Source organism: Pantherophis guttatus, chromosome 1 (genome assembly GCF_059756535.1).
Source record: "Pantherophis guttatus breed Tessera chromosome 1, ASM5975653v1, whole genome shotgun sequence".
In the NCBI taxonomy this organism is placed as follows: domain Eukaryota; kingdom Metazoa; phylum Chordata; class Lepidosauria; order Squamata; family Colubridae; genus Pantherophis; species Pantherophis guttatus.
Window position 1 is genome coordinate 33,611,084 of NC_142063.1, and position 72,089 is coordinate 33,683,172.

Below are 72,089 nucleotides of genomic sequence, written 5' to 3' on the forward strand. Positions count from 1 at the left end.
GTAATCCCATGACCCCTAGATACTGCAACCATCATAAATATCAGTCAGTTGCCAAGCATTTGAATTTTGATCATTTGACCGTGGGGATTCTACAGCAGTCATAACTGTGGAAAAGGATCATAAGTCACTTTTTTCAGTGTAGCTGTAACTTCGAACAGTCACTAAACGAACTGTTGTAAGTAGAGAACTACCTGTACTGCAGATGAGCTGGAACTTAATTGGTTTAGCTCAGTGGTGAAATGTAACATTTGTTACTACCAGTTCTGTGGGCGTGGCTTGGTGTGTGTGTGTGTAATATGACTGAATGGGCATGGCCAACTTTTTTTTTTTTTTTTTTACTTTTAAAACCATTTTTTGTACAACCTCTTCGGCTGAAGAGGTTGTAAAAAAATGCTTTTAAAAGCCTCTGACGATCCCAGCTGACTTGCCTGATCGGCAGAGGCTTTCTTTCTTTTTTTTAAAAGCTTCTGATGATCCCAGCTGAGCCGCGCAATCATCAGAGGCTTTTTCTTTTTACTTTTAAAAGCATTTTTTCGGCCAAAGAGGTTGTAGAAAAAAATGCTTTTAAAAATAATAAAAAAGCCTCTGATGATTGCGTGGCTCAGCTGGGCAATTGGGGGGGGTGGGGCAGGGATTTTTGCTACCGGTTTTCCGAACCACCCGCCTCCATCGCTACCGGATCTGGTGATCCGGTCTGAACCGGGAGCATTTCACCCCTGGTTTAGCTGCAGAAGACTCCCCATGACTCTGTGAAGACATGGACAAGGAGTTTCTCCTGGGATGATACAAATGCAGATCTGGAAGGGCTAATAGACCTGCCAAAAACCAAGAAATATTTAAATTAGGATTCCTTATATATGTCTGTTCTAGTTTACATGACTCTCTGGTTTGATGTATTCTGCTTTTTATATTTATTAGTTCAATTTATTAGTTCAATTTATATGCCGCCTTCCTCCGAAGACTCAGGGCGGCTTACAATGCACTTATAGCAATAGCCTTCATTCTTTTGTATATACCTGCTTATTAGGGCTTTTGGCCACCCATAAGCGGTGTTTCTACAAAGTCAGCTTATTGCCCCCACAATCCGGGTCCTCAATTTACCTACCTTGGAAGGATGAAAGGCTGAGTCAACCTTGAGGCTGATGAGATTTGAACTCGCATTAATTGCAGGCAGCTGGCAGCTAAGTGCTACATAACAGCACTTAGTCCGCTGCATCACCAAGGCTCTTATGGTCTATATGCGCAAAAAAGGGAGGTATAGAACATAAAAATAAATAAAAATCAAGTCCATTCAGCAGTCAGATAAGTCTGTGAGAAAGATACTGGCTTTCACAGTGAATATCATCTCTCATCCTGAAGCCACGCTATTTTAATAATTTTCATGTGTCATGTAGAATTGAAGAGGAAATTTGCTTGATTCCTCCAGCAGTTTCAATCCCTCTGTTTATGTTTCTTTTCATCTGTGTCATTACCAGTATTTTCCCTGCTCCCAATGTTTCACTTCACCCAATTGACTATTGATGAGGCTTTTTTTGGGGTGAGGATGTGCGTGTGATTATTCAACAGCTGCTTCCTACCACCTGCCCCTCATGGAAATTGTACATCTCTTTTGAAACTGGTAATGGCTGCTACTTGTAAAATCAAGCCTTGCAATCATCCTTCAGTCCTGATGTAAAGGAAACTGCAGATTTACACAAGTTTTGTTCTTGGTCATCATGCTTTGGGGGAACGTAGGGAGGTTTTCTTTTTTTTTAAACGTTCTGAGTGGCAGACAACCTTCAAAGATCTTCTTCCATGCCTCCCACCCCTGTGATTTTGTTACCACTCCGTCTGGCTGGTATTCTGTGCACATATCCATGACAGTATTGATCTGTTGTGCAGGCATAGATTTCAGGCTTTCAAAGCTGTGAAAGACTCAGAGCTCTTAGGAGGAAGAGAGAAAGGGGCTGTTATTGATTCCATTGGATGGAAGGTCATAAGAAGAGATGCAGAAGTAATTGCAGGGAGGTATCGGGCATGTCTGTGTTTTGAAGTTATTGGTCCTACATTTTCCAGATCTTGGAATTTGACCTGAATGTTTGAGGCCAAAAGAAGCAATTCACAGGATTGGACCAAGTAACCAATCCTTCCAATGTCAGCAAGTTCCATATAACTGAGAGCCCCCCTCTACTACCATCAGGCCTCACTAATCTTGGCCCCCAATTATATTAGATTACTAAAAATCGCTCCTAGATTTTTTGCTCCTAGTTTGCTCCTAGACCACAGGTATCAATTTAATGGCCTGCGGGCTGGATACCTCACATGCTGGCCATGCCCATGCCCGGTTTAGTGAAGGGTAAAAAAGTTGCGATACATCATGTGACACTGCATTGATGACATGAGTTTGACACCCCTGTCCTAGACTCTTCCTCTAATTTAAAACCTGAGCCTCAGGAGCCTACTGGAGAGTGTCTGAGGAGAACTTCTTCAAGAAGGAAGCGTGGCCCTGAGCAGAGAAAACCTGGGCATTTTCACCACTGCTAGCCCTTTAGGCAATCACTGAGGGCCCCGATATTCAGCCATCATTGGTAATGCCTTCATCTGTGACCAGTTTTTCGTTTTGTTTTTGGGAATCAATGAATATTGACATAAATTAACAAGCATTTTGGTGTGTTTTTTTTCATTTTCTAAAAACAGAACAAAGCAATTAACAGAGAAGAGAAAACAAGATGGATGTTTTCTACGTTAAGACACATTACTACAGATCTGTTCTTTCAGATTCCAACATGATAGACTAAACCACATTTTAGCAAGCCAGGTTGTTTTTCCTCAGCCCTTGTCCCACATGGTTACAAAGTTTGCTTGTGTTTGCAATGCTCTCATCTGGTTTTTATAGCAAAGCTATCAGTGTGTGATGCAAGAAGAGGTTTTATTTATTTATACTTATTTATCATCCTACTTGTTGCAGAATCTGATGCTGATAAGGATTGAGAGGGAAAGGTCACACAGCTGGCGTCCATGCTTAAGGAAGGACTACAACCTGAACCTCATTTTAAATCCGTCACCTTAACTTCCATACCACACTGACTCTCATTTTTAACAGGCTGAATGAACACTCGGACAACAGGAATTGAATGCATGGTTTGTATTATGAGTGGAACCATTAGTGAATCCATTGGATTACTAAACTTTACAGGATAAAAGCAAGGAGTCTGCATCCTTCCATATCTACTTAGCTATGTTTTCCAACTCCATTTTCTTTTGGTTCAGACATTTTAAACATGTTGCTACTGTTAGATTGTGTGAGGCAATGAAGAGGCAGGAGGACAGACAGTAACTTTAGCTCTTTATTTAAGTAAGTGACTTCTGCTCAGGCTGAGCCGGCACTCCCTTTTAAAGGGAGCAGTCCCACCGATTCAGCCACTGATAAGGCTTTACATTTCCCTCTGTTTGAATCCACCAATCAGTGGCGGGCCCTGTTTGAATCCACCAATCAGTGGTGGGCATGCAACTGTCCAGCTAAACCCGGACCTGAGTGAAGACTACATCCCTGGCTTCACTTGCTACTTACATATGTAACAGCTACTTGTACCTCTCCTTCAAGCATGTCTGCTCAAACCCCAAGATGACTTTTTCCTTGTATCTTGGGCAAGACTAAATAGGATGAGCCTTTTATCCAAACAACATGGTTGTTTGTGATGGGCCAACTACCCTTTCTTCTTATTACGCAGACCTAATATTCTAAGTGAAATGTTGTTTTCTGAAGGAGCTGAAAGTCTTGGATGTTGCACATTGTTGAAGCTGTGTTATTGGGAATAACTTATCTACTCTTAGTGTGCACTGAAAAGAACGTGCAGGGTTTAAATGCATAAAGAAGCACAGCCAGCTTGTTTTCAGGGTACGTTTTTGGAAACAGGTTTTTCCCCCCCTGCCAGTTCCCATAGTTTCCACTTCTAAATTTGTTGATACCATCTGGCACAGATTTCAATCATGTCCTCAATGCAGCCAATAGAAAGGATAAGATTTGAAAACTCATGATCCAAAGTCTCTTCAAACCTCGAACCAGGCTTACAACCAGAAATGCATTGTCAATGGAGTTTGAGTCACTCAATGGCAGTGAGGCAATTTCATAGGTAAAAATTCATGGCTTTATCCAGAACAAAAAAAACAGCAGCTATTTTTATCTAATGGGAAATAGCACACTGGCCCATAAGGTTTCAGAGAAAGAGATCTAAAGTGTGATTTGTTCTTTTTTTGTTTGTTCGTTTGTTAGTCAGCTAACTAAGGTATGTAGGAAGCACATCACAATAGTAATGGGGGATTTTAACTATCCTGACATCAACTGGGAGACAAACTCTGCACCAAGTGGAAGATCCAACAGGTTCCTAACAAACCTAGCAGACAACTTTGTTTCCCAAAAAGTAGAGAAGGGAACAAGGTGATCAGCCATATTGGACTTAATTCTCACTAACAGAGATGAAATGATAGAAGGCTTTGAAGCTACAGGAACCTTGGGGACAAGTGATCACGTAATATTGGAATTGAACATTATGTAAACACAAGTAGTAGAATAAAGTCAAACTAGAGTCTTGTACTTTAAGAGAGCTAATTTCAATAAATTTAGAGAGAGCTTGGGAAGGATTGCATGGATGAGAATCCTCAAGGGGAAACAACTTAAGAAGCTCAATGGAACTGCATCTACATGGAGGGAAGTATGCAGTGGAGTACCCCAGGGCTCTGTTTTAGGCCCAGTACTCTTCAACATCTTCATCAATGACTTGGACAAGGGGATAAATGGGGAACTCATCAAATTTGCAGATGACACCCAGCTGGCAGGAATAGCCAACACTCCAGAAGATAGGCTCAAGGTACAGAAGGATCTTGACAGACTTGAACATTGGGCGCTCTTTAACAAAATGAAATTCAATGGTGAAAAAAGTAAGGTTCTACATTTAGGCAAGGAAAACAAAAGGCACAGGTACAGTATATATGGTACCTTGCTCAATAGTAGTAACTGTGAGAGGGATCTTAGAGTCCTAGTGGACAATCATTTAGATATGAGCCAGCAGTATGCAGCAGCTGCCAAAAAAGCCAACACAGTTCTGGGCTGCATAAACAGAGGGATAGAATCAAGATCACGTGATGTGTTAATACCACTTTATAATGCCAAGGTAAGGCCACACTTGGAATAGAATAGAATAGAATTTTTTATTGGCCAAATGTGATTGGACACACAAGGAATTTGTCTTGGTGCATATGCTCTCAGTGTACATAAAAGAAAAGATACATTCATCAAGAATCATAAGATACAACACTTAATGATAGTCATAGGGTACAAATAAGCGATCAGGAAACAATATCAATATAAATCGTGAGGATAAGCAACAAAATTACAGTCATACAGTCATAAATTGAAGGAGATGGGTGATGGGAACGATGAGAAGATTAATAGTAGTACAGACTTAGTAAATAGTTTGACAGTGTTGAGGGAATTATTTGTTTAGCAAAGTGATGGAGTTTAGCAGAGTAAATACTGCATTTGGTTTTGGTCGCCATGATGTAAAAAAGATGTTGAGACTCTAGAAAGAGTGCAGAGAAAAGCAATAAAGATGATTACGGGACTGGAGGCTAAAACATATGAAGAACGATTGCAGGAACTGGGTATGTCTCATTTAATGAAAAGAAGGACTAAGGAGAGACATGATAGCTGTGTTCCAATATCTCAGGGCTGCCACAAAGAAGAGGGAGTCAAACTATTCTCCAAAGCACTTAAGGGTAGAACAAGAAGCAATGGGTGGAAATTAATCAAGGAGAAAAGCAACTTAGAACTAAGGAGAAATTTCCTGAGAGTTACTGTAGAACAATTAATAAGTGGAACAAGTTGTGAATGCTCCAACACTGATAATTTTTAAGAAGTTGGATAACCATTTGTCTGAAGTGGTGTAGGGTTTCCTGTCTAGGCAGCGGGTTGGACTAGAAGACTTCCAAGGTCCCTTCCAACTCTGTTATTCTATTCTATTTAAAGTGCCTTCTTCCTAATTATCTGATAAAAACTAATGAGAATATTCTGAATATCATCCACAGCATAATCTCTCTCATTTCTTCATTTCTGCATTACAAAAATTTATATTCTGCCTGCTTATAGATTTAGAGGTGACTACATCTCAAAAGGCCCTTGCAAGATAATATCAAAGAATTGACCATATATTTTTAGAAATAATTTCTGTAGCCCTTCTTATCTTACAGAGTTCTTTATAAGAGCCCTGGTTCTGATTTTAATCTACTCAGATTCTCGTATTGGTGGTTCTGGTAGCACACAGGATCAAAAGTCAACCTTTTGAGAAAGCAGTTTCCTACTCATTTTCTCTAGAAAGGAGCTAGTATTCCATGAGTCCTTGAATGAGGAAAGAATAGGCAGGAGATGATTAGTCTTTCCATCTTAAATAGGTAGATGTGGCTTGCCATTGCAATCAATCAAAACTTGAGACTTGGGTTTTTTTGCTACCATTTCTTTTCAGGCTGTTTTTTGGGCAAAAGAGTGGTCCGAATTGGTTAGCTAACTGGGTTTAGAAGTTTGCACAGGACCACTGAATGACCGAATTTAGTTTAACTCTATATGTATTGGGTCTGTTTAAGTTCGGTATATCCCAATAGGATTGATGGGGCCACCACATGATACTACCTCCTCCCCACTGACCCATTCCACCACATTCTACTTCACTACAAGGTGAGTAATTTGATAGATGAAGAACATAGCTTGGAAGACATCCAAGAAGTTCAACAAGCTTTAACTAAAGTGCTAAACCTAGAGAAAATCAGGAAGTAGATAAAGTTTGCAGAACTTAATAGCTCTTTCCCTTTCAATGCTATGTCCTTTCTCCATACACTGTGAGAAATTTTGTAATTGTTAGAACAATTAATCAGTGGAATGATTTGCTCCAGAACAGAGGAGGGTTTCAGCAGGTTCTGACCAGTTCTGGAGAATCGGTAGCAGAAATTCTGAGTAGTTTGGAGAACCGGTAGTAAAGATTCTGACTGGCCCCGCCCCCATCTATTCTCTGCCTCCCAAGTCCCAGCTGATCGGGAGGAAATGGGGATTTTGCAGTAACCTTCCCCTTGCCTGGGGTGGGAATGGAGATTTTACAGTATCCTTCCCCTGCCACGCCCACCAAGCCATGCTCATCTAGCCACACCCACAGAACTGGTAGTAAAAAATTTTGAAACCCACCACTGCTCCAGAAGTTGAACACAGGAGGTTTTCAAGAAGAGCTTGGACAACGATTTGTCCAGAATACAATAAAGATTTCTGCCTTGAGCAACGGGTTGCACTAGAAAACCTCCAAGGTCCCTTCCAAGTCTGTTATTCTATTATTCTGTCTGTTGTCTATTTAGTCATTGACTGCATAGTAACCCAATACTGTTTTTGCTATCCCTTTCTTAACTATGAAAGCAATGATGTTCTTTTATTGTTTTTCATGTCCTGGATAGTAAACTGTGATATCTGACTGGAAGGATCCTGTTCCACTCAATTTACTGATGCCTAATGTGTAGTTGATTCATTTAATCTTTTATTGTGTTGAGTTTTCCTATGTTTAAACTCATGCTGCTTATGTTTCCAGGGTAGTTTTGGATTTGCAGTTTTGGATTTTCTTCTCATGCATGGCAAAATGCAGCAACTAGATATTCTGAAGGGTTTAATCTAACAACATAAAAACACTATTAGTATTCTAAAAGACCCGATGTTGTTGAATGCCATTTGTCCTGAAGAAGCCCTTATCGGACTATAGTTTTACCCAAGATTATATATTATACCCTTATGATTTTCTTGGTAAAATACAGAAATGGTTTAGCATTGCCTTATCCTATGAAGTATGAAAAGATAGTAAAATGATCATCCATCACCAGCATCTTTCTAGATTGCTGCAGTACTCTCTCTCTCTCTCTCTCTCTCTCACACACACACACACACACACACACACTCACACACACACTCACACACATACCCCTCTCAGTGGTGAAATCCAAATTTTTTTACTACCGGTTCTGTGGGTGTGGCTTGATGGGCTTGGTGTGGCTTGGCGGGCATGGCAGGGAAAGGATACTGCAAAATCCCCATTCCCTCCCCACTCCTGGGGGAAGGATATTGAAAAATCTCCATTCCCACCCCGCTCTGGGGCCAGCCAGAGGTGGTATTTGCTGATTCTCTGAACTACTCAAAATTTCTGCTGCTGGTTCTCCAGAACCTGTCAGAACCTGCTGGATTTCACCCCTGCTCTCTCTCTTCTATCTGTTTACTTATTTTCTATAGCTGGGCAATTGGGATGATTTGGATAATCCTGCTGGGATTATATATTCTTACTGGTGTCCTTTGCTCCTTACTCCGACAGACAGACCCTACCACGATGAAGCAACACAGCAGGATTTGAGATGAAGTTCCCTTAAACCCATCTAAATGGGTTTAAGTCTTGAGTCTTCGGAGAAAGGCAGCATACAAGTTGAACAAATAAATAAATAAATTAGTGGTCTTCATTTCTCAAGGCAGAAAAATTTACAATTTAATTGTATATTGTGTTAAAGGAACTGTTCCTGTGAATTTCCATTTGAAGATGAAGTAGTGGGTATGTCAAAACTAGGCAGGGGGTAAGGAAAAGAAAAGAGAGAGACATGGCATAAAAGCACAGGCCGATTCAGGCATGCCACAACAAATGAGGAATTGTGTTGAGGTGGGGAATCCAGGTAATAGAGTGAATTTAGAACTGAAATATGTTCCATTCTCAACATTGGGATTCTTTGGTGCTCTTGACTGAAAATGCATTACTCAAGCTGAGCTCACTGTCTATTAGTGGTTAGATACTTCTGTGAGTTTTATCTCCATGGTAACCGAACATCTCCCTGGTAAGTACACAATAAAAAATGTGAAAGAGGTGGATGCCAAACCACAGACAGCTTTGATTGTATGGCGTATTCTTATTTGGGAAGGGTTACTTCTTATTGGAAAAGGAAAAAGAAAAATGCAAAGTTTAACAGCAACTCAAAGCAGGCCTTGGATCCATTGGGTACTAAAGAAGTGATGGTGGTGAAAGTTTTACATAACATAGTTCTCTTGATAAACATCCAGTGCAGCTGCATGGTCAACCATAATCCTTTTGAACTGGTGCAACAATTTCCCTGAAATTGTAGGTTGCTACTTTATCTAAGTAACACTGGTCCCCCTAGTCCAGTGATGGCTAACCTTTTTGCCGCTGTGTGCCAAAAGCGGGGGGAGCGCAGGGGGCCGCGTGCGCATGTGCCCACACCCATAATTCAATGCACCCCTCCCCCTGTGCATGTGGTGCATGACCCCCTGTGCTCCCCCCCCGCTTTTGGCATGTGATGGCACGGTGGTCCAGTTTTTCGCTCTCCCCAGGCTCCAGAGGCTTTTTTGGAGCCTGGGGAGGGCGAAAACAGCCTTCCCCCCCACCCCCGGAGGCCCTCCGGAGACCGGAAACTACCCATTTCCTGACTTCCGGTGGGACCGGAAGGCCAGTTTTTCACTCTCCCCAGGCTCTAGAGGCTTTCTTGGAGCCTGGGGAGGGCGAAAACGGACTTTCCCACCCCCTGGAGACCCTCTGGAGGCTGTAAACGGCCCATTTCCCATCTTCTGGTGGCTCCGGAAGGCCCGAAAATCAGCTGGCCTGCATGCACATGCGTGCTGGAGCTGAGCTAGGGCAACGCTTGCGTGCCCACAGATATAGCTCTGCGTGCCACCTGTGGCACACGTGCCATAGGTTCGCTATCCCGGCCCTAATCAATACTGTTTATTCCAATGGGAGATGCACAACCTCTTTCCTGTTAAGAGCCTCACTTGGCCTTTGAACTGTCTGCCAGAGGCCATAGTCCAAAAATTGGGTAGCCAGGACAAAAGTAAACGTTAATTTTACTTCACCTAAAATGAGATTGCATTCGTTCAATACTTTACTCCTCATGTTTTTTTTGATAACATTGTCCCTTGTCTACATTGTTCTATTTAGATAGGTGACAACTTTTGGATGGCCCCTCGAGAAATGGTTGATGTGCACAGTTGAAGGAGCTGCTCCAAGAACCCCAGGGTGACCCTTAACAGAATAACAGAGTTGGAAAGGATCTTGAAAATACCAAGGATTGAAGCTGAAGATCTGTCATATGCAAAGCCTTTGTTCTACCACTGAGTTGCAATCATTCTCAGTGGGAATATAATAAGAAGCTCTTCATACCGGCTCAGAAATGCGGCTCATTTAATACATTGTTCTTTAACTATACTGTACTAATAATGGCTTTTCATGATTTCTGATTGACCATTATTTGGAAATGCTGGAGACTAAATCTGGGATTTTCTACCTGCACAGCATGCATTTTACCATTGTAGCAGATAATAATTTACAGGGTAGGGAGGTGGGGAGAGAGTTTGGGGTCAGGATGATGCTTTTTGCATGGCAGCATGAGACCAGTTATAGTCACCATGTAATGACTGAATATGCTGGCAAGGCGTACAGGTGAGGCAAGAAGAACAACTAGACTAGTTTCAAATCTATGCAAGAGATCAAAACTGATGTCTGGAAAGAGCTGACTAGTTGTTTTGTTTTTTGTTTGCAGTCTAATCCTTGGGACAAAGAGGGTCAGTGATAATTGGTATTATTACTATTTATTACATGTATATGCTCCCCAAAGCCCAAGGAAGTATTTATATTTTATTTTATTTTATTTTATTTTATTTTATTTTATTTTATTTTATTTTATTTTATTTTATTTTGCATATGGCATATTATACATAGACTTAGCAATATAAACTAACATTTCAACTAGATTAGTAGAACCCAATAAAATATAAATGTCAAAAAGATCTACATTCAAATATTAATGTCTAACCATTGAAGCACAGCTTTGTTTATACTGTATTTTTTGGAGTATAAGACACATCTTTTTCTCTCAAAAAAGAGGGTGAAAATCTGGGTGTGTTTTATACTCCAAATGTAGCCCCGCCCAGCTTCTCAAATCGAGGTTTCAAAAAAGCATCAGAAACGAAGCTTCAGAAAAGAAGCCCCCAAACAGAGCTTCAGAAAAGAAGCCCCCAAACAGAGTTTCAGAGGCTTTTTTTCTGAAGTTCTGTTTCAGAGGCTTTCAGAGGCAGAAAAAAAAGCCAAAAAAAAAAAAAAAAAGCAAGGCACAGAGCTCACAACCAAGGAACCTGTTGCTAAAATTCACCTCTGGGAACAGCTGATTGGGGGTATTCCGGGAGACCGATCCACCCGCCAATCAGCTTTTTTCTTATTTTCCTCCCCAAAAACTAAGGTGTGTCTTATACTCAGGTGCGTCTTATACTCCGAAAAATACGGTATTTTTTTTAAAAAAACCAGATACTGGGCCAGTAAATGCCCTGAGCTTACAGCCAGTCACAATGTGATCTACAGTTTGATATGGGATCCCACAGTCACACTGAGGGGAGGATTCTATGCACCATTTATATAGAGTCCCAGCAGATGCCATATGAGACATGAATCTTCTTCAGGATTGTCCATTGCTGATGTAGTAGGTCAAAGGCTGGCACCCTTTTTTTGTGGGGTTATTTATATGTCTTCCTATACTGTAACTGGGCATTCAGTGACCCATTTGGCTTTCCATTGGGAATTGATGTTAAAGCTGTTGGCAGCTGGTTGGGGGAATATTTGGATCTTGGAGGGAACCTGATTCCAGAAGGCAGGGACTAAGACAGAGAAACTGCATTTCCAGGGTCTGGATGGATGGCCCTGTTTAATTGAAGTAACCTGGAGTGTGCCAGCCCTGTCATATAGAATTGGCCATGCAAATATTTTAGGAGATAGACAATCCTTCAAGTGGCCAAACCCTATGGCTTATAGATGGTATTGAACACCACAAATCACATCTACAAGCAAACTGACAACCAGTACATCTTGCAAAGTAGAGGTATTGTATTTATTCGATTTTTTATCTCACCTTATACAATTTTATAAGTAACTCAAGATGGTAAAAGCATACTGAGGGTGTGTTCATTATTGCCACCCTGCCATATTCTGGATCAGCTGAAGCTTCTGTATAGTCTTCAAGGGCAGCTCCATGGTGAACCAGATAAGGCCTTCCTGATTACAGTTACCATTTCCTTCTTGAGCTGTGGATCCAGGAAGAGCCTTAAAACATACCCCCATGGAACATGCTACTAGTACTAGTACTATTACTACTATTTGGCAAATGCAAAATACAATTATGAAATATACTGCTCAAAAAAATAAAGGAAACACAAGCAGAAGACATCCGAGATCTGAATGAATGAAATAGCCTTATCAAATACTTTGTTTGTTACATACAGTAGTTTATACACTGCTCAAACAACTAAAGGGAACACAAAACTACTGTATGTAACGAACAAAGTATTTAATAAGGCTATTTCATTCATTCAGATCTCAGATGTCTTCTGCTTGTGTTCCCTTTACTTTTTTGAGCAGTGTATTTAAAAACAATTTCAACCAGCCATTAAAAATCTGCTTGTGTTTTAGGACCTTGTTAAAAATTTCAACTTAATTGAGAATACTTGTCTCTCCCCCCCCAAAAGGGGAGGGTGTTTAAGAGAAGTCTTGACTTTCCAACCACTATATGAGCCTGCAAAAGTTGGATCATCAATTCTTCCTGATGACCTGGAGTGGAGGTGGGGGCAGGAGAGGAATTGTAGATAATGGGAACTTTTCTCTCATAAACTGGGCTCTAGCTGTAAGCTTTAAACGTAATTACCAGCCTGGAGTAGGAGAGAAGGTGAGAAAGGGGGAAAAGAGGGGAGGAGTAGGGGAAAGGAAGGGGAAGTAGGAAAGAGGAAGGAGAGGAGGAGGGAGAAAGTAGGAGAGGAGAGGAGGGAAGGGAAAAAAAGAAAAAGGAGAAGAAGGTTTGTTGTGAAATGAGGGAAAAGAAAGGGTAGAAGAGCAACCCCGAATGTAATTAAAATGCCTTATTTTTATGCTTTCTTTAAGAATAATATGCATTGGTATGACCAATTATGTATAAGAGAGTGTACATTTACATTATGTGTATAAGAAATAAAAATAAAAAATTTTCTGGGGAAAAAAAAGAGAAAAGTAATTACCAGCCTTCTGTATTTCACCCAGAAAAAAATGGCTTGTGAGTGCTTCTGGCTTAAGTCAGTGTAAATGTGGACACTGATTTTCTCTGAAGACCAGCCTGGTTGCTGAATTCTGTTTGATTTGACATTTAGGCATTAGTGATAAAGGCAGCATCACAAATAATGTATTGTGGCAAACATACCTGAGTGTTAGCTGTAGATGCAGATTTTTAAGCCAGGGAGAGATCCAACTGGAGTTAGGGGTGATCTTGGAAATAAAAATGATGCACTCTGATTTGCAGTAAACCATAATAGTGGCGGGGTCTTTTCCCCCTTTTAAATTGAAAACCTCTTTTTAGTTTTTTCTTTTTAATTGAAAAATTCAAATGGGTCAGGGATCCAGATGGGTGGCTAATGAAGTGTTTACAATCTCACTGTTGCTCTTAGCCATCCGTTTGGGACTCCAGTATTATCCTGACAGGCAATGTCATACATACCCATCATAGAAAATCTGTTCGTATTTCTTCCGTTCCATCAGTCAGTTCCTGGATCATCTGGAGATAGATGACAAGAACAGCAGGGACCAGTGGAGTTGAGGAGCCATTCAGCATTCAAGTGCCCTTCTATATTCAGGCTGCGTGGCCCTCCCGTTTAATCAAGAATTGTTCCTTCTCCCTTGAAGACAAAGCCCAGGAAGTACCAGGGAGCACCTTTAACTTAAACCATAAAATAGCAAAAGCTGGAATAGAACAGAACAGTTTTGAATCTTGACTTGCCTGCTTGGGGAACCCATTCCCTGTGTCACCTCAAACAAGGAAATGTCCTTGATAAGTCTGGCTGGAATTCTTGCTAATCTTGTATTGGAAATTTCTAGCTAGTATTGAACAGTGTACCGTATCAATTACATACTGGTTTTGTCTTTAAACAGAGGCCGAGAAGCATTCTGTAGGGGGAAAAAAATGTGATTTCCTGCTATAACAGATTCTTGAATTTACATAATTTATATATGGCCATACATATTTGCGGCTTCTATAGTTCCATTGATCTGGAACCAGCCTCTGCATGCATGTCCTTCCCTGCAGCAAAGACTGATGGCATCCTAATTTGGACTGCGCTTACGCACCTTACTCAGAAATGACTTCCCCTTTTGAGATGCGGTTGCATAATCCATAATCACTCTGTCAGTCAATCTTCCCTGGGTGGGCACAATCTGCATCTTTCTGCAGACAGTTTCATCAGCTGCTCCCTGAGCAATTCTTCAGGTGGATTTATCTATGTTTCAGTGCAGGGAATCTCGAAAATAAACACAGCAGACAGCCCTGTTGATTTGCTGGGCCACCACTTGTCCCCAACCGAACCACTCTCCCCTTGCCTGCCCTGATACCCATCCGCCTCCTCGCCGGGTTCCCTGCTCCTTCCTGCTCCCCCAAAAGCCCTCACCTCTTTCCACTTCCACTTTACCTCAGGACATGCCCAGCGGCCTCTGGAACCGCTCTGGAGATGCTGAAAAGAGCGTCACCGGCTCTTAGCAACGCGCCTAGCAACAAGCTAACATCTTTTCCCTCTGGACCAATCCGGGAAGGAAGGGAACATCTGGACGCCCGCCTCTCTGCTTGCTGAAGAGAAGAGGCGATGAGCTCGCCAGTGACCGCAGGGATCTGCAGAAAGCTGGCCGACGGGAGCGGGAAGAGATCAACCGAGCCCTCGCATCAGCTCTCCCCTGGGACATGTGCACCGTTGGGAAGGTAAGCAGAACTGAGCAAGGCAGGGCAGGGCAGGGCAGGGCAAAGCACCGCATCGTCCCGCAGCCCGCTTCGTCTTCCGCGTTTTTAGAGATGCTTTGAGCAGCAGAGGGGCTGAGAGGCGTGGAAGCTGTGCGCTTCGAACGCTGGACCTCCTCCAAGGCTGAGCCCCGCGGAATGCCCTTCTGAGCCGCTGCTGCAACGGGTTTCTGAGCATACACCAAGTTACCCGCTCAGCCTTGGGTACAAACTGATCGCGGCACGAGAGAGGCAAGACAACGGTGCCCTCCCCCTCCCCAATTACCCCTGAGAAGACAAACGGCAGAAACGAAGCTACTCCGATGATGGGCCTTTCAACGTTTCAGGGCTGTTTTCTTTGGCAGCGGAGATCTCTCTCTCTCTCTCTCTCTCTCTCTCTCTCTCTCTCTCTCTCTCTCTCTCTCTCTCTCTCTCTCTCTCTCTCTCTGTCTCTGTCTCTGTCTCTCTCTCTCTCTCTCTCTCTCTCTCTCTCTCTCTCTCTCTCTCTCTCTCTCTCTGTCTCTGTCTCTCTCTCTCTCTCTCTCTGTCTCTGTCTCTCTCTCTCTCTGTCTCTGTCTCTCTCTCTCTCTCTCTCTCTCTCTCTCTCTCTCTCTCTCTCTGTGCGCGCGTGTTGGGGAGCGGTAGGTTTGTGTCTATTCCTAAAGCGATGAGGGTTATCTGCTGGGACATTTTGCTTGCCCGAAGGCGCTCTTGTTACGCCCCAGCCACGTTTCCTTTTCTCCCCTGTAAAAGGTATTTTATCCATCCAATTAACACCTAAGTTCCTAGAACCCCCCCCCCCCAGTCTCTTTACAGGAAGGCTCTCAGATAGAATGGCCTCTCTCCCTCCGGTCCCCCTTTCCTGCAGGGTAGATTAGCATCCTTCTGAGAAGTTCTTCACGCTGCTGTTCTTTTAATTCAAGACAGCAACACTTGTTGCTGTCAAGTGTTCATTTGATGGCTTGCAGAAAACCACCTCTCTGCTCCTGCCTCTGCTCTTAACAGAGATGCAGCCATACAGGGAGAGAGAGAGAAAAATTGGTTTCAAGATTTCTTTCACACTGACTTTGTGTGTGTGTGGCGGTGGTATTGGGGCATCAAGCCATGTTCTTCCTCAACCTAGCAACCTCCAGATGTATCAGACAACTTCTCTCATGATCCCTGGGCTATTTATTTTATTTTTATTTATTTATTTCATCAAGCATATATTTTATGACAGATACAAGTGTAAACATAATTATAAATACATGAAAAGGATACGAATAAAAGAAAACATTAGGACAGGGATGGTAGGCACGCTGGTGCGCTTATGCACGCCCCTTTAAAAAGGTTTCTGAGAAAATACAGCAAACACATTCAGTAACAGTAACAGAGTTGGAAGGGACCTTGGAGGTCATCTAGTCCAACCCCCTGCTCACGCAGGAGACCTGTACTAGGGATTCAAACCGCTGAACTGCCAAGCTTTCTGATTAACAAGCTCAGTGTCTTAGCCGCTGAGCCACCTAGTCAGACTACGATGGGGAATGTGAATCCAGTATGTCTGGAGGGCACCACATTGGAGAAATATTGAATTCTAGGGTGGGACTTTTTGAAAAATAACCATCTTAAGGTTCTGGCATGTACGAGAAATAGCCTGCCTGTAAGATCAGGCAACATATGGAACATACATGCCAACATGGAACATCGTATTGGCATATATAGTCTCTCAATATCAGGGCAAATTTCCCTGACATTGTTTAAAGAGGATGTCTTAGGACTTAGCTATATATGAAGTGCTGTAAGTTTTTAGAACTTTGTAACACTCTTATTTTCATGGTCCATGCCAATAAATGTTATCACAGTGACATCATGTTTTAAATTTAGCTCTCAAGAAGCATGTTAGTAGAATATTTTAATTGCCTCTTTATAGGTTCCATACTGGCAACTAAGCTTCTTCCATGCCGGTTCATTCAAATCATACAATCAATATCCAGATAACTCTATCTTCTATCTATCTACATAGACAAGAGAAATAATTTGCATACCTTAGTGGGATACCTTTTTGTGATTAAAGTCCACATCTATCATTTGGGGGAAAGTTGAGAGTCACATTTTAGAGGAATCTGCATTACATACAGGAGTGGGTCTTGGCTCATGGTGGTGGTGGCAATCTCTCTCTCTCTCTCCTGTATCTAGGGCTTACGTTATACTTGTCAATTGTTTCCCAATAAAATGGAAGGAAATTATGCCACAATTTTTCAGGGGATAGGATGAGAAGGACTCCTAAGGATTAGAAAAGGGCACCCTGTCCACAATATAACTACCCCTGGTTTAGTCCCTGTTGACTATTGAATTAAGGGAATCTTTGCCAAGTAGCATCTTCAGATGGCTCAAGTCTACAATTCCCAGATTTCCCATCTGCCATGGTGGGTTGTTTGGGGATTTTGGATATTGTAGTTCCAATACTTCATTGGGGAAATCTGAACTAAGGGATCTTTCTTGGACCTGGTATGCAAACCATCACCCCGTAGCACCGACTGCAGCAAGCAACAATCTTGACTTGCTTCAAATGGTTGTTTTAAAGATTATGACATCCTTAACTAACCTGATGCCCTGCAGATGTGTGTGTGTGTGTGTGTGTGGGGTTCCAAATCCTAGAATTCCTGGCTAAGAATGGCATAAAAATAAACTAAACATACATACCCATGTGAAATATTATATACAAGCATTCAGTTTAAAGCTTTGATGGGGTGAAATAAAAATTAAAGAACCAATACCTGAGACTGCAAAATATATAGCATGTAACAATATCCCAGCAAAATTCTGAATGCTACCATTCTATTAAATGTTTACTGTATTTGAAATTCAAGCTCAGAGTGCTTCACTCTTAATTGTGGCAGGGATCAAATGTGAACTTTCACAAGCTGTCAGAAACTGAGAAGGATTCCATGTCTTGTGTCAGATAGTCTAATTCCCACGGCAAATGAACCAACAAGTCAACCAAATGCTACAGAAGATAGGAAAGAAGTCTAATCCAGAAGACTGTGATATCAGCTAGGCTCCCTTATTCAATTTCAAACAGTGAATTAAAAATACTATATTGTATTCAGAATGAAGATTTTGGTCTGATCCAGCTAGGAACACAGGTGCATGAATGACCAGCTGCATGCAAAATTAGGTCTGAATGGTTTTTCTCTAAGCTGATTTGCCAGCTCAATGCATTTCTTTAAAGCTGGTATCTAGTATTCCAACAGCAAGAATAGAGAAATAACACCTGGATTCAACCCTCTCTCTTCCAAGAAGCAATGGATAGAAGAATTTAGAATGTGAAAATGTGCTGTCCACATACTCATTTGGTCCACGTTCTGACCGGAATAATTAAGTTTCCTTTGAACAGTCAACACATTCAGAAATAGTAGGAGACTATTCAGCATGCCCTGTCAAGGTTTATTGAATAACCTTCTTAGGAGTCAGTTTGGAAGGAAATTCATGTTGACTACCAACCATAAAGAACAAGCAACTTCGCTGTGTATTGTGATTGTGCACCTAATACAATCAAACTGTGCTGGGAGGTAAAGGCATGTTGAGAGTAAATACATTATGAGTTTGGGATTTATTTATTTTATTTTTTTGCATAGCATCAGCATGGATGCATAAAGCTATTCAATTGACTCTATCAACAGCTCTAGGATGGGGTAATACAATGAGAATTTGCCTATGGAGGCAAGATTCCTCCCAATATTAGCTGCAGGGACAATAACAAGACAATTTGCTGTAGACAAGTGACAGACCATTATTGCAAGCAGTGGTGATGGGTGGGTGGATTAGGAGAAACTTTGGTCTAATGCATCTGGCAAAGTGCCATTGAACCATACCATATCTTGGAGCGTTAACGAGAAGACCAGAACATCTCCTAAAAATATAAGGGGCTTCATTGTATTAAATATGTATTAAATATGTGTTAATCACTTTGGAAAGGTTTCATAGACTTTTCCAAGTCTCCAGATGATAGATTGTGATGTCACATCCAAGGCTCTTTGCAATTTATATTAATTATGTATAGGGAACATTTTCCTGCTTACTGATCTCCTAACCTCATTTAAGTGGTGCTATTAAAATCAATGGGAGTTACTTCTCAATCAATAGGTTTCAGGTTGAAGAGTTCATGAGCCTATTGATTTGGCAAATCTTTCCTCATTCATTCTCAGAGCTGCCCTCTTCAGGACTAGAGCACAGCCATGGCTTTGTTCCCCTGCAAAGTTCTTCAAGAGAATGAACTACCCTTTGTGGCTGAAGCCAAGGAACTGAATCTAAACCCCAAGCCAAAAAATGACCAGCCCTGAAATAGCTAGAATAAAAAGAGCAAGTAATCACTTTGGAACCACTGAGCACAGATTGTAGCTCATACCAAATGAAACCCACCGATCATAAGTTTATCGACACCCCACACCCCTATTTTCCATTCTCTTAGCTCTTCAGATTTTTGAAGCACCTCTTTGGCTGTAGACATGTCATAAAACATCCTATTCATCATTAAGAAATATCCCATTCATCACCCTGATTTAATTCTCTCTCCCTTTTGTGCATGGCCTTAGCTCCTTTAGATTTCATGTTTGGCACGCCAGACTTCATTATCAGTCCATATTGCCTTTTGTGGAGAGGTTTGCAAGTACCTTTTAAAAATTCAAAACTTAAACCTGTGACTGCTGGTTTTTCAGGGGGTCCTGAGCAAGCTAAATTTTAATGAGTTTATGATTTGCATGTTTCAAGTCAAGAAGCTTTTCTTGCATAAACATGCAATCCATGCCTTGACTTTAATTCCCAGATCATAATCAGAACAGTGTCAAAACTACCCAGCAAAGGCTAGATTTTTTTAAAGGTGAGAAGCAGACCATCAAGCTTTAGCTAGATGGCTGAAATTTCCACTACCTGAAGAAGCTGCATTTTTCTGTGTCTTGCCTGAGCAAGCCTGGGAAACCTCCCGATCTCTCTGAACTCAACTTCCTGGCTTCAGAGCTGGGCTATACTCATATCTTTTAAAGTCCTTTAGCATAGACTGTGATATCAGTGATTGTCCTTCCTGATCATTCTGTGCCTAGATTTATAAACCACTCTCCCAACCAGCTGCCATTGATCAGATGTGGTGCATTGTAAATAGGGTGGATGTTATGAACAGGAAGGCAATGGGGAGATGGGGAGGTGGGGGGGGGAAGCAACTGCAGCTGCTCCACACTGGCTGAGACTGTTTGCTAGCTTGGAATCATGAATCCTGGACAATCCTTTCCTTTACTTCCACTCCAAAAGCCTTTTGCTTAATCTGAGACCAGAAGAGATATTGCTAATGAACTGCAAAAGCCATGGCTATAGAAATAGGAATGATTTTAGAAACATGCCAGAAATGGTGCATAGCAATCTATTGCAAAATAGGAACAAGATCCTAGAATACAGAGGTCCCCAATCCCCAATCCCTGGGCCATGGACTGGTATTGATCCGTGGCCTGTTAGGAACATGGCTGCACAGCTGGAAATGAGTGGCAGATGAGCAAGCAAAGCTTCATTTGTATTTGCTGCTGCTCCCCACTGCTAGCGTCATTGCCTCAGCTCACATCATCTCATCAGACATTAGATTCTCGTAGGAGTGCGAACCCTACTGTAAACTGCTCATGTGAGGGATCTAGACTGAATGCTCCTCCTCCCCCTCCCCACAGTCCATGGAAAAATTGTCTTCTATAAAACTGCTCCCTGGTGCCAAAAAGATTGGGGACTGCTGCTAGAATAGGCATGGAAGAACCCTTGATTATGGAAACTTGGGAGAATTCTGATGCACAAAAATGTTCTTCTGTTATCAAAAAAGTTAGAAATCTGTGTGTCTATTTTATGCCTGTGAGGTGTTGGTCTACCTAGATAGGCATAATTTGATGACCAGCATTACTTTTCAAGAGTTTCAGATGCTGGGCCATCTGTTGGGGTGATGAGGTATTTAAAAATCAACATGGATGCATTAATTGTATGGTTGCAGCTGCCTTTTCTAATTTTGCACACCACTTCCCTCTTCTCCCCCATGAATGACTCTGCTCAGAACGATGTGCCTATTGCAATGGTGGGGAGTTTGCTATCAGTGCTGTCTGAAATTAAGATTTAGGAAGCATTAAGAAAACTGCTTAGAAAATAATTCTAGTGTGGCTGTTCCTAAGAGGAAGTGAACAGCTTGTGTCCCAATCTTGACCTGGTGTTTATGATGTTGGTTGCAATTGGATGAGGTAGTAGAACTTCTTTCTTGTCTTTGTATAATTAATCAAGTTTGATTTGCAAAAACTAAACATTTTGGTTAAAAATTTGCACTAGTTTGTCTGCATTAGAATACACATTTCCCTAAATATTTGCCCAATGTACAAAGCTTTATTTTTTAAATTGAAAAGTGCTTTGAAAAAATACCCCAACGTACCAGTTTTGAATAACTAATTTTTCATTTCTGTATCAATCTGAAAATATGTTATTAGATACATATTCAAAAGCAAACTAATCAAAATTTTTCCCTCCACTCTAATCTGTATTAACTCTCCTGTCCAGGACAAAATTCAGAATGGGCATTGCTGATTGCAATCTTTGGTGTCATGGAGCACCAAAGATCAGCTGGAGCACCAAAATCAGCTGAAGGTGCCATCCATCCATCCATCCATCCATCCATCTATCCATCCATCCATCTTGAGTTTCTTTGAAGGAAATGTTATTTGAGCTATTTAAGCATGTTTCAATAAGATAGGTTGGTTAGAATAAGAAGAGTGGAATAAGAAGCATAAGCTTATGACCTTGTTCTTAAGCATAGGATTTGTTTAAATCAATAGTAAATTTTGTCTTCTTTTTGAAAGGGAATTGCATTGTCCTTGAAACCAGCAACTTCCTTGTTACCATTTGCCATTTTACCCAGGCTTTTTAGAGCCTTTGGGAAATTTATGAAGCTGCTTTTTCAATGTTTATGTATTTCAACTATAAACTGCCAAGAGCCATTTTGAAATGGATGGTATACAAATTGGTAAAATAAAATAAATAAGCCTGAAGTGACATGTCTTTCAAGACAGCAAAGACAAAAAAAGTGTTGGACGCCTGAATAGGTGGCCCTTGAGTTTTAAAGCTTCCATCTCAGAGAGGCCTACCTTGGTATATGAAGATGTAACTGGGTTAAAAGACTGGTCTTGTTGATGTCCTAAGACAAAGGGCTGCATGAAGCTTATGAAGAGCGCTACAACATTTCCGAGACAAAAAAATCCCTCTTTGTAGGTTAATAAAGTTTAGCAACTTATCAGACGTCTTCATTCTTGAGGGCACCCACAACAATGAATTTTCATATGGTTTGTTTTATTCCAGAAATTAAACAGAATAGACTGATATAATTAAATACGCACAACACTGACTTCCTGCCCACAAAGCAAAAGCACTAAGCTCTACTGTAGCCTTCCCCTCTTATAAGTTAGATGGATCAGAAACCTCTCAAGATATACTTTGGAGGGTCTGTCTGAATAACTTCTCTTGCAATGGTCAAACGTATCTCAAATATGTCAACAGAATTGACCCAAAAATAAACCACAAGGCTGAGCTTGCAATTCAATAATTTCTTTCTTTTTTTTTTTAAAAAATAAAGTATTTAATTTTAAATACTTTAAATACTGGTTGTCATCAGTAGCCTAGCAAACTAAAAAAAAAATGCTACTTATAGTCAAGGATACCTGATTTATAGTTTTGCCTTGCTTACATTTACTGATCTATCACTGATCAACATGATTTGTTTTCTCAATAACCTTGGATATGACCCAGAAATCCAAATTTTTTCTACTACCGGTTCTGTGGGCATGGCTTGGTGGGCATGGTGTGGCTTGGTGGGTGTGGCTTGGTGGGCGTGGCAGGGAAAGGATACTGCAAAATCTCCATTCCCTCCCCACTCTGGGACCAGCCAGAGGTGATATTTGCCGGTTCTCCAAACTACTCAGAATTTCTGTTATCAGTTCTCTGAACTGCTCAAAATTTCCGCTACCGGTTCTCTAGAACCTGTTCAGAACCTGCAGGATTTCACCCCTGATATGACATTTTCCCATTTCCTAGTAGGTAAGTAAGCAGTAAGCAAGATCTAGGATAGGATAGCAAATACTTTCAGGATATTTCCTCACACCAAAAAAAGTTTGCTTTGGGATGCTTGTATGCTCTTCTTTCTCTCACTTTCCTTTCCCTCTTTCCTCTCTTCCTCCTCCCTTGATTCATTTTAACAGGTGTTTGTTCAGCAGAACTGTGTGGGAAGCGATGCTAGCTAAGCCTTTCCGAAGACAGAAACTCATTAGAACCACTGAAATCACAGCAAGAAGTCACTTTGTGGATTGATTTGGCACGACAAGGTACAACATATTGCTTGGGTTTAATTAAAGTGAGAAACAACAAAGCACGGGCATTGTAAGTCTCTGAAGGAGTCTGGAACTTCAATCTCAAGATACTGGCATCAGCAATCGGATGTTTTACTCCTCATGACAGCCTTCTCCAGCCAGATTCTCTCCAGATGTGTTGTATTGCATTTTCTGATCACGAATTTTTCTGGTTAGAGAACATGTAAATTGTGATTAGAAATATGCAGAGCATCAGATAGGGGAAAATAGTTCTATATTGTGTTTCATAGAACTCATGGTTAGTCTGCATTGGACTGTGGTGCCACTATAGATAGCCAAAGGAGTTCCTAACTTGGTGCTCCAGAAAAACTAGTATGTCTTTCATGTTCCTTTAAATCTGTTGATTCTGGGCTGAATTCTTAGTCTAAGTTTAGAGAGAACCAGAGAACCTCTCTACTTTTTTGGCTTCATGCTTGATTCTCATAGAAGTATAGAACAGAGGATGCCAGTTATATCATCACGTATAACTTTCTATTAAATACAAGGGTCCAAATTGAAGCATTCCTTGCAAATGTTTATCCATTTTGGTCACTTTATTAGATCCAACCGATTTGTTGTCTACCTCAACCCCACTATCCTAGCCTTCTTTTGCTGCTCAGCTTTAGGGCCATAACATAGTTCAAGACTAACATATAAGCATATGGTTTGAGAAGGTTGAACAGTTCCATATAAGCCACTCTGGTGGCTTCATCACACCGCAAAACTTCAATGTGACAATAATAAACTAAATTATCCTTCATGATTTTGAGTTAACTTTTGATTGCATCTGTATATATTACAGTGCTTTGGAACCAATCAGTACAACTCATGAAATTTATGTGGCATCTATGAAGTAGCTGAAAGCATTCACCATAATTACATAATCCTCAATATTCCAGAAGAATGGTACCACAGAATTTTGGGAGCAAAATATGGCATTTCAATCCTGTTGGACTGTACAGAAGCATAGACACTGATAACATACGCAATCTGGCCAGTAGTTTTTCTTGTGTTGTTTAAACCAATGAAAAACTACACAAAAAAGCTGCATTACTGAAAGTTGGATACATTTGTGGTAGATATATGTACAGATTATAGAAACATGAAACATTATACGCCAAGGAAAAAAGGCAAGGAAATGTATCATTTTAAAGGACTCATATACATCTATAATGCTGGTGCAGTCCTAGTTAGTAGACTATTACTACTAACTTTCATGTCGGAAGCATCTACCAAGGAGCTTACGTGTTGATAGGATTAGTTGATGACATCCACCATTGCTCAGGGGATTCCGGAGGGGGCTCCTTTCATGTCCCTGTTATTTTCCTATTGAAGTGGTACCTATTTATCTACTTGCCTTTGCATGCTTTCAAACTGCTAGGTTGTCAGGAGCTGGGATAAATTGATGGGAGCTCATTCCATCAGGCGGGTCAAAGTGCTGTCAACATTTATCTAGTTAGTAGATAAATCTATTTTAACTTCCCAGATGAGGGCTGAGAAAGAGCGTTGGCCCCAAATCAGCCATCTGGTTTCTGTCTCAAGGGAGAAACCTGTCTCACCTGAGTTTCTCCATTTCTAGTCCAGCACCTGAATCACTACAAGACATTGATTCTTATGAGGCTCTGTATGTTAGAAAATGGAAATATAAGGGACAATGACCGTTTCAACTGATTTATTAATCCATAAAAATCTGGCAGAAAATTGCCAAATTGAAATGAAAATAAAGTGATTTTTTTTAAAAAAATGATGAGTTGTATATCACCAGATAGTTTATCTTCTCCAGAAAATCTCCAGCAGAAAATGACACCCAACCAAATCTTCCACACTTTGATGCTCTCATCATCCTCAACACATCCTCATCTTGTTATTTCTACCTGCTATACAGAAGACAGAATGCTAAATAGCTCTCATAATTCAACAGTGACATATAGGATTCGTCATTAAAAATATATGTAATCCTTTACAAACGAACATCTACATTTTTAGTGACAGTGCTTTAGAACAACAACAACAACAACAACAGTGAATGAAATTGTCTTTCTGGGAAGCTGGATTAAAACAGACAAAATGGGCAAATCTAGAGATGAGTAAATCTGATATGATATAAAGTTTTATAGCAATTGCAATGGGACTGTTATAGAGAGACATTGAGGCTCATCAGGGGTGTCAAACTCATGTTGTCATGGTGGCATCACATGACATATTGGGGCTTTCCCCCCCTTTGCTAAACCAGGCATGGGCGTGGCCAGTGCGTGACGCATCTGGCTGGTGGGCCGGGAGTTTGACAGCCCTGATCTAGATGGAGCAGCAGTCATTTTGTAGATTGGGCCACTAGAACAATGCACACCATTTTAAAGCAATAGTAAGATGTCCCATAGATATATTCTGCCTGTTTAAGAGATCAGATATTTGCAAGTTCACCAACAGATATAGGTTTAAGGAACAGGTGTCACTTCACACATTTTATATTTCCATATACGCTTCCATATAAGGTTGAGCTGAAGGAGAATGAACAGCTCTTTTTATGGTTGATGATGGACTTGAACCTGGATTTCTAGTCCAATACCAAGAATTACTACACAAACTGGTTTTTTAATTTAAGATCTAATTAATTTATTATTATTTATTTATTTAATTTGTCGCATTTCTATGCCACCCAACTCCCAAGGGAGCTGGAAATTAAATTTACAGGAGCACTTAAACTTAACTCATGAATAAGAAGAGAAGTATTAGGGGCTTGTCATTAAAACTTTCTGAAAGGATGTTTATATCTATGTTTTACATCTGTCCTTTAATCCCAGGTAAGTGCATGAAGAATTTGGTCCCCATTTGTAAATCCACTCACCTGATTCAAACATTCTAGGCTAATATGCAGTTTAGAATACAATTATCCTTCAGGTTTTACAGTGTAATTCTTGGATACAGAATGTGCACAAAACGTTCACAATAATATATAATGTTTGTTTGGGGAAACCATGTTCAAAAATGTGAACTTTTCCGTGTAAGGACAATGGCTATAGAACTATACCATTTAGGAAACATCTGATACTGTTAAAAGTACATTTCCATGCAGTTGTTCAATTAATATTTGCCAAAGCCATGATTGAATTCATTTATATCTGGGTAGCTATGAACCTGTAATGAACCAGAAATAAACCATCCATCCCCATAATGAGAGCAATCTTTGGTATATAAAGCCCAACTGTTTTCTTTCTTTAGGTTTTGAGCCTGTTTTCCTGCCACAGCATCTCTAAGCAGTGATCAGGATTGTATTTTTCTTCCTTTCCTTCAGTTTGACACCCATTTAAAGTTACTGTTAATCAAAATGGGAAAATACCAGTCTAGAGAGGCCAACCTTGTGAGGAAGCTATAAACAAGAATTTCCTGGTTCAAGTGTTTTTTTGTTTTCCAGAGCAGGTTCCCTGTCACTGCTCTTTTCTGGCTCTCTAGAACCCCATGGCAACAATATGGACCAATGGGACCAATGGACATGTTTGGCACGTGGATAGCATGTCTTTTGTGCTCTCAGGAGTTGATGCATGGGGGAGGGGCTTACCTATTGTCAAAATGTTTACCATAATGGGTGGAAGCCTCCATTTTCTAGAAGACAAAGGAGATGGATTATTCTCTGTCACTGCCTCTAGCCTCCCAACCTAGTTTAGTGACAACAAAATTATTCTAAATCTAAGTCTGAGTTTAAGGTGAGTGCATTTGCAAATGAAACATTAGACTGCGGTCACTCCATTTTTAAAAATTCCACATGAAGCCTCTGTGGAACTCAGAGGCATTCTTGGAAATTAAAGATGAGGCTGGAGCTAGCATTTTGCAGCTGACAAATACTTAATGAAAAAAAGAACAGTCACATGGGACAGGGAGTGTTGAGATGCCAAAGAAGGTATATGAGATCTAGCTATGTTCTCTGAAACAGGGCTGAACTTTCTTCTTCTACTTTAACAGTGAACAGCATTTGAAACCATAATGCTGTGGTGTTGCTGTGATTACATAAATGACAAGGTTTATGGCAGAGGTCTTCAAACTTGGCAGCTTTGAGACTCGTGGACGTCAACTCCCAGAGTCCACAAGTCTTAAAGCTGCCAAGTTTGAAGACCTCTGGTTTATGGTGTTCATATTAAGTTCTCTGGTCTCCAATCAAACTAAAGAAGGAACTTAATGGACCTTTTGATGTTTCTGAGATTGCAGGCTATGCCTCACGGCCAGCCTCTATTAATGGTGGGTAGATTTGATGTACATTCCATCTTCAATCTACACAGTTGACATTGGAAGTGCCACATTCTTCTGGACATGAGAAATCCCTACATTTGACATCCAGTCAGGGGCAATCTAAGAAATGAAAATAATTATATTGATGTGCATGTGTGAGAGACGTACATACGAGCATGAGAATGCTCAGTTTCATGTATATAGAAGCAATTAACCCATTTTCCCTGCTGGAGAAACGATGATTTTGTCTTGATGATTTATTAATCTGACTGGCCAGGCTATTGAAATAAGAGGAGAAATTTCATCCTTGCTTTTCCCCAGTGGAACGCTGCAAATGCAAAGAGTAACGCAGATGGATCATTGCCAACTAATTAGATAGCAAGGACACCCATGAGATTTAACCTTCACTTGGGTTATGAAGTAAAGAATTCATGCTGCCAAGAATATATAGTAATTGTATATTCCATAATGTCAACATGTCTGCTTCTTAGAACTCACTTTCAGTTTTGGCTCCAAACTTTTCCTTTCCCTTTGCAAGAAATTGCTTCTGGTTCATAACTTCTTTTATGTCTTTTTTTTTGTCAGATAACCAAGGACAGGATTTTAGATTTGTTACCATATAAAGGAATTTAGCAATTGGAAACTGATTTGCAAGAAAGCAGTTGGAACATTTTTCAGCTGACTAGAAATTTCTGCTCAGAAACTTTGAAAATGTTTCTATCTGTAGACATTCCAAGAAAAATTACAAATAAGAATATAATGGTGGTGATTCTCCCAATAACTATATTCCTGGATTTAGTATTTATTATTATTAAATAATCCAGGAAAAAAATAGTCATGATTGCAATATGTTGGTGAAGATTTTCAATCATCCAGGCAGAGATGTCTGAAGGTTGCCTGAAGTTGTCTGAAGGTTAGTCCGATTAGCCCAGTTGCAATGATTCAGCTTTTAGACAACTTCAGACAACCTTCAGTCATGATTGCAATATAGTGAATTCCTTAAAAGATTAATAGATAAAGTAGCTATTTTTCCAGTTACTTTAAGTCAACTCTTTATCAGGTGAACACTGAATCTTAAAATATTCAGTGCTACAATAATTTCAGAACCAAACACAATCTTGTCCCAAAGGTGCTTTTTTCAACTGGACTTTCTGGTTTTTCTTTGAAGACGTTTCACTTCTCATCCAAGAAGCTTCTTCAGCTTCTTGGATGAGAAGCAAAACGTCTTCAATGAAAAATCAGAAAGTCCAGTTGCCTCTTGAAAAAAGCACCTTTGGGACAACCATGACCTGGATGACTGAGAATCTCCACAGACAAACACTTTCTTCTTTTTGCAGGTGTCTTTGTAATGCAGCTGATAGTGACACTGTGTAATAAAGGGAATTCATTTTTGGCCCAAAAGACTTGCACTCATTTTAAAACAAGCTGTCATTTTCTAAGAGGCTGTCAGATTCATGTTGTAAAATTTAATTGGTCAATTTTTTTTTAAAAAAGGTAAAAAAATATCCAAGTAGACTAAAGGATTGCCGCACTTTCTGGAAAGCTTTAAGGCTTTAGGGAAGGCAAAGGAAAATACACAGAAACTGGGGAAGAGAGTCCGTCCCCCCCACCCCCTGAATGAGCAGACTGCACAATTTTTACTAGCTGATCAGTTTGGGCTGAACATGGGAGAGGACTGCTTGGATTTCCAGTGTGGCACCACTGCCATCTTGTGATAAGTGTATAAAGTACTCCAAAAATACATCTCTGTATGGGGAAAAAACAGTGTTGAAAGTGAAGCTGCAACAGCTGTGCAGGCTTAGAATGACAGAGGCAGGTTTTTGAAGTATATAAAGGTTGCATTTCACATGCAAAAAATAAATAATAATGGACAATCATAGGGAGAAGCAGGGAAGGCAGTAGACTTGACCCTCCATATACATTAATCTTTGTACAAATGATGCCAATACAATGAAGTGCATAATGTCATTGTGGTGTCAATTTATGATTTATTATAAATTTATGATTGGCACCCTCTGTCCAAGATCATATTGCACAGTGCAATTGACTTTTCGTTAAAGCTGAAGTATTAGAAAACTTTAAACAACATGGAAATCAATCTGATTATGCACCGTTAGGCTTTGTTAAAAGTAGAAAATAAGTATTAAGGACAAACAGCTCATGAACCCATCACTCTAATTTAGCAACAAATTTGTACCATGAAAAGCGGGAACCTTTAGAATTTCCTCAGTGCCTGAGGTTCAGCAGACAGTGTATAAATACAAATTTACGTGGGCAGCTCATGTTGTTTTGGTGCAGTGCTCATAAATGATTTAGAGCATGTGAATTATAGCTCCTGTTGCTCTGAGACTGTATAAAGAACCAACAGTCACTTGGAAAACTCTATTCCTGCCTTCACCAAGAACAAGAGAGAGATCTACCCTGTTATACATCAACTGCTGGATTGCTTGAATAGTATCTGTGGGTTTATCTGTGTCTATTAGTATAGCCTGTCTTTAATTGGCCTGGAAATCCTTTGAGGGCCTTAGATTTCCCTTTTCTGTGAAAACAAAATACAAATAATTGCTTAGGGGCCACATGTAAAGTTGAGCACCATGCTATACTTTCCTTTTTAGTGAACTTTTAATGAACTTTCTTAACCTTATTGTTATGTATATATTGTATGCATTTTAAAGATCTCAAGCTGTTGGGGAATTGCCAGCTAGTCTGGAGGGAGGGGTCAAGCAAGGGACTAGTTTGAAGTTGTTGTGCAGTCTCAAATGGCATATGTTGACCTCCCCTCAAATTCATGAAGCATTATCTAGTCCAGGGGTCAGCAACCTTAAACCCTCAAAGAGCCACAAAGGTCCTAACCAGAAGCCCCCTGTTCAATTCTGGAGCAGACCGGAAGTCTGGTTCCCCCACCATAGAGTCTCCTCCTAGTGCAGTGTCCTTTTTCCTCTACCTGTCCTAACCAAAAGCCCTATCAATTGTGGAGCCGACCGGAAAACCCACCCCTTGCCTCCTGACACGCCATGCTTTCCCCACTAACCGGAAGCTCCTCTCAAAATTGTGGTGCCAACCAGCGACAGGGAGCCGCAGCAGAGAGATGAAAGAGCCACATGCAGCTCCAGAGCAGTGGGTTGCTGACCTCTGATCTAGTCGTTCCCAGGGGAAGGCAAGCAGCCTGGTGAGATTCATGTAACATACCTTAGGTATAAACAATAAAAGTTATTGCCTGAGGATATTCACAAATAGTTCTGGTTGCCTGCATCTAACACAATTTCATAATATTAGAACCAATCCCTTCTAACATTCAAATCAATGTAAAAAAAATGGCTTGTGATTTGAAGGAAGTCATTGTAAAATGCTACAGTGTCATGAAGTTGTCGGGCTGCTAAAATAACGATGAATCCTTCTTGTTTGCATATTGAAGCCAAGTATTGACAAATACCTTAACAACGTCGAAAGTAGCCTACTTTAAGAGGAAATATGCAGAAGAAGAAGATTTACATCAAGATTACCCAGGGTATTTTCCAAAAGTGAGTATATTTTGGTTAATATCACAAATATGAAATTAATATAGCTGCATTTTCTTCCTAACTTGGAGCGCATGGATAACTGTTAAAAGCAACAATTTTAACATGAATTTGTTCTTAATTGCAACACAGATAAATTACATTTACAGTATACAGTATATGGTAGTTGTACTGGATTTATATTTGAAGAATTAATGACTGATGAAATAAAACCATCTTGAGATGGTAAGAAAGAGGAAAAGAGGCCATGAAGATCTCCTATGTAAATGAAGCTTGCAAGGTCTTAGTAACAGTAACAGAATTGGAAGTAACAGTAACAGAGTTGGAAGGGACCTTAGAGGTCATCTAGTCCAAGAGCCTCGGTGGTGCAGTGGACTAAATAACAGACTTCCGGATTTTTCGTTGGGCCCTGAAAACCTATTTATTTCAACTAGCTGGGCTGGCTTGAATTAAATTTTAAATTGGGTTGTTTTAATTTACGGCCAAAATATTTAATTATTTTAAACTGTTTTTTAAATTTTGTATGTTCTGTTTTTTACTTTGGCTGTTCACTGCCCTGAGTCCTATTTGGAGAAGGGCGGTATAGAAATGGAAACAAATAAAGTGCTGTTAAAGTAGCACTTAGCTGCCAGCTGCCTGCAATTACTGCGAGTTCAAATCTCACCAGGCTCAAGGTTGACTCAGCCTTCCATCCTTTCGGGGTAGGTAAAATGAGGACCCGGATTGTGGGGGCAATAAACTGACTTTGTATAAAAAAAGAACACCGCTTGGGGGGGCCCAAAAGCCCTACTAAGCAGGTATATACAAAAGTATGAAGGCTATTGCTTAACGCATTGTAAGCCGCCCTGAGTCTCCGGAGAAGGGCGGCATATAAATCGAACCAATAAATAAATAAATAAATAAACCCCCTGCTCACACAGGAGACCTGTACTAGGGATTCGAACCACCGAACTGCCAACCTTTCTGATCGACAAGCTCAGTGTCTTAGCCCCTGAGCCACCTAGTCACTTGCAAGGTCTCTTGGTTCACAATGCCCAGCTCAACCCATAGGCTCTTTGAGAACTCCTGGGGCTTCTCTTTTCATAGTGCACCCCCTCTACTGCGCAATTTCCCCCTCCACCCTGGGATGAGGCTGGTGGCCCAATTCATGGGAAAGGACTTGTATTCTTGGTTGTCAGAAGTTGCAAGTCTGCTGGCAGTAGTGGCTAAATAAACAGGGGCAACATCTTCCAACCCTTCCACATTATGGAAAAATATAACATAAGGGGAAAAAAACATAAGAAAGCACTTACAACCCCCCTTACCAATTTTTCACACAAGCTCCATAAAATATTTTCAGTGTCTAATCAACGATATTTTCTAAAATAATAACCCTTTTAAAAAGAGGTAAAAATAGGTGCCAAACAATGCCAGTAAATTCCAGCAGCAAATTGGAGTGTCGAATTTCAGCAGTTCATTACAGAACAGATCATGGAGGCATTTGGAAGCAACAAAGGAGGGGAGAAACATCGCCTGCCTTCACAAGGGATAATGATAGATTCGGATGATACACATTTCTATCTGGTTATCTTGCTGTTCTTCAGCATCAACTAAGACCCCAATTTGATTCTGTCCCTGGGTTAGAAGCGTGGGCTGCAAAAATTTCAATCACTTGATTGCAGAAAACATGAAACATTGTTAAGTGTTTTTTTTTTTATCAGGGCAACCTGGTCTACCCAAATATGGGACGGCTTCTGCTTTTGCCTTTCAGCCCCAATCCAGGAGCCTTTGCAGGCAGTCATTTTTGTGACAAACTTTTTTTTTTGTGTTAAATTTATATTTACCGACAAAAAAATAAAGGGAGACTAGTATAGATCTATTTCAAGCTATTTAGCTCTTGTCAGCTAGCCATACCCTTTCTGGGATTCCCCGGGTTAGAATCCCAGAAGGGTATGGCTAGCTGATGAGAGCTAAATAGCTTGAAATAGATCTATACTAGTCTCCCTTTATTTCTTTGTTGGTAAATATACCGTATTATTCGGAGTATAAGACGCACCTTTTTCCCTCCTAAAAGGGGGTGAAAATTTAGGTGTGTCTTATACACCAAATGTAGCCCCGCCCACCCACTAGCCCCCACCCTTTGGCCTCTGCCTCACAGCAGTTACCTCCTTGCAAGCAAACAGCAAGGAAAAAACAGCTCATTTCAGCTTCAGCACAGCCTAATTAGCACAAGTTGATTCCATCTGCCTCCCGACTCTCAGCTGATTTGCTCTCAGCTGTTTTGCACAGGCTCTGCTGCTTGCTGCAATGAGGTAAATTGCTGGGAGCAGCTTTTTTTTTCTTTCTTGTGCTAATCAAGCAATGCTGAAAATGAAAATGAAAGTAAAGCAGGCTGTTTGCTGTTTGCTGCAACAAGGCAAAATTGTGCAGAGGCAGAGGCAGAGGCAGAGGCAGAGGGAGATTTCTTTTTCTTCTTTTCCTCACCAAAAAAGGTAGGTGCGTCTTATACTCCGGTGCGTCTTATACTCCGAAAAATATGGTAAATTTAACATTAAACATTGTGGTGTCTCTTTGGTGCTATCTCGTGGTCAATTATATTTTTGCAGTGCAACTCTGGCAGGCCTATTCTGTGCTACATGTATTTTCTCCTCTCCTTGACAATTCCCACTTTTTCTTTTTGCTCAGCACCTGATATTACCTGAAGATCGGACCTGTATTTTGAAACTGTCTCTGCAGAAGCTTCAGTTTCTTGAAGATCCTGAGCTCTATCTCCGCCGCTCAGTCCTGATTAATAACTTGTTGCGGAAAATTCATCTGGAAACTGAGCGTGAACGCTATGAGTATCTTAAGGAAAACTCATGCTGTCGGACTGCCTATTCGGATACAAGAAAACGGCTGAAGTTTATGGTACAAGAATGTCGTTCTCAGTCCCTTTATTACAAAGAACTGCATTCATATCATATTGTGCCTTATTCTCCGGAGAATGCCATTTATGGAGTGGGCTATTCAAGTGGCCACTTAGAGCAAAATTCTCAATTGCTTATTTATAAAATGAAATGAGGGTTGTTGTTGTTTTTAAAAGACATGGATTAATTTGTTTCTGGATGCCTGGATGGCTTATTACTTTGCTAAAGTGATGCATTAATGTGCAAACGTGGGTGAGATCAATGGTTCAAGTCACTTTCAGCTATATTGCAGAACGCTTCAGTGGTGGCATTTAAGACTTGAGGCTGCTTGGTTGCACAATGATGGTGTCCATGTGAAAACAGTGCAACCTGGAATTTCTAATAAGCCGTGAGCCCTAAGGGTGAAGTGCTTGTTGGCTGTCCAGTTTTCTATATGTATATATTCAGACTAACTTTAACTGCTAAATTATACCACCTTTCCTTAGAAATGTAGACTGATAATAAGAGGATAATATGCTGGCAGGTCTAAAGTGAAGTTTAAAGTGGGTGGATAACTACTTCTCAGAAAGTCTAAAAAGACTTACAGTCGTTAAAAATATTGATTCATTTATATCAACCCTCTTTTTGAAATATTCAACAGCATTAATCATCTAGATTTAATCATTTATTTGCTAGCATGCTTGGTTTCTGTTTAAGTCAGTGGTGATTTTAATAAAATGATATTGACAGCCTAGAAATCAATAATTGGGATGAGCAGGGGAGCCACATTCATTTACTCTCTTAAACTTGGCCAGAATCCTCTCTCTGGATCTCTGTTATACTGAGTTGGCTCTAGGAATTCAGAATACCTATCATAAAAGTGGGAACAGCATCTTTAAAAAAAAGATAAAAAAAACCTAGCATCCCAGTATAATTGTAAGAAAGTTTTCTGATTTAACACTCATAGCCAGGAGCAAAATATTAATAGAACAAGTGGGACCAAAATTTCCTTTTTTTTTTTAAAAAAAAAATATTGTTTATATGTATACAGTATGCTGAGCTGAGGCATGTTTTTTTTTGGTATCAGATTATAGTCTTTTGGATTTCATTCCTTGGGAGATGAATATTCACATGTAGTCCCTCTTCCTATCCTTTCTTCATTCAGCAATCTAATTTCATTGGTAGAAAATATTCTGGTGGTGTTTTGGTTAAACCACTGGTTGTACAGAAATGTTTGCAATCCACTAGCAGATCTATTGAAAGATCTTCATCTAATGTCTGCTTGTCCCTGGCCTAATACAATCAGTATTAATAATTTTTTTTGCCTACTGTTATGTGTACGTGGGGTGTTTATATAATTTGGGGAGATCAGATGTTCTTCTGAATTTATCAGATTGCCATAAGAGACAACAAATCCGTTCATGTTGTCCCAATTGATGTAGGAATGCCACAGGAGTATGTGAAATGTCTTTAGTTAGTTTTGAAGGTACCCTATAAGGAAGAGAGATGATGGTGAAGATCACTGGAGAAGTTGCAGGTGCCAAAGTTCTCTTCAAAAAATGCCAAAGAGAAATACTAGGCAGGTGTGTGCAAAAAAGAACCTGCTTCCAAAGCTAAGATGCTGTCAGTTACGGAAAGGAAACCCTGATAGCTCTTTTATTGCAATTAATGGTAATTCCCCCCAAGAATTCTTAGGAACTGCGTTCAGTGTGATATTTTTCTAATGGAGCCCATTCCATGTGAAGCCTGTTACAACCTGAGTGAGCTTTGCTCTTAGACATTAGACATGTGCATTACAGTACTGTGACATTATTAATAGATTAATATTCTTATGGAGAATGGCCCAGCCTAGAAAGAGTATCGTGCAGTACCGAATATCTTGTTTTCCTTTCATATGCCTTTAAAATACCATCTAAAATGGCAGACTTTTACCTATCAGATCCTGAAAAAGGGAAACTGATAGATGGAAAACAGTCCTAGATAACAGCTTTCATTTGCCTTGTTATCACTTGATAGCCCTTTTCATCTTAGTCTTTTGTCAGTATACTGGTCCTTCTTAACAAACAGCATCCCTTTTCTTTCAGGGCAGAAACTTCCAATTTGTTCACATAATCACTTTACACCCTTAGTTAAATGTGGACACACGCAACCCTTCTTATAGCTGTATTCCTATAGTCACTTCCCTGAGTATAAGTTCTTGAAACCAAGGAGTTTTACTTCCACCTAAAAATGCATGAAGTTACTCTTAGTGTTATTGTAACTAAAAAAAGGTTAATGCATGTGAATTGCTGGGAACTGTTGGGTCATTTCACTTAAACCTTTTTTGCATACAAACTCTGGCAAATTTTCCAATGTTACATTCCCAGCAGCTTGTTTGTTTTGTATTGCTTGATAACATGTTGATTTGTAAAACAAAAAACACCCCCCCCCCCAGTATTTGTTATTATTTATCTATGCTAAGCCTTATGCAAAGCAGTTTGAAAGTATCTGGCCATAATTGAAAATCCAAAGAATGTGATCTGTTAAAGTAGCTATAAGATCATAGAAGTGATTGATCATCCTTAAGTATCTTTAGTTAAACTATGCCCCCTCTCTAGCATAGTATTTTATTTTTTATATATATACTTTTATTAAAAGTTTTAAAAACAATTATAAGAATACAGCTAAATTAGTACAGAGAAAATGAAAAAAGGGTAGAAATACCAATAATTTTAGGAAAACTAAAAGTGCAATACAGAAAAAAATAGAAAAAAGTAGAAAAAAATGAAAGGTATAAAAGTATAAAGATATTCTGATATTCCTCACAGCAGTTATAAGTTCAATTTTATTTTAATCGCTCTCTCTAAAGTTAAATCATGACTCTTTTCTTTTTATATCTTGTGTAATCATCAAAATCATAAATCACAAGGTCATTTTTTTTCCTTTAAGTCCATAAGGGCTTTCCAATTACCAATAAATGTACATATTGCCCTTTCTTTAATTGAAGGTCACTTGTCCATCTCAGAAAACCATTCCTCCATGGCAGCTAGCACTGAATCTTTCCATCTTTGTATATATAGTAGTATCGCCACAGTAATCATATATTGAAATAATCAGTCATAAAGTTTTTTTCCCCCAACCATCATTCTTAAATGGGAAAATTCTGACTTCAATTGAATATTGTTCTAACATCCTTTTTATCAATGTATGTATTTCAATCCAATTTTAAAGCTTTTCAAAATGTATCTTCATGTTGTTCACATTTCTAGCATACTGTATATTTGGAATGCCTTTATACCTTGTAGATAATTTCTGTCATGTCATGTACCAACAGTATCTGGTATTTTAGATCCCCTGCTTAAAAAGATAAGAGAGAAAAAGACAAAAAAAAAAAATCCTGTCCATGCCCATTTACGTCACATAGCTCCATTGCTTTGCTTCATAATTTCACCTCTCATAGACCTCACCTTTTCCAAAACTTTTAAGTACAGCCCATGGTCCTCCTTTAGATGGCAAGATGTATTCTGTCATTTATTTACAAATGTGTTAAAAATAGCCCTTCCCAGCTGAGAGCTAATTCTTCTGAACCAAGATCTGGTTTATCCCAAAAAATCTTCTCTAATTGGCACCATGGTAAGTGTTTTAAGCTAAATATGATAATAACTTGAAAGATGCTTTTAGTTTTGTAAAAGTGGCAAATGTTACCACTATAACGAACAATGGCATTTTCAAAATGAAGTACTGTCTGCTGTGACTAGTAATAGTTTTCTAATACAGTATCTCCTACAAGTGTCATTCAAGACTCTTTGAACTGGTCACCCCATCAGTTAAAGCTGGGAACTTCTTGCATGACAAACACATTCCTTACCCCAGTAATATGGCCCCCTCCTTCAATCTATTTTAATTCCTTTGAAGCCTACATGTGATGGGTTTCTTTGGATCCTTTTTTGCTTAATTATAATTAACAAGCTTTAAATTCCTTGCGCTTTGCATGCTGAGCTTTGTGCACAGGTCTGAGTTCATACAACCAGATACAGTTAGAATTATATTTCAGTATTCCATCTCAGCTGGTGAGATCAGAAACTGAAATCTTTTTTTTTTTTTAAAGTGGCATCAGCTATTTAATACTCAGTAGAACATTGCATGCATTTGCTAGCATTTTTTTAAAAAAAATGTAAATAAATCAGCTATGGACACCAACTTTTTGCCTGTCAACCTTTAGAGATTGGGGTATTACAAGGACTTAGCTTAGACAGAGTCAGTAATCAATCTCAGCTTGGCTTCAATCAAATCAACCTCAGTGCTTTTTTTGTAATCACTGAATGTATCCGTTAGCACTTTAATCTGTCCAAGAAAAATGAAGTTAAAAAAAATAGCAGGGTACAAGTTATTGTAGCTGACCTTAGTTGTGTAAAAAGTGTACTGATTTACCAACCATTTTTAAGATCAAGTCAAAGCCTTCACCACCATAGCTATGGAAGCATTTGGATTATTCAAGCTAATGTCAAGTTTTTGCCCATTTGGAAATGTGAATTGTATCAACATTTCAGCCTTAGTTTGTATTAATTCTAAAATAGTGAGATGAATTTTGTATGCCTCATTTTCAGGTTGAAAGACTGCATAAACTGTGTAACAACTTTTAGAAATACAACCCTACTTCATTCAGTGGAAACTATGGATGAGATATTGCTTCTAGAATACATGTACAGTATTCTGCACTTTTCTTTCTGTATTTTTGTGGCTGATGAATGTGTGGTTGAGTATATGAAATATTGTGCCTTAAAGTTCCCTTATTATGTGAGCCTTCATTTCTTGTGAAAATTATACAACATGTATTATATAGCTAAGGATGGTTGGATGGTCTACAAAGATCTGTTGATGGTATTTGGCTCTCTCACAAAAAGCCATTGTTTGTAATTATTTTGATGGAACTTGAAACTTTAAATGGTAGAGACCTGAACATAAAATCCACATCTGCACTCCAAGGTTTATGCTGTTTCCCTGTTCTTACCATCTGTTTGTAAATTTAGTTTTACCTATGGTGGAATTGTATGCACAGTGACAATTATGCAAGATGGTTTTAGGTCAAGAAATACAGAAATTGCTCCAGACTCTCTTCATTCGGTGTGCCCTTTGTGCACATAGACATATGTTAAAGACAATATGCCTTTGCACATATGCAGTTAAGCCATTGGTTCCTGGAATATCATAATTTGGTAAACAGAAGAGCCAGAAGACATTTTGAAAAATATTCTGTTTATATAAATTGGATTTTACTTCTATAACTCAGAGCTATAGAAGAACAATGTCAAAGATTGTCATCATAAGATTTGTGCAGATAGAACTATGGGTTGATTAAGCTGATTTTTAAACTTGATTTTTACTGCTTTTTGATCAATAACAAAAAGCGCTTTAACAAGAAGTGAAAGAAATATGACAAAGTAAAAAAATGGTATGATAAATCATTTTCACAGTAAACATAAAATTCTATATATACTTATCTAATGCGAATATTATTCAAGTACATATATATTTCTAATGCAACTGTTTTTAACTTACTGTATTTTGTTTAAATGAGTCCCATATTTCACTATACTTGTCCATACAAAGACTAATCTATAAGCAATTAGCTCATAGTTTGGCAAGTGCAATCAGGTCTTCAGACTGTTGAGTGAAATAGGCCATATCTTCCTACAGTACAGTAACTACAGTAAAGTTACAGAGAATTCATTTATTTTGTCAATTGTCAAAATACATGTACTATGCACATAGTGCAAGAAAATATTATCCTCTGAAAATTTTAGCCTTTGCCGCACAATTTTATATATATAGTCCACTACTTTCCCCCAAAATGTAGTAAGTATAGTACTTGGGTTTAAAAAAAGGATTGATTAAGTTGATTAATCACAATCATGAATTTCCTCTCACCCATAAAATATACTTGATTTTTTAAATTTTATTTTAATGCAGGTAGTTCTCAATTTATGACCACAAATGAACCCAAAATTTATGTTGTTAACTGAAAATTTTGTTAAGTGAATTTTGCCCCACTTGCGACTTGTCTGGCCACAGTTGTTGAGGGATTCACTGCAGTTGTTAAATTAGTAACACCGTTGTTAAGTGAATCTGGTTTCTTCATTGACTTTGCTTGTCAGAAGTTTGCAAAAGGTGATCCCATGACCTTGGGACACTGCAACTGTCATAGATGTGAGTCAGTTGTGAAGCATCCAAATGTAAATCACGTTACCATGGGGATGCTGCAATGGCCATAAGTGTGAAAAATGGTCATAAGTCACTTTTTTCAGTGCCGTTGTAACTTCAAACGGGCATTAAATGAACTGTTGTAACTCGAGGATTACTTGTACATGTGTCTATCTGCTCCAATCTATAATGACTCTGAGTGGCATAAAACATTATAAAGTGCAGTTAAAAATTCCAAGGTCCAAAGGAAGAACAACAATTTTTTTAAAAAAAATAAAACAGACAGGATCCTCATTCCACTCATTCCTGGAGAAGAGCCACATTTGGGGGGTATATTAGACATGGCTTTATGGAGAGACTTTCTGTTGCCTTTGCATTAGTGTTTGCTAAGTAGGAAGGTATATGATGGCTTGGGTCACTGGGAAGGTTGCTTGAAGGCAGGACCTTATTGGGTCCATACAATTGCTCCATTCTCATTGTTTATTGGCTTAGGCACAGATGGCTTAATTGTATGGAAAGACATATAAGCAAACCCCGCAGCTTTCATTTTAATGCAGGCATTTGGAGTGCAGGAGGGAACACTGTGAGGAAGTTTTTTAAGTAGAATGCTCCAAATTAAACTCCAGGACTTTTCTGCCCAATCTACCCTTTTCCAAATTTATTAGCACAAGGGCAAAATGCAACTGGTTTCTCCCTCTCTCTCTCCCTCTCCCTCCCTCCCTCTCTCTCTCTCTCTCTCTCTCTCCCCCCCACCCCCCACACACTATGCAGATAAGCTTGCAATCTCATCACTAAATTCTGAATTCCTGTCCAAGGTTCAAAAAATTGTTTTAAGATTCAGCAACAGGCAGGGTAAGGGAACATCTTGTAGACAGCAGTCATGAGCATACAGCACAGGTGAAGATTCTTGGAGAGAGAAATAAAATCAGTACCATGGACAGCGCTCAGTATGTTAACCCGTCTGGCCTACTTGAATGCTTTTCGCTTGTTTTAATGAAGCACTTTGTGTTGCAAGGACATAATGATGCACTTTGGGATGATGTGCCTGTTCTGAATTAGATAATTTGCATTGGCTCACAACCTCTTTTGGCAGTTGCATAGCCAGAGGCTTCTGTGCATGCTCTGCACATATGCCACATGTCCTGTTCTAATAACAACAGCAATTATTGTAAGCGTGGATGTGATGATTTATTACTGACATTTCAAAAATGTAAGGTTTTTTTTGCCAAATCCAGGATCCTAGGCATGTTAAAATATAAAAACTATAATATTATACATTGTGCAGTTATTTTCTTTTCTAAGAGCAATGGAAGCTCAGCTTTTCTTTTAAAGGTAAATAAGGGCAAAGAGCTTTAAAAAAAGCCAAAACTTATATTTCCCTTCTATTTTCTGTAATTCTAATATAGGTCTGCAGAGACATGAGGGAAAAGGCTGTCTTGATTTCTTACTCTCACTCACTCACTCACTAACAAGTCAGACAGAAGTTTTAGCCGGGCTATATAAAAAAGGCAGCAAATATGACATCAGATATTTCAGGAATTACAGAACTTGATTTCAGATGTGGAAGTGGGATGTGAATGTGGAGATTTTATGCTTCTAGGTTGGAATGACTTGCTTTGTGTTGTATAATAAACAGAATATTTTGGACCTGCTTGAGACCTATCTGAAAGGTTTTTATGATTTTTTTAAAAGTTACTATTAGAATATGTATCACTCTCATACACACATACACACATGTATATGCATGGTATTACTAATAAAATGCCATTTCTATTGAAAGAAGTGTGTTTTCATTAATGCTATAAGAAACCGATAAGAGACACTGATTAATCACATTTAGCAATCTGACTATCTAATTCTGTTCTGATCACATGACCATGGAAATGCTGCAACAGTTGTAAGTGTGAATAATGGTCATAAGTCTGTTGTAACTTTAAACAATCACTAAATGAACTGTTGTAGGTTGAGGACTACTTTTATTCATAATCCATGGTCAGATTAAAAAAAAATAGCTGGAAAAATAACTGGCGAACCAATACTTTCCAGTAGAAAGGTACACCAATTCTCTTTTCTACTCTCTCATCCTTTGGTTTATAAATAAAATAAATATTATAAGATAACACAATTAATATTAGAAATAAAAAATTCATTTTGTGTAACATTTATTTATTATCATTTGTTTAGCACAGGGGTGTCAAACTCATGGCCCACGGGGCAGATGCGTCATGCACTGGCCATGCCCACCCCTGTTTTAGTACATGATTTAATTTAATTTAATTTCCAATTTATATACCGCCCTTCTCCCTGAGGACTCAGGGCGGTGTACAGCCAAAATAAGAACATAGAATACAAATATTAAAAACAGTTAAAAATATATATAAATTTGGCCCAGAATTTAAGAAATCACAAACCGATTAAAAGAATTTAAAAAATTTCTTCTTAAGCCAGCCCGGTTTGCTGGAAAAGATGGGTTTTAAGGGCACGACGGAAGGCACTGAGGTCATGGATTCTCCTTATCTCAGGGGGCAACTGATTCCAGAGGGTGATGATGATAATGTGATGCTGTGAGTTTGACACCCCTGGTTTAACATAACAAAGAAAAGGCTTAGGGGTGACATGACAGCTGTCTTCCAATACTTGAAGGGCTGTCATGGGGAAGAGGAGGTCAATTTATTCTCCAAAGGACCTGAAGGCAGGACAAGGAGCAAAGGAAGATCTGACCTGGAACTAAGGAGAAATTTCCTGACAGTGAGAACAATTAATCAATGGAATAGCTTGCCTCCCAAAGTTGTGGGTGCTCCATTACTGAAAGTTTTCAAGAAGAGATTGGACAACTATTTGTCCAGGATAGAATAAAGACTTCTGCCCCGAGCAAGGAATTGGACTAGAAGACCTCGAAGATCCCTTCCAGGCCTATGATTTATGATTCTATGATTCTTTTTCTTTTTGATCTTATCCTCCTTTGCTTTATCTGGCACATAGATCCTGAAGTTGAAGGAATAAATAAACCGGTGAAAATAAAAAGTTGTGACATTGCTCTATTATCTGAACCTGTTTTATTTAAATATTTTTTTAAAAATAAATAAATCTAATTATACTAACCTTTGTGTGTATGTGTATGTGTAAATGTAGTGTATATGTATATGTATATGATATGTAAGGAGAGTGGAGGTTCATGTAGTTAGGACACTGAGTAGGAGGTTAGCAAGCCCATGTTTGAGATCTGAGTGCTGCCATGGGGCAGGGTGAGCCCCCCATCCTTCGCTCCAGCTCCTGCCAATTACATGAAAGGAGCCCCCAACTGGTTTTCCCCCAGGGCGACAGTGATGTCACTGGGTGATCCTTTTAACCCAGAAGCACCTTGGTACTTAAGTCAGGAGTGCAATGAGATGCAATACGCATAAGTATGTACAACCAAGTCATATTCTAAAATTCAGGTGATTCCTATTCGATTAGAAAAATCAAAAGTCATGCAAAGAAATAATGATGACAATGACGATGAGTTGCAAATAATGAATTAGCAAAATTTGAAAACAAATCTGGAAATTCTTCCTGAAACGAGAACATCTTAATCTAGGCTGTTTGGAAACAAAACGGAGTTGATTTGATGGAAGAGATGCTGTAGGAAAGGTTAGTATATAGTCTGCTGTAGAAAAGGTAAGACCTGTTCCCATGCCTTCTGTATTATGTAAAATGAAAAAAAAAAAGAAAGAAAAAGAAATGCATTCTTCTTCTCAAAACAGCACATACCTCTTTTACAGCAGATGGTGCTATTGGACAGATAGGCCTAAGGAACGCAGCCTGTTAATATTTTCCTATGTGTCAATAAATAGCAATGGCAACAGCACTGAGACTTATATACCACCTCACAGTGCTTTACAGTCCTCTCTAAGAGGTTTATAGAGTCAGCACATTGCCCCCAACGATCTGGGTCGAAACAAAACTGTTTTCATTTTATCTAGAGGATAATAGCATCAGTTCAAGTCTGGAATATCCAGAGAATATAAGAATAAGAATGACCATCATTTGTTAACATTAAATCATAATTGCACTGTTAGATGGTTATTTCATTTTTATATTTTCATTTTTTTAAGTATTGCACAACAGCAGGGCCAAACAAGGACTGATGTTCTGTAACGTGAAACTCTTCCTTTATGGCGGGAAATAGAACGGGTATTACAGGTAGTCCTTGATATAGGACAATAATCAAGGCCAACATTTCTGTTGCTAAGTGAAACATTAGTTAAGTGGATTTTGCCCTGTTTTATGAGCTTTCTTGCTGCAGTTGTTAACAGAAAACTGGACCATGACAATTCATCTTGAAAGCTCATCCCTGCTTCAAAACCAAAACAGTTCTGCTGGCTAACTTTGGGGGCATGGGAGCTCAGATTTTGTCCATGCAAGAACTGAGGAATTAATACAGAAGATATGAAGAAAGCAAAAATACATCTTAGTTTCACCGTTTTTTGAATGGGAATTGGTGGTGGTGGCGGCAAGGATGCCCAAAGTGTCATAGCAGATCTTCCATGAAAATGTTCTGCCATTGCATAATCAAAATAAAGCACTGATCAGTAGAGGAGAAAACTAATCTTTTACTTACTGGTTTTTTATTTATCACATTTGCATGGCTGTCCATCTCACATAGTGACTCTGGATGGTGCATATAATCATCTAAATACATAAAACCCATTAAAATCACAATTTAAAATGAAATAAATTAGAAAAAAAAGACAAGATGACACAAGCATTTCTATTTTATTTTAATGATTTTTATTTATTTATTTAATTACCTAAATTAGAAAAACATATCCTGAACATGGGCCAAACAATCAAAGTTTAACAGTTTAACAGTAACAGTAACAGTAACAGAGTCGGAAGGGACCTTGGAGGTTATCTAGTCCAACCACTTGCTCACGTAGGAGACCTATACTTTCTGATCGACAAGCTCTGCGCCTTAGCCACTGAGCCACCTAGGCAGGCTCAATCAATCAAAGTTGCTGCTTAATCTGTGGAACAACCTCCCCCCACAACACTAAAAAAATATCTAAATCTCACAATCTTTTGTACTGTTAAAATGGGGTTTTTTAAAAACAGGCTTTGAAGTCTGAGAGGGTGTACTTTTTAAATTCCCTCCTAGCAGACGAATGTCTTCTATGTGTAGGTTATTTCTGCATGGTGGGAAATTTACGTTAGTATTGCTGTATTTTTTTTAATCCTTATTACTGGTGGTAGTTCAGTCAAAGACTCAGAGTAAATTATGGCCAGAGCAGCACATGATATAAAGCTTGGGAAACAAATCAATAAACACAATTTAGTTTAGCTAGTATACAAGAACTTTAACAAGCAATCCCACAATAAATAGAACATGATCATTATTAGGGTGGTTATCAATTATAAAAGATAAGATGCTGTGGATTAAAGTTGGCTATAGTCAGCAGTGAAATCCTCTGAAATCTGCTACTGGTTCTGTAAGTCTGCTATCGAGAGCTCGCTGTGTGCCCATGCAGCACTAAAAAAGGAACATTTTGAAGCCTTCTGAGTCTGCAAAGGTAAGTAGAACAGCAAGGGGGAGGGGAATCCGCTGTGCCATGCGATTTAGATTAGATAGAAAGCAGGAAATCCGACGATTCTAGCTAATATAAATCGCACATCACAGATGATTATCACCCAGCTGATCGTTGGAAATACCGGTTCATCCGAACTGGTAGCATTTTTTACTACTGGTTTGGGAGAACCAGCCCAAATTGGTAGTATTTTACCCCTGGCTATAGTATAAATAATAGATTGTGTTAACTTCAATTCTTCTCAAAAATGCAACTTCCTCTAACCTAGTAATTTAACACAGATCCATTTAAAATGGATAGATCATAGATGGCCCAGACACATGAATTCCTTCTAGTCACATTGCTGACACTTTTTTTTTCTTTTAAGATAACACCTCCCCAAAGATTTTGGAGATGGCTCTTTTGCCATTTTACACATTTTCTTGCTGTTCTTACAGTATGTTTTTAGACCTTTTAGAAGAATTCTGTAATAATGTCATGATATTCTTCAAGAGGATATTCACCACTTGGGTAAGGCTCATCCCTTTGGATCTGGAGATCCTGCCTGGCAGTTTTATTTCCAAGATGAAAGTTTCTTTGTGTAACTTCCGCTTGTAAATATCCATGAAAAGTGGAAATAAATATGATTATCCTTAAGGTATAACAGTGTAGTTTAAGATTTATTTATTAATCCGAGAACAATGTTTAGCTGTTAGTCAATGAATCATGCTGCTTATGTTTGCTTCTGTATGCATAACTGAGACCATTTGGAATAAGGTTAATGCATATAGTGCTGTCATCCATCGCATGAAAATTGGAGTTTCAGATCAAAGAGTACAATAGGATGTCAACCAGCAAGGAGGACTGTGTATTAGTAATACCACTTAGACTTATATATTGACCCAGAGTGCTTTACAGAATTATTTGGGCCGTTTACAGAGTCAGCATATTGCCCCCAACAATCTGGGTCCTCATTTTACCGACCTTGGAAGGATAGAAGGCTGAGTCAACCTTGACTTTTGTCAGGATGGATTTCCAGGCTATTGGCAGAGTTTGCCTGCAATGCTGCACTCTAACCACTGTGCCACCAGAGTCTACAAAATTCTTCTACAAAAGGAACTTTGCACAGGGCTCCTTGGAGCATCATTAAAATTTAATTTAATTTATTTAATTTAATTTCCAATTTATATACCGCCCTTCTCCCTGAGGACTCAGGGCGGTGTACAGCCAAGATAAAAAACATAGAATACAAATATTAAAACATTTAAAAATATATATAAATTTTGGCCCGAAAGTTAAGAATCACAGACTAATTAAAAGAATTTAAAAATTTTAAAAATTTCTTCTTAGGCCAACCCGGCTTGTTGAAAAAGATAGGTTTTCAGGGAACGATGGAAGGCATTGAGGTCCTGGATTCTTCTTATCTCCGGGGGCAACTGATTCCAGAGGGTGGGAGCCCCCACAGAGAAGGCCCTCCCCCTGGGGGCCACCAGCCTACATTGTTTGGCTGATGGCACCCTGAGGAGGCCCTCTCTGTGGGAGCGCACGGGTCGATGGGAGGTCATCGGTAGCAGCAGGCGTTCTCGGAGATAACTAGGCCCTATGCCATGGAGCGCTTTAAAGGTGATAACCAACACCTTGAAGCGCACCCGGAAGACCACCGGGAGCCAGTGCAGCTCGCGCAGGAGCGGTGTTACATGGGAGCGCCATGTAAATGTCTGTGTTCTTTAACATTTTGATAGCATTTTATAATCCCATTTACCATTTATCATTTAAAGACACTTTACTCTGTGGTCTTTCAGAAGTAGATGATTCCCAGTAACCTCACCACTGACCAAACAATCTACAGCTGCTAAGATTTATAGCTGAGTAACTTCTGAAAAGCCAACATTCCCTATTCTTGCTTTATAGCTAGCAAAAGGATTGCTTCCCTATTTTTCCCAAGTTGAGAAATGGATTGCTTGAAGGATGAAGGAAAATGTTGTCTGATACTTGACTGTGTCTGTTTCCCATGAAAGAGGAAAATATTGGGGAACACTACATCTTTTTTTAAATAGGTGAGATAGTAACTACTAGAAGGATAACTTATAACAACATGAAGATACCTAAATTTTTATTTATTAAATTTATATGCCATCCATCTCATTTGTTGAGCAACTTCCATACTCTCAACATGAAGACACTCATAACAATTTTACATTTAAAAAAAAATATTTATACTTTTTTCTATAATATCTATAAGTGCTTAGTAAACATTGTCCAGGTCAAATTATTTTATACATAATAAAGATACTAATAATACAATTTGCACATATGTAATAATGATCTATCAACTTCTAATGTTTACCTATATGTATTGATAATAATGTATTATATTATATATCAGTATACTTAGTAATATTTTCCCAATTTCTAATTTCTACCTCTACTTTCTAATCATGAATAAAACAAGTCCCATATTAAAAAAAATTCTGCTATCTGTCCATCATCTCTTGCCCTTTTTATTTCAACTCTGATTGATTTTTATTTATTAAATTTATATGCCATCCATCTTATTGTTGAGCAACCTCTATACCAGTGATGGCTAACCTTTTTGCCATTGCGTGCCAGGAAGGGGGGGTGGGGGAGGTTCGTGTGCACACCCATAATTCTATGCACCCCGCCCCTGTGCACGTGACCCCCTCCCCCCGCCCCTGGCACGCGATGGCCCAGTAGGCCCGTTTTTCTTTCTCACCTGGCTCCAGATCCTCTCTATGCATCTGGGGAGGGCGAAAACGGCCTTCCCCACCCCTCGGAGGCCCTCCGGTGGCCCAAAACAGCCTGTTTTCCAAGTTTCAGTTGGACAGGAAGTGACTTTTTTGCTGTCCCCGGCCTCCAGAGACTCCTAGAGAGGCTGAGAGCTGAGCTGGTGTGCCAGGCAACATGGCTCCACGTGCCACCTGTGGCACATGTACCATAGGTTCGCCATTATGGCTCTATACTCTCAACAAGAAGACGCTCATAATAATTTTACATTTTTAAAAAGGTAAGTATGATGATCACACAATTGCATATTTGTCACATAAATTTGTTCCAACCCCTTTCATTGTTCTTCAATGAATAAAAATTTGCATGAAATATTTCATGCACACAAGTGGGTCTAGCATGTATGTTGTGTATGTATTTCCCTTGAGACTTAGTTTAGATTTTTGTGCATAATTTTTAAGCAGAAAAATACTCTGGATAATTGGGAAAAGTATTCTGATCTAACAATAGCACTTAGACTTACTTACCACTTTACAGTGCTTTACAGCCCTCTCTGAGCAGTTTACAGAGTCAGCAGATTGCCCCCAACAATCTGGGTCCTCATTTTACCCACCTCAGAAGGATGGAAGGCTAAGTCAACCTTGAGCCCGGTGAGATTTGAACTGCCAAATTGCAGGCAGCCGGCAGGCAGCAGAAGTAGCCTGCAGTACTGCACTCTAACCACTGTGCCACCGAGGCTCATCTAGGTGTGTTGCTTGGCCACAGATTAAGCATGAGCCAACAATGTGTTGTAGCTGCCAAATGAGCAACCCAGTTTTGGACTGTATCAATAGAAGTGTAGTGTTAAAATTATGGAAAATGATAATATTGCTTTGTGTTGCAATGGCTAAAGGAGGGATGGTGAGGGACTTGAAGGTTAAATACTACAAAGAGTGGTTAAAGGAATTTAGTATGTTCAGGCTAAAGAAGGGAATGCCAAGAGGAGACATTATAACAGTCTTCCAATACATACCAGTGGTGGGTTGCTCCCGATTCTGTCCGGTTCTATAGAACTGGTAGTAAAACCAGTGGGATGCTCTGCCCACCCACCACCACATCATCATGGGTGATCTGCGCATGCACAGAAGCGTGTGTGCTCCCGCTGCAAACCGGTAGTAAAGGTAAGTAGAACCCACCCCTGATACATACATAGACGGATATCACAGGGAAGAGGGTATGCATTTATTTCCCAGAGGACCCAAATGAAGACAAGAACCAGTAGGTACAAACTTTACAATGAGAAAATGTATGTTGAAATAAGCAACATTTCCCCAATTTCGAGTGGTATTAAGTAGACAACTAGCCTGCCTCCTGCAGTTGTGGGTACTTCATTCGTGGAATTAGTGGAATCAAGAAAAGATTAGACCATCATTTGTCCATGATGGCATAAAGCAGAGGTCTTCAAACTTGACAGCTTTAAGACCTGTGGATCTCAACTCCCAGAATTCTCCAGCCAGCACAGCTGGCTGGAGAATTCTGGGAGTTGAAGTCCACAGGTCTTAAAGCTGCCAAGTTTGAAGACCTCTAGCATAAAGGTTCTTGCCCTCTCAGAAGGTTGGGTTACATGACTGTTAGAGTACCTTCCAATATTACGATTCAATGTTCAAATGATTTGTCCAAGAAATTGGATGAGTACAATTGATTAGAAAATGTTGTTCAGATGAAATGTTTATTCTGAAGAGACATTGTGGAGGCATAAAGTGTGTTTATACTTTTTTCACCTTTTTTCTTGGAAAAAAAACACCCCTCTCTTCCTAAGGAAAGAAGAAAATGTACTGAGTAGTATAAAAAGAGAATATTTCAGGTCACTGAATGCGCAGTTCAGTTCCTATCTATATCAATAATTCAACTGTCTTTGCTTTTTCTGATGGCAAGCAGAGAGTCTTGATTTTACAAAACATTCTAACAGATGGGCTTAATATTGTGGCTGCTTTTGTGCAGAAGGTTGGAGGGGGGTCTGAAAAATTGCTTTGACAATCAAAAAGAGCAATTCTGTTTTCTTTTCCTTTTAAATTGCAAGCTGCTTTTTCTTCACCAAAGTAACCAAAAACAGTTTAGTTAAACGGCAGTCCCAATAAATCTTGCTAATAGGACCTACTGTAAGTGTGGGCATATATTTATATTTATTAATTCACTTTTCTAAAGCTGCCCAACTTTGCTAACAATCCTGACAGCAGTTTACCTATTAATGATTACAAATAAATATATCAAACAACAAGCCTAACCAGAAAAGAAAGATAGTCAATGGATAAATGAAATGGATAAGCATTTGTCTGAAATGTTATAAGATTTTCTCCTTGAGCAGATGGTTGTGCTGGAAGAACTTCAAGGTCCCTTCCAACTCCAACAGCCTTGGTGGCACAGCAGACTAAAGTGCTGTTGAGTAGCACCAGCTGCCTGCAATTACTGCAAGTTCGAATCTCACCAGGCTCAAGGTTGACTCAGCCTTCCATCCTTTCGAGGTAGGTAAAATGAGGACCCGGATTGTGGGGGCAATAAGATGACTTTGTATAAAAAAGAACACCGCTTAGGGGGGGCCGAAAGCCCTACTAAGATATATACAAAAGTATGAAGGCTATTGCTTAACGCATTGTAAGCTGCCCTGAGTCTCCGAAGAAGGGTGGCATATAAATTGAACTAATAAATAAATAAATAAATAAATAAATAAATAAATAAATAAATAAATAAATAAATAAACTCTGTTCTTCTGTTATTCTATCATTGCATTGGAACAGAGATCCACTCAAGACTTGTAAATCTCTTACAACATAAACCTGCATCTCACCTATGCTAGAGCTGCTGGAAGGGGCCATATCTTGAAGACATATTTAAAGGAAAGATTGGAATCATTCAAATCCTGTCGGGATACTGTTCCTTAGAGCAAACACTGCAAGAGAGTCAACTGGGATTGAATAATTGATTAATATTATATTTAGAAGGCAGCTCAACTCCCAAATGATTTATCAGATAACATTACTTAATGGATGTGACATCCTGATTGTCTGATCTCAAAGGATGGGCAAATCTCATAGGATGGGCAGAAACAATGGGAGAAGGATAATTATTCAGCTACTGTACAATGTTTTATACTGTTGCTTGCCATTAGTGAATTGTGGGTGCATAGAAGAGTTTGGGGATGATTTAATGCATGACATTCTGATTAGTAAGCTAATTAAATGTGCATTAGAAGACCCTTTGCAAAGAATACTTATGAACAGTTCTTCATCAGACTGAAGTAAAGTATCTATCACATTAGGAAGCACAAGGTTTTGTCCTGGTCCTCTTCAACAGTTTCATTAATTATGTGGATGAATAGATGGATAGTTTTATCAAGTTTTCAGATGATACAAAATTGGGAAGGTTAATTAATATTCTAGTACAGTGATGGCTAACCTTTTTGCCATCGCGTGCCAAAAGCGGGGAGAGAGGCGGGGATCGTGGGTGCATGTGCCCACATTCATAATTCAATGTGCCCCGCCCTCCCATGCATGTGCATGTGATCCCCCCACACTTCCCCCTGCTTTTGGCATGTGATGGCACGGTGGGCCCGGTAGGCCCATTTTTCCCCCTCCCCAGGCTCCAGAGGCTTTCTAGGAGCCTGGGGAGGGCAAAAACAGCCTTCCCTATCCCCCCCCAGAGGCCTTCTGGAGGCCAGAAACAGCCAGTTTCCTGACTTCTGGTGGGACCGGAAGGCCTGAAAATCAGTTGGCCAGTGCGTGCATGCACGCTGGAGCTGAGCTAGGGCAACACTCGCGTGCCCACCAATATGGCTCCGCGTGCCACCTGTGGCACCTGTGCCATAGGTTCGCCATCACAGCTCTAGTAGATGAAAACAAACTCCAAAATGAACTTGCTAAATTAGAGATCAGATCAAGTGTTACAGATCAAACTTTAATACATAAATTAAAAAAAATCTTTTAGAGAAATAAATAAATAAAATGTATATCTATATATAATCTGACTAGCTATTAACATATATTATAGATTGCTGAACCATTTCTTACATCAGTGGAACAATATTACTAAGACCACCCTGACTTTATAAAAAATGACATGAAATTTAATTATATAAAAAGTTAAAATCAGATTAAAATAAAACCTAATAATTATTATGGTTTTTCATTAGAACTGCATTGTTTTTAAAAAGTCAACAAGTAAGTTTAATTTTTGTCCTAGTCTTAAGCAAGAAGTGATTCCCTAGTGGTGACTTAACCACAGGGGTTGTTTTTGTACATTTCATGTATGGGGGACTGTTGGGACTTTATGAACCCCCAAATTCGAACTATTTGATTGCATTCAGGTGGACATTAAGGATTTATCACTTGTGCATAGCATGAATCTCACAAAAATTGCAGGATATCAGGACCATGGAGAGCTCACAATCAAACAATAGAAAGTTTGGAATATTGTTCAAGTAATGGCCTAGTAGGTATGGTCAATTAATTTTCCCTATGGGCCATATGAGAAACTGGGACTGCCTTGATGCCACAGGTCAGACTGGGACTGCCTGCAGGCCAGACTGCAAAATGCCCAGATCTGGCCTAGACCCAACTAAAAGCCTAAATCAGGAGTGGAGAACCACTCCACTGGGTTCATATATAAGAATCTCTAGTGGAAAAATTACCATATCAGAGCTGCAAAAAACTAGATTATCAGGACAGCAGAGATATACACAACATCAACATTTTGCTTGCATGTGGTGGTTATTCCAATTTTTGCATCTCTGATATAGTAGCTTAATTACTTCAAAGGCCTCAATTCTTTCATTATCTATGTTTCTGGGATCATGAATCATTGTGAATTTGATCAGAGAAATCAAAAGCACAAACGGAGTTCTTTTTTCTTACAAGATCACTTAGCACATAACCCTACATGCTACTGTTGAAAAATGACTTACTCTTTTCTTTCTCTCACATTTATTCTCCCTGTATTACAGAATTAATCTCTCATTTGTCCCACCTGGCAGGAGTGTAGTAGTTCAGCAAATTTGGAAGGTTACACATCCTCCACTTTGACAGTTGCTGTATCACTGTTGCTGAGTTTGAGCATTTATTTCCCTTGCTATAACTGCAGAAAATAAGTTCCCGAGTGCCTTTTCCTTCCAGCTGTCCTGAAACCATCTTGTCAGAAGTAATTTGGAACAGAAGGTGGGGAGAACTGCAGAAACCTTCTAAACACTACAATAAGCTTGATGCTTTCATTTATTCCAGCAGCAGGCTCCCCTCATCCATGAAATAAGCCCAAATGCATCTGCTTTGATCTGACACAATAAAACAATAAAAAGGAAATGATCGAGTGTTCTAATTCAGTGTTCTATAACAAAGGCTGAAATCCTACATAGGTTTATCTCTGAGTAAATTGCATTGAATTCAGTGTGAGTTATTTCACAAAAATTGGGGTTGTGCTAAGAATCTCTAGTCCTTGGGCGTAAGCTCCATTATTTTCTACTGATCAACCAACCTCCTACTCCCAAAAAGGAATTGAATGAGATGGTTGCATTGTTTAAAACAATTACCTGGAAGCAAACGCCATTATGCCCATAAGCTCCTGAGTAAATGTACATAAAATCGGACTGCAGAAAAATATCTTAAAGGCCCATTCTTAGAATAGAATAGAGTTGGAAGGGACCTTGGAGGTCTTCTGGTCCAACCCCCTGCCCAGGCAGGAAACCTTACACCACTTCAGACAAATGGTTATCCAACATCTTCAAATTTCCAGTGTTGGAGCATTCATAACTTCTGCAGGCAAGTTGTTCCACTTATTAATGGTTCTAACTGTCAGGAAATTTCTCCTTAGTTCTAAGTTGCTTCTCTCCTTGATTAGTTTCCACCCATTGCTTTGGAAAATAGTTTGACTCCCTCTTCTTTGTGGCAGCCCCTGAGATATTGGAACACTGCTATCATGTCTCCCCTAGTCCTTCTTTTCATTAAACTAGACATACCCAGTTCCTGCAACCATTCTTCATATGTTTTAGCCTCCAGTCCCCTAATCATCTTTGTTGCTCTTCTCTGCACTCTTTCTAGAGTCTCAACATCTTTTTTACATCGTGGCGACCAAAACTGAATGCAATATTCCAAGTGTGGCCTTACCAAGGCATTATAAAGTGATATTAACACTTCATGTGATCTTGATTCTATCCCTCTGTTTATGCAGCCCAGAACTGTGTTGGCTTTTGGCTTTTTTGGCAGCTGCTGCATATTGCTGGCTCATATCTAAATGGTTGTCCACTAGGACTCCAAGATCCCTCTCACAGTTACTCCTATTGAGCGAGGTACCACATATATGGTACCTGTGCATTTTGTTTTTCTTCCCTAAATGTAGACCCTTACTTTTTTCACTGTTGCAGTCCATTTTGTTAGAGAGCGCTCAATGTTCAAGTCTCTCCATTGTCCATTCAATCCACTGGACTGAGTCTGGAGGTAACAGCTGATTTTTCAGAGTTGAAAGCAATTGTAAAAAAAAAAGAATGAATTGGCATAAGTAGAGCATCAGCAGCAGAAAAGTACATTGGCCACTGGGCCCTTTGCATCTGTCAGATCACCTTGGCTTCTTCCTACAATTCTTGTTTAATGCTAAAACATATGTATGTTAATAAGAAGCCTATGCTTACTTACAGCCTCAAATTTTATATCCAAGTTCACTCCTCTGGTTGGCAGTAAAAGTTAAGAATAGACTACAGCCCAGTGATTGCATTCATTTTGTTGCCTCCTGTGGTACCCATCACTTCAGGGCTAGTATGATTTGTGCTGTTTTAAAAGTTTAAAATAGAGCCTTAAGAAAAACAATTATGCAGCGTAAGTGTAGCTAAAATATAGAATGAGGCAGTTGCTTAGACTCATTAGTTGAGGCTTTTAGGTAAATTTAGTCATTCTGTTTTAATGTGTATGGAATGGATGAGAATATATTTATTTATTTATTTATTTTATTTTATTAAATTTTTATACTGCCCTTCTCCCGAAGGACACAGAGCGGTGTACAGCCAAAAATAAAACCCACAGCTATATGAAAGTTAAAAGACAATGTAAAAATATTAAATAATTTGGCCGAAAGAGCTAAAATAGAAACCACCCATTAAAATAGCATTTAGGCCAGCCCTGCTTAGTGAAACAATAGCGTTTTGAGGGCACGGCGAAAGGTGCGAAGGTCGGGGATCCTACGAATCTCCGGGGGCAGCTCATTCCAGAGGGCAGGTGCCCCCACAGAGAAGGCTCTCCCCCTGGGGGTCGCCAGTTGAAATTGTTTGACTGACGGCACCCTGAGGAGTCCCTCTCTGTAGGAGTGTACTGTTCGATGGGAGGCTATCAGCGGCAGAAGGCAGTCTCGTAAGTACCCGGATCCTAAGCCATGGAGCGCTTTAAAGATGGCAACCAACACCTTGAATCGCACCCAGAAGACCACCGGGAGCCAGTGCATATGTCATTAACCTTACTGACATACACTATAATTGCATGCATGCATGCATGCATCCATCCATCCATTGTATTTATATAGCTGACCAGCTAAACAACAGATCTTAAAATAAACAATGCTTTTTTCAAAAAAAAATCTACAATTAAAAACATCCAGCAGTAGTATTGGTAATAGATTAGCAGAAGGGTTTACTATTAAAGGCAATGCAACCACCCCATTAATTCTTCAGATATCTAAGTCTGTTGACACAATCATGTTTTGAGGGACTTCTGGAAGGATGTGAAGGATGGGGGGAGGGTTTATACTTTTTGAATTGTTGCTTATTGTTGCAAGTAATATGCTGGCTGGGGAATTCTGGGAGTTGAAGTCGACAAGTCTTAAAGTTCCCAAGGTTGGAGACCCCTGCTATATAGGCTTGTTGTTTGATACTGGATTTTCAGACTTTAATTCACAATTTATAAGCAAAAGGCTAGATAAAATAAGTAAAACCAAATGAACTAAATAGCTAATTAAAAATACCTAATAATAACCACTGAGGGTGTGGGGCGAAGGATATGGTTAGGTGGTGGTTGAAGGGGCTTAGTTCAAAATTAACTACCTATAATAACTACATTCCACAGTGGCACTGGGAACCTGTCTCCCAATTCTGGACAACCCAGCCACTTCCTCTTACAATGTGGGGAATGAAACACAACAGAGAAAATAATTACTGTACTTTTTGGAGTATAAGACGCACCGGAGTATAAGATGCACCTTAGTTTTTTGGGAGGAAAATAAGAAAAAAGCTGATTGGCAGGCCTGGAATATCCCCAATCAGTTGTTCCCAGAGGTGAATTTTAGCAACAGGCTCCTTGGTTGTGAGCTCTGTGCTTTGCTTTTTTTTTTTTTTTGCTTTTTTTTTCTGCCTCTGAAACTTCTGAAACTCTGTTTCAGAAAAAACTTTTTTTTCTGCCTCTGTAAGCCTCCGAAACAGAGTGTTTGGCGGCTTTTTTTCTGAAGCTTCATTTCTGATACTTTTTTCAACCTCTGAAACCTCCGTTTGAGAAGCTGGGTGGGGCTACATTCGGAGTATAAGACGCACCCAGATTTTCACCCTCTTTTTGAGGGGGAAAAGGTACGTCTTATACTCTGAAAAATATGGTATTCTCTTTTGTACTTTAATCTGGCCAACCTTTAGAGCCCTAAGAATCTCACATGGTTTGAGAGCTAGGCAGGGGATTACATCCATGCACACTCTCACACACACATTCAGATGTCTTAGGGCTGGCATTCCAGGGCTGAAAAATGAAAGCAACCACTGAATGACAACAAAACTTTAGAGTTTTCAATTTATTTATTTATTGGTTCGATTTATATGCTGCCCTTTTCCGGAGACTCAGGGCAGCTTACAATGCGTTAAGCAATAGCCTTCATACTTTTGTATATACCTGCTTAGTAAGGCTTTTGCCCCCCCTCCAAGCGGTGTTCTTTTTTATACAAAGTCAGCTTATTGCCCCCACAAACCAGGTCCTCATTTTACCTACCATTAAGGATGGAAGGCTGAGTCAACCTTGAGCTGGTGAGATTTGAACTTGCAGTAATTGCAGGCAGCTGGTGTTACTTAACAGTGCATTAGTCTGCTGCGCCACCAAGGCTCTTATTTAAACAGTAAATCTCTGTTTACTGCTCTCTGATGATCCTCCAGAGTTTTGCAGCTCAGAGATGGTAACTTTAATATACACACAAAAGCCTGGTTGCTAAGTATACACTGGCAGAGACCTCTTCTGCTCCCAGATTACTAGCTGGTTCCGTTCTGAAAGTGTGGTATTGATTTTCTGGAAGGCCCTTTTTCTGCAAAGCTCAGTGGGGCCTCTCCGTGGAGAGCACCAGATGTTCCAGCCCCAGCTCTTTCATCTCTGTAATTCCTAGAAAAAGGCTGTTTTTATGAAAGACCTGTTCCCTGCAAAGGCCAGCCATAATGGTGTTAATATGTGAGACTGTCTGATGTGCAAAGAAGAGCTTATGATTCCTGGCTCTTGTCATTCAGCTACCAGAAATCCAGGTTGGCTAAAATATTGGTAAGTATGGAGGGGGTAGGCTTGCTAATCCTGAAAGACTGCAAGTACCCTGCGGAAATGCAGATTGCAAAAAGTATGGAAACCGAGCAGTAGTGAAATCCAAAAATTTTTACTACTGGTTCTGTGGGTGTGGCTTGGTGGGCGTGGTGTGTTGTGGCTTGGTGGGCGTGGCTTGGTGGGCATGGCAGGGGAAGGATACTGCAAAATCCCCATTCCCTCTCCACTCCTGGGGGAAGGATATTGGAAAATCTCCATTTCCACCCCACTCTGGGGCCAGCCAGAGGTGGCATTTGCCAGTTCTCTGAACTACTCAATATTTCCGCTTCCGGTTCTCCAGAACCTGTCAGAACCTGCTGGATTTCACCCCTGAAACCGAGGTGTAGTGCTTTTGTTAAAAGTACCTTGCACATCTGTGATACAGTATGATATAATTAATCCTTAGTTTGCCTCGCTTACTCCCTTAGTCATTAGAAATTGATGGGATATATTTTCATACACACTGTCGTACACGTACACACTTTTGAGCCATTGCAAGCCACTTCGTTTCTATTTCACATCCCGGTTCTTTCACTTTTTCTTTTTGCTCGGTAGCTTTAGCAATATCTACTGCAGTGAGAAGCCTTGTTGTTTGACATTTTGTCTGATAACTGATGAATGCTATGGAGACCTAAGATTAAAAGGTTTGCAGTGGCTTCCTGTCAGTAACTCAGAATGGCTTTCTTGGAATCATGTATTCTTGGCTCATTATTTTTGCTTTGCTACAGTACTTCTCCTTCTCATAACATTGCATCCAAGGAATCTCTTAATCCCAGAACTGCCAATCTATTGCTTTCATCTTCAGTGTGTTCTTCAGATGGTGGGTTCATTTGGAAAAAATGCCCATTAAACCTTCATAGTTAAGTAGTTGCATTTTGCTAGTTTAATTTTAGAGAATCGTCCTTCAGTTTTAAATTGGTCCTGGGAGAAAAAGTTAGCATTTCAGCCTTCCAGTGAATTAGGTAAATCAGTGGTCTACAATATTCTGCTCAAGAGTTGTGACTGTGTCTTCTAGCACAGTTGCACAAATACACCTCCCCTCAAATAGAAAGTACTCATAAAAATAACATTATTTTCAATTTCATTTATATTCCATCTTTCTGCATATTCTAGCAGTCAAGGCAATTTATGCAGTGCATCAACTAAAACAAAAATAATGCAACAAAACTACAGCCAGTCATTAATATAACCAACAGTAAAATGTTTGGCAAAGATGTTTCTCATTATTTCCCTACATATTTGGATAGTAGAAGCCAAACACACCTCCTTATGGTATGTGTTCCATTTCCTGGGAGCTGCATCAGAGGTGGTATTCAGCAGGTTCTGACCAGTTCTGGAGAACCGGTAGTGGAAATTTTGAGTAGTTCGGAGTACTGGTAAATATCAACTCTGACTGGCCCCACCCCATCTATTCTCTGCCTCCTGAGTCCCAGCTGATCGGGAGGAAATGGGGATTTTGCAGTAACCTTCCCTTGGAGTGGGGAGGAAATGGGGATTTTGCAGTATCCTTCCCCTGCCACACCCACCAAGCCACGCCCACCAAGCCATGCCATGCCCACTAAGCCAGGCCCATGGAACCGGTAGTAAAAAATTTTGAATCCCACCACTGAGCTGCATAAGCCAATTTCTCATGTCCCTGGTAGCCAGGCTCATGGCAGCAGAGACATCTTCAGAAAGGCTCTGCTCTTTCACGGATTTAAGGAACTAGATAAGTCTTAGAAGGAGAGGCAGTCCCACTGATTACCATGCCTGAGGCCATTCAGGGCTTTATAAGATCAACATCAGCACCTTAAATTGGTAGCTTGGATAGATCTTTTATTCATATCATCCTGCTACCTTACCTTCTTAGCAATTTGGCCACCACCATTTTTGCACTAAATGCAGTTTTCAAGGATAACCTCAAATATTGAAATTAAGGTATTTTGCATGCAGCATGTATACTTTACTATGAATTAAGACTCAATATGACTGATAGGAACACATGGAACAGGTTGTCTTATAACTAGCAAGTCTCTTGGTCTAGCCAGCTTTGTATTGTGGAAACCGCACTCTAGAAGCCTTTACTATTTTGAGATGCAAGGGACTGAACATGCTACCTCTATGTGCAAGCAGTTGCTTATCACTTAACTACAGCTCGTCATTTTTAAAGTGAAGACAGATCCTTGACATATAAAAAGGTAACTATTTTGCAACAGATATTTTATTTCTTGTTAAATCAAGTTGAAAGACACATGCCTGTTTGCTCTATAAATGTATTATTGTGGTGGAATGTAGACTGGATTCCCAGGACCGAGGAGCTGCATTCCAGAGGACCAAGAGACAATGAAGTTTAGGTAGTTGATTATAAGAAAGAGAGTTAAGATGGCTCCTCTCTAGCAATTCTCGATATATTGAGAAGCAACCTAGAACTAAGGAGAAATCTCCTGACAGAACACTTAATCAGTGGAACGATTTGCCTCCAGAAGTTGTAGATGCCCCAACACTGGATGTTTTTAAGAAGAGATTGGACAACCATTTGTCTGAAATGGTATAGGGCAGTGGTGGTTAACCTTTTAGGTGCCAAGTGCCCAAAGCACATGTGTGTGCGCAAGAATGCCTGAACCCCCAAAATGCAATGTGAGCACCCACACACATGCATATGCATCCCCCCTGCATGCATGCACATCCCACACATGCTGGCATGTCCCCCCATGCATGTGCCATGCCCCTGGTTTTGCTTCCAGGTTGGTGCAGGAGGCTTTCCAAGTCCAAAACAGGGAGCGGGGCATCCCTGTGCCCTGTTTTGGACCTGGAAAGCCTCCTGCACCAACCTGCACCCCTGCACATGCGCACATGCGTCCCCCGTGTGCGCTTCATCCCCTGTACATGCATGGCAGAGACCTGGAGACCAGCTGGCTGGCGGGAGGCACGTGCGCATGCATGGTAGAGCTGGGCTGGGGTGACGGCTGGCATGCCCACAGAGAGGCACGCGTTCCATAGGTTTGCCATCACGGGTATAGGGTTTCCTGCCTGAGCAGGGAGACTAGAAGACTTCCAAGGTCCCTGCCAACTTTGTTATTCTGTTATACTTTTGATGATGCAAGTAGTTGCTTTGGTTTAGCAAGATTTCTCTTTATATGTGAGGAACAATAAAGGAAACTGCTTAGAAGTAACTACATGTTTTTCTTGGTTTGGGGGGAGGCTGACAGTTATTTGTCTCCCTCTAGTATCTTCTGCTGTGGCAATCAGGATTCTAGGTAGTTATAAGACAGTTGAAAAATGGGGTAGACAATACCCTATGGAAGAAATGGAATAGAAGATGACTGTTTCGTCTTCTGCTTGAGCAAGAGGGCACCCGCCCTGTGGAATGAGCTACCACCTGGAATACGACTGATCCCGGACCTCCGGACCTTCCGTAAGGCCCTGAAGACTTACTTATTCCAGCAAGCCGGCCTAGCCTAAAGGGTTTAAAATTTTATAGACTTGGGGTTTTAAATTGGGAGGCCGATTGATTTAATCTCTTTTAATTATCTTAACTTTTGTATTGTATGTATTTTAATTTTGGCTGTTCACCGCCCTGAGTCCCTTTTGGGAGAAGGGTGGTATATAAATTAATTAATTAATTAAATAAATAAATAAATAAATAAATAAGAGACCAAAGTAGGTATATTTGGTATATGAAGAAATGATTAAAATACATTTGTTGAATAGGTGGATTTTTTTTTATTTAAACATAAACAGCAGGATTGATAAGATCCTTTAATTCTTTCACAAAGTATTGTTTCACATGAGGAAACTTAGAAATGAATAGTGACAAGGTACACCATGAAACATGGGCTGTAAAACTATCCAGAGATAATCAGCTACTTTGTATATTTGCCGGGAAATTTCTTATTTTGTCTAAAACTAGTTTGCACAATATCATCAAGGCTACTTTGGGAGAGAGAAAGAGAGATTTATTGCATGTTCCATGTAATCAGCTAATTGGAGATGAAAATATAAATAAAGCATCTTGGGATTTGTTCCAAGATAATACATTGGACAAAATATAATTTTGGTTTAGGCAAATGTACATGTGCTTTGTTCAGCCAAGAGTAGCAAATAAAAGGGGACAATTGACATCTTATACCAGGGTTAAGCTTTCTTGATAATCCTTATTGCAGTGCAGTGTAGGTCCCTATATTGTTTAATTTTACAAGATTGATGAAAGTCAACTAGGGGGGTTGCCAGGGGCCATGAAGGTGTTATGTGTCGAGACCCCCTCGACACCCCGACTTGTGGTGGCGACTGTGGATCTTGACACTCTAAAGGATACCGGGCTTCAGCAGCGTGGGGCTTGTGGGGGTTGGTTGGGGTATCACATTCACACCGGTGGTGGGGGTGATAGGTGTAACGATAGGCCGTTGGTCACGCTGCGGCCGGGAGAGGCATTGTGTTCCTGACGCCCTTCTGCCCGACGCCGGGAATGAAGAGGTTGCGGCTCGCGCATGCGCTGTAGCTGTGATACCCGGAAGGGCATGTTAACGAGCTGTAATAGCCGGCGTGCTTATTTAAACGGCGTTAGGAGGCAGCCGCTCCCAACACCGACTTTGTGTATTTCGCATTGAATATCAGATTTGTCGTTGGCGGTGCTGGAGATTGAGTGGATTAAAACGAATACAGCAATCGAGACCTGGCTGTAGCGTCCTTCTTTCCAACACACCCAGACACGCAGCGCAAGTTTGATAATGGACAGAAGTATTTTTTTCCCCCATTTAAGAAGCAATAAAGCAAATCAAATTGGCACTGGTGCATATCAAGAGCTTATAGCTCTTCTGAATGGTTTTAGGGACTTCCTGCTCAATATCTGAGCTGTATTCTGACTCATACAAATCTTAAATATAGAGCAGATCAGTGCAATTTAAGATCAGTGCAATTTCACTTTAGGTGAAATGAATGGCTCTGATTTGTTTTGTCTTTGATTCAAAATATTTCCCAAATGTCTCTTCTGATGAAGCATATTTCATCTAACGGCATAACAAAATATAACACTGTTATAAAAATGCCTTGGTGGGAAGAGGTAGAAGAAAGAGTGTGTGGCAAGATTAGATACATTGGTTGTGAGATTTACTTTTCAAATCATGGTCCTTGTGATTGGATTTCTATTTTGGTTCAATTTAACCGTTTGTTCACCTCAGTGATTTCTCATTTCCTGTCTATAGCCCGAGAACAATTTGTTTTCTTCCTTAGCTTACTAACAAGTTTAAGCAATGTATTTTATTTTAAGAAAAAGGAAGGACTGAGTTAGGGCAACTCGGCACAGCAGCCTGATTTTTGTTCCAAGACACAAACGAATTGGGCTGAAATAGCATTGGATTGATGCAAAGCACATTGTGCTCCTTTCACAGATAGCAAACTGTTGGCAAAATGGCTTAAACAGCCCTTAGGCCCCACTATTCAAAAAAAAAAATTTACTAGCTGGACGCCTGTGCTTTGCTACGAAACTATGTGCTCAGGCTTGATAAATTGACACTTGTAGCCTGAAACGTAATGTAGAATGTGTAATTTTGTAGCATCAGAGTGTGTTAATATAATGCAACTGGCAGTTGGAACAGAGGGGGAGGGGGAGTAGAATGCCCCAATCCACAGCATCCATCGATATTCATCTGGCTAGCATCCTGTCAGTGTGTGAGAGAGTTGAGGGGTGTTTGGAAACTCAAACAGTATTTGCTGTGTGAGCAAGGAGACAGGAAGGAGGTTGGTTGTGGTTTAGCTCAACTGTTCTGTAGTAAAGCTGTTTGCTGCTGTGAAAGTAAAACTGAAAATGAAACTCCTCTCCTCTGCTTGTGTTTTGCATTTGGAACAGATTTCTTTTCAGGTGGGGAGGGGGAGTAGAACTCTTTAGCATCAGAGCGTATTAATAATAATATAGGAAATACTAATGTTCTGATAGTCATTTCGAAAAATCCTTTCTTAGTGAGAACCTAGAAGCCAAGAGGAACATATATGGAAAATTTCAAGTTTGTAGGCTTTACGGTTCTGGAGATTTCATGATTAATGCGTGAGTGGTTTTCACTTTTATATATATAGTTACAAGTAGAAAATTAGAACACAAGGTTTGAGTTTATATCAAGTTGGACTTTTGGTGTTATTTATTCATTTAGATCCGGCCTGTCAAACTTGCAGTCTGTGGGCCGGATGTGTCATATGCTGGTCACGCCCACACCCAGTTTAGCAAAGAGGAAAAAGTCATGATACGTCACATGACACTGCTGTGATGCCACGAATTTGACACCCCTGATTTAGATGAATTATTTTTCCTCCAGTAAAAGTGGCTAGCATGAAAAAAATAAGTAAATTTGAAATTGAAAGGCAATGCAATTAAATATATATACTTAAAATATACTATATATTTAAAAGAACATTCCTTTTCTTTTAAAATATAAAAAGCGAATGAATGAATGAGTGAATGAATGAATGAATGAATAAGTAAAAGTATGATTGAATAATGCATGATTACAGTACAATCACAATTTTAAGAAAACATCTTTAGCTAGGAATTTGTAATCAGAGAGTGCTTTTCTTGCTTCCGTTCTCAAACATATGTTCTTTTTCTGTGTCATTTAATGGTAATCACCTTGTTTAGGAAGAAATTCCAGCTTTGAATCAGTGCTGATTCTGTAATGCACTTTTATTCAAGACAGAAGGCCTGCAGAGCAAACAGACTGAAAAGTGTTATTTACAATCAATAGATATTTTTCTCTCCCCACACAAAATTGTCAGTACCAATTCAGCTGTTAGAAATGATCATTAATGTGCCATGCTCTTTTTACAGGTTTCTTGTTATTTGTCAAACAGGGAAAGTGTTTTCTTAAAAATTGATTGTGGACAGCAATAATGCTAGTTGATGACATGAAAATCTTAATCTACAGAAGCTCCTTTGGCTGACATGACAATACCCTAAACTTAAATGTTAAACTCTTATTTAAAAATGAAAAAGGTTCACGCTCAATTTAGTTAACAAGATGTAAGTATAGCGTAGGTAGATGTAGACTTAATTTGAAAAATAAAAATAGAACAAATATTTTTTGATTTTTTTTTGTTGAGGGTTTATATTATGTTTCAGCTGGTACAGAAAAATTACTGACTATACCAGTAAATGCTGAATTCAGGATGTTTCAAGAATGTTTTGAAAATATGAATAGTTATATCCAATGCCTTGCAATTTTTCAAAGGAACTACATTTAAAAAAAAAATTAATTAATAATTTTTATAAAAGTTTTTAAAAAACAAACAAACAAACAAACAAACAAAAACAGATATTTACATCTTCTTCTATTTTTTCTCAGAGTTATCAGTTAGAACAGGGCTGTCAAACTCCTGGCCTGATGCATCACACTCTGGCCACCCCCACGCCCGGTTTAGCGAAGGGGAAAAAAGTCCCAATACGTCATGTGATGACACAGTGACAGTGCGAGTTTGACACCCCTGAGTTTGAAGGTTGATTTTGATTGCAGAAACCAGGAGAAATGGGACTTCTGGATGTGATATCCAATAAGCAGGAGGTAAAAGAACAATAGTTTGCTTGCTGCAGACAGAATGCTGGCATATATTAAAAGTCAAGAAGCACACAAAAAGTTAAGAAGATAGACTAGGAAAATTTTTTTAAGGAGCTAGGCAGAAGGGAAGAGCACATTAAAAATGGGAGAAGTAGAAAACCATCTGTGTGAGGGGAGGGGGATGAAGGCCCTCTCCCAGCTTTCTAATTCTGAATTTTAAATATTTTATTGTTTTAATTTGCCTTGCATTATGATATTTATACAGTTTTTATGTTTTGATATCTTAGCTGTACGCTGTTCAGAGTTGCTCTGTGGATCAGCCTCCTGGAATACCCCCAATCAGCTGTTCCAGGCTGCAAAGATTGCTACAGACCATCGCCTCCTCCGTGCCCCACGTTTTTGGCTACATTTGGTGTATAAGATGCACCCAAATTTTCACCCTCTTTTAGGGGGAAAAAAAGTGCGTCATACTCCAAAAAATATGGTAGGTAGATGGACAATCAGTCAGTCAGTCAGTCAGTCAGTGAGTCAGTCAGTCAGTGAGTCAGTCAGTCAGACATGTAGCAGCACCATGGAAGACAGAAGAGGAATGCAGATCAAAATAGGTAAGGAAATTTTAGAGAACATTTAGCTGCTCTAAATGAGTTCAGGTCTCCTGGACTAGATGGCTTACCCCTACTGAAGAAGCTGGCGAATGTGATTTCAGAACCACTGAATGAAGTCTTTGAGAACTCCTGGGGCATGGGAGAACTGCCAGAAGATGGGAAAAGAGCTAATGTGCTTCCAATCTATTTTTTAAAAAGGTGCCAGGAGTGGATACAAGAAACTATAGACCACGGGTGTCAAACTCAATCACGTCATGTTACATTATGTGACACATCGCAATGTTTTTGCCTTTGTGGAACTGGGGTGGGTGTGGCTTGTGCATGGCGCATTCAGCCCATGGGCTGCCAGTTTGACATCCCTGCTTATAGACAATCAGCTCGACATCTATACATGGGAAAATCCTGGAAAAGGTAATCAAGCAGCGGGCTCGTGATCACATTGAAATGAATAAGGTGATTAAGAGCCACAGTGGTGCAGTGGTTAGAATGCAGTATTGCAGGCTAATTCTGTTAACTGCCAGCAGTTTGATTCTCAATTGGCTCAAGGTTGACTCAGTTTTCCATCCTTCTGAGGTCAGTAAAATGAGGATCCAGATTGTTGGGGTCAATATGCTGACTCTGGAAACCTCTTAGAGAGGGCTGTAAAGCACTGTGAAGCAGTATATAAATCTAAGTGCTATTGCTATTGCTACTAGAATCCAGCATGTGCTTGTTAAGAACAGGTAGTACCAAATATATATTATAATTTTTTTTTGATAAGGTGACTTAATTAATAGACCAAGGAAATGCTATGGTTATAGTATTCAATATAAGTCTAAGTGCTATTGCTATTGCTATCAAGGGCAAGGGGAATGACTGTACCGCTCTATATTGTACTGTGAGGCCACACGTGAAATACTGCATCCAGTTCCAGTCACTACAATGCCAAAATGGTTGTTGAGGCCCTAGAAAGAGTTTAGAGAAGAGCAACAAAGATGACAGGGGTCTGGAGGCTAAATTCTTTGAAGAATGGCTAAAAGAATTAGGCACAGGAGTGAAAAGAGCCTGATAGTACATTGGACTAAAGCACTGTTATTAACATCTGCTGCTTGCAATTACTGCAAGTTCAAATCTCACCAGGCTCAAGGTTGACTCAGCCTTCCATCCTTTCAAAGATAGGTAAAATGAGGACCCAAATGAGGACCCAGATTGTGGGGGCAATAAGCTGACTTTGTATAAATATACAAAAGTATGAAGGCTATTGCTTAACGCATTGTAAGCCGCCCTGAGTCTCCGGAGAAGGGCGGGATATAAATTAAAGCAAAAAAATAAAATAAAATAAATGCTACCGGTTCAGACTGGTTCAGGAGAACTGGTAGTAATAAAAGCTACCGGTTTGGGCAAACCAGTAGTAAAAAAATACTACCGGTTTGTCCAAAACAGTATTTCCGACAATCAGCTGTGCTGCATGATTTATATTCGCTAGAAAGCAGGAAATCCTGCTGTCCCCCCCTGCTGTTCTACTTACCTCCTTTTTCAGTGTGCACAGTGTGCATTTGGCGCGCAATGCACATGCATGCACGCAGCATGCATTTGGTGTGCACCACACATGTGTGCACAGCGAACCGGTAACAGACCTCAAAGGATTTCACCACTGATTAGGCATGTTTATCTTAATGAAGAGAAGGCGTAGGGGAGATGTAATAGCAGTCCTTCAATACCTGAAAGGCTGTCACAGAGAAGAAATATTTATTTTTTCTCCATTACATCTGAGGCTAGGACAAGAAGCAATGGGTGGAAACTCATTGAAAAGAGATCCAACCTCTTATTACCATATGTGGTGGATATGCCCAGAAGCTAAAAACGATTGGAATAAAATTAAAACATGGTTGGAAGAAATGATACAACAACGTATTGATTTAAAACCGGAGCTGTTCCTACTGGGTATCCTACCAGAGAAAATTAAGTAAATAAAATATTTATTTGTAATAACAGCTGCAAGGATTGTTTTTGCACAAAATTGGAAAGCAGAGAAAATACCTTTGGAAGGAGAAGTAATTAAAAAAAGTTTAGACTGTGCAGAACTGAATAGATTAACTTCGATGATTAAAGAAAGAGGATTTAGAATACTTTAAGATATGGGATCAATTTTATCATTGGTTAGAAAAGAGATATAGATAAGTGAATTAATAGTTAAGTAAGAAAATGGTATAATTAGAAGATTGTACTTTTGGAGAAATGTTGTAATAGTTTTGGTGAAAATGAAGACAGAAGAAACAACAAAAAGACGAAGTCGTGGAGAAAACACTGAGATGTCGCATGGAAGGAATGACTGATGTATTAAATGTTTGTTTGTGTATAAAATTAAAAAACAATTCAAAAAGAAAAAAAAGAAAGGAGATCCAACCTGGAAATAATAGAGGAATTTCCTGAGAACTATTAATCAGGTGAACATCTTTCCTCCTGGAGTCGTGGGTGCTCAATTGCTGGAAGTTTTCAAGAAAAGATTGGACAACCATTTGATTGAGATGGTATGATGCATTAGAAGATCTTCAAGGTCCCTTCAACCCTGTGATTCTATGGTTATGAAAATGGAAGATCAAAAAGAATTGTCTGCACAAACTAGATTTCAGATTCAGAAGGAAAGTGAAATATTTGGATAGTATAACAAATATGACTTGCTTGTTATTTCAAAATGATTATATTGAGGTATGAAGAGAAATTAAGACGATAATTGACTGCAGAGGGATTTGGCTTTCAATGTTTTTTATATGCATAATTAAGAGAACAATTTAATACAGAAAAAAGTACCAGAAATAGAATATTATAAAGTGGGATTTGAAAAATGAATTATGTATAAAAGATGAACATGTACTTGCTAAAATGTACAAACTTTTGTTGAGATTTGAAATGGAAGAAGAGAGCCAGTTTGGTGTAGTGCAGGGCTGGGTTCTACTTACCTTTACTACTGGTTTGCAATGGGATCGCAGCTTCTGTGCATGCGCAGATCACCAATGACGGCATCCAGGGTGGTGGGCGGGCCTCCCGCCGGTTTTACTATCGGTTCTTGCGAACCAGTCTGAACCGGGGCAACCCACCACTGGTGTAGTGGTTAAAGTGCTGGCCTAGACAGGAGAGTAGAGTATTAGGTATGTTTACCAGCTTGAATGATTTATAAAAGTAATAAAGTCAGAATAAAAATAATAAATAAATGCCTAAGAACATTGTTTATAATATTCAAATGGATCAATGGGAGAGAATGTGGTTAAAAGATTTGAAATTCACATTATCTTGTAATTTAAAAGAGAACTTTTACAAAATGATGTACCATTGGTATATGCCACCCGAGAAGTGGTGACACGTAGAGAAACTGTCTAAGATGTATAAAGGTACCTGTTGGAAACATGAAAAGCACGAAGGGACATTTTACCATGTATGATGGACTTGTGTAAAAGTACTTGACACAAATATATATGTTGATGAAGAGAGCTTTAAAAATTAACATTCCGATGAAACTGGAACTTTCCTTATTAGGATTTTTCTTACTAGGACTGTATGGATAGTCAACTAGAAAATATTCATATTTATGTATGGTAATTGCAGCAAAGTTATCATCTACACAAAGATGGAAGAATACAAAAATACTCACAATTTTGGAATGGATTGTGAAGATGGAAGAACTTGTAGAAACACTGATGTGTTTAATTAAGAAAGGAACATCAATTATCTTTATAGAAAACTGGAACCCCTTTATTTATTTATTTATTTATTTATTACATGTATTTATATGCCGCCATTCTCCCGAAGGACTCAGGGCGGTGAACACAAGTTAAGAAACAAGTACAATAAAATCATAATTTAATCCAAACAATTAATTAGTAGTAAATAATAAAGCCCGGAATCAGTCTCAGCCTATTTGTTTGAAAAGCCAAGTCTTCAAGTCCTGACAGAAGGAGCGGAGCTCAGTAGGTAATTCATTCCAGAGGGTGGGAGCACCCACAGAGAATGCCCTACCCCTGGGCACAGCAAGGTGACATTGGCTCGCCGTCGGAACCCTGAGGAGAGCGGCCCTATGTGAGCAAACAGGACGGTGAGAGGCAGGTAGGAGAAGGTCATGCAAATATCCCGGACCTAAGTCATGAAGGGCTGAAGTCATGAAGGTGAGGACTAGCACCTTGAAGCGGACCCGGAGAAGCACTGGTAACCAGTGCAGCTCACGCAGGAGGAGTGTTATATGGGAGTAACGAGGGGCTCCCATAACAACCCGTGCAGCTGCATTCTGGATCAGCTGGAGTCTCTGGGTGCATCTCAGGGGCAGGCCCATGTAGAGGGAATTGCAGTAATCCAAGCGAGAAGTAACCAGGGCATGAGTGACTGTGCGAAGGTCATCTCAGTCCAGGAAAGGGCGCAACTGGCGCACCAGGTGATTTTCTGGTGGACAAAAATGAATGGCTGATTTTAAAATTTACTGATTGAACAGGATCCAATCTGGGTCGGTCACCGGGACCAGAGATTTAGTCTTGTGAGATTTCAGATTTGTGCTGGAGCTCATCCTCAGGGAACTTCTCTCTACTGGAATGAGGATGGGCTCTAGCACAAGTCTGAAAGCTCAGAAGACTAAACTTCTGGTACCAGGGATCAACCCAAATTGGATCCTGCACAGAGGTGAAATCCAACAGGTTTTGACAGGTTCTGGAGAACTGGTAGTGGAAATTTTGAGCAGTTCGGAGGACCAGCAGTGGAAATTTTGAGTAGTTTGGAGAACTGGCAAATGCCACCTCTGGCTGGCCCCAGAGTGGGGTGGGAATGGAGATTTTGCAATATCCTTCCTCCAGGAGTGGGGAGGGAATGGAGATTTTGCAGTATCCTCCCCCTGGAGTGGGGTGGGAATGGAGATTTTGCAGTATCGTTCCCCTGCCATGCTCACCAAGCCACACTACACCACACCATGCCCACCCACCAAGCCATGCCCACAGAACTGGTAGTAAAAAAAATTGATTTTCACCACTGATCCTGCAACATTATCCTGGGACATGTATATTTGCCTTGATTCATTCATGATTAAAAAGGGTTGTTTATGAGAAAAAGGGAACCCTGATATGTAATTTGGGAGAATGGAAATGGTAAAAATCAGGTTTGTAAGTGCTGCAAAGAAGATCAGAATTAGCTTTTTAGATATCTTTCTTTCATTTTGTCTTTTATTCCGTGGGAAGTTAGCACCCACCCCTCTCCTAGAAAAAATGAAATATTTTAGGAAATATTAAAAGGACAGAATATTTCCCCTAAAAAGGAGGCAGAAACTCAGCCCCCCCCCACTTTGTCAATGAGCCAGTCTATTCTACATAACAAAGATCTACTTCCTTCAGGCAGAGCCATTATAGGAATCCCAAAGCCCTTTCATTACATCATCACCCAGCAAGGCTCAACCAAGCTTGTGTTCTGTCCCCGTATCCCACATGCACCCCCACAGACAGCCCGCAGTTAATAAGCCACACAACAAAACTCTTTGAAGATAAAGCTGGCAGCAACCCAGTGGCTAGCTGCCAATTCAGACTTTACTCACACAAAACAAAGATTAGACTGCCAGCATTCCGATAAAACAGGCAGAGTGTCAACAATACAAGGATTAATCCAAATGCAGTCCGATAAAGCAGGCAAAGTCCAGTAACGCAGAGATCATCGAGTATTTCCAGTTTTTGCTCATCACAAACTGAACCGGCCACCACACCCACATTTATACCCTGTGGGGTGTGGTCCAGTGACTCAGCTAATCTCTGGCACACCTTCCCTTCTGCTGTGCACGCTTCTCCCTGCGCCTCTGTCGCGGGTCCAGCCAGCACTTATCTTCTTCATCGCTGTCCACCTGTGGCTGCGGGGACGTGCTTGGCTCTGAGCCTATCGTTTGGCCTTCGGTGTCCTCCGGAGGCATTGCCAGAGAGGAGGGTCCTGGAGAGGGAGGCCTTGCCAACTCCTCTCCCTCACTCTCAGAGTCTGCATCTGTCGATAGCCCAGGCTCAGGCAATGGAGCCACAACAGCTTGGGACTCAAAAACACAACCTACAAAGTAACCCCTGCATGGCCCCATGGGAGTCTGACAACCAATCAGAATACAAGTTTAAATTCAAATCCCAACGGAGGGTATAAATCTCTCTTTCTCTCCACTCCATC

The 72,089-nt window shown here is 39.8% G+C and overlaps 3 long non-coding RNA genes across 5 annotated transcripts; 2 read left to right on the top strand and 1 right to left on the bottom strand.

The window, feature by feature from the left end:
* Positions 1 to 3,596: 3,596 nt before the first annotated feature.
* LOC117675164 (uncharacterized) lies at positions 3,597 to 10,268 on the top strand. The gene is made up of 2 exons (XR_004594151.3): positions 3,597 to 3,877; positions 9,990 to 10,268. It is a non-coding gene; the product is annotated as an uncharacterized LOC117675164 (long non-coding RNA).
* A 1,646-nt stretch (positions 10,269 to 11,914) lies between these two features.
* LOC117675162 (uncharacterized) lies at positions 11,915 to 14,596 on the bottom strand. Of its 3 annotated transcripts, none has more exons than XR_015728295.1 (5): positions 14,501 to 14,596; positions 14,238 to 14,353; positions 13,558 to 13,735; positions 13,264 to 13,328; positions 11,915 to 12,121 (listed from the first exon to the last, which is right to left on the bottom strand). It is a non-coding gene; the product is annotated as an uncharacterized LOC117675162 (long non-coding RNA). The 3 variants fall into 3 exon arrangements; XR_004594145.3 differs by having other exon boundaries at positions 13,558 to 13,614; positions 14,184 to 14,353; positions 14,501 to 14,594; XR_004594148.3 differs by having other exon boundaries at positions 13,558 to 13,614; positions 14,184 to 14,353; positions 14,522 to 14,583.
* Positions 14,597 to 14,665: 69 nt separating this feature from the next.
* LOC117675161 (uncharacterized) lies at positions 14,666 to 41,772 on the top strand. Its single transcript, XR_004594144.3, has 4 exons — positions 14,666 to 14,805; positions 23,061 to 23,183; positions 30,844 to 30,949; positions 33,611 to 41,772. It is a non-coding gene; the product is annotated as an uncharacterized LOC117675161 (long non-coding RNA).
* Positions 41,773 to 72,089: the final 30,317 nt, after the last annotated feature.